The 72,089-nt window shown below is 35.4% G+C and overlaps 1 protein-coding gene across 1 annotated transcript; it reads left to right on the top strand.

Moving 5' to 3' along the window:
* Positions 1 to 41,185: 41,185 nt before the first annotated feature.
* DAPL1 (death associated protein like 1) lies at positions 41,186 to 71,002 on the top strand. The gene is made up of 4 exons (XM_003763880.4): positions 41,186 to 41,313; positions 50,702 to 50,789; positions 61,271 to 61,331; positions 70,585 to 71,002. The coding sequence occupies exons 1-4, from the start codon at positions 41,256 to 41,258 to the stop codon at positions 70,699 to 70,701; spliced, it is 324 nt and encodes a 107-aa protein (XP_003763928.1). The 5' UTR covers positions 41,186 to 41,255; the 3' UTR covers positions 70,702 to 71,002.
* The last annotated feature ends 1,087 nt before the right edge of the window (positions 71,003 to 72,089 follow it).

Below are 72,089 nucleotides of genomic sequence, written 5' to 3'. Positions count from 1 at the left end.
ATGAGCATTGACTCTTTGCAGCCTTTCTGATAATGATTTGGTCTAGCCTTAGACTTACATTTTTCTTTGTCATCTTCAGCTCCACCCTACTATGCTTCCCAGCTAGGATTATCCTTTCCCTCTGCCTTAATTACTGGTTGGTCCTGCCTAAAATGTGGTTAGACATTTCCCAATTACCATTTTCCCTAATCCACCCTTCTGTGATTCCCTCCTTTCTTGAATCTCTGGGATCTTTCTCAGGGACATAATTGCAAATGACATCAAGGGCTTTGGAAAAGTTGCTGATGCGTAACATATGCTTGTTGAATGAATATTGAATCAATCACTAGGTAGTACTATGTTACAGGTTTTGTGCTAGGTTGTAGGAATATAAACATAAAATTGGAAAGAGGACCTTACATTCTATTAGGGGATTCAGCACACAACAATTAAAGGAAGCCAGGTGGTACAGTATATAGAGACTGAGCCAAGAAGACCAGAATTCAAATCCAGCCTCAAACATTGACTGGCTGAGTGACTCTGGGCAAGTCATTTAATCCTGTCTGATTCAGTTTTCTTATATATAAAATGGGGAAAATCATAGCATCTAATTTCCCCAGGGTTCTTGTGAAGATCAAATAAAATAATATTTGTAAGATTCTTATAGCAGTCCCAGATACTATATAAATGTTAGTTATTATTATTATTATACTTTTCCACTTACTTTCCTGATTCTTTCTTGAATTCTTGAAGTAAATACCTCTCTTATTAGCGTCCCTGAGTAGTTTCTGTTTATTCCACTCAGCTACCAGTGGTTTTCTTACGTACACATCAGAGAACAAAATAAAACCTAGAAAGAAAAGAAAAGCTGGATGAATTTGAAAACAATATGTAATATTTATTATAAAGATTTCCTTGAAATGGAAATTTATTGTTTTATATTACATCTTCTCATGTTCTATTGTATACATGGAAATATTCTTTTTAAAATCATTTTGCTTCAAAAGTTTAAGTTTCAAATGAATAAAAACTTTACAAAACATAAAATAAAGTATATATCTAATCATATCACTTCCCTAACCAAACAAACTATACTAAGTCCCTATTACTTCCAGGATCAAATATAAAATCCTCTGAATAGATTTTAAAACCCTTCACAACCTAGCCTCTTCCTACTTTCCTAGCTTTCTTATGAGTTCTAGGCACTTGTCAGTTGTTCTTAGAACTTTCCTTTACCTAGAATGCTCTCTCATTGTATATCTATGTCTCCTGGCTTCTCTGTCTCCTTCAAAACTAAGCTCAAAACCTCCTACATAAAATCTTTTTTTTCTTCTTTTTTCTGAGTAACTTTTACATTTTTCTTTTAAAAATATTTTTCTTTTTAATTTATTGAATAAAACAAGCATCTCTATAATATAGCAATTTTATAATAGCTTTTCATTTTCAAAATGCATACCAAAATAGTTTTCAACATTCACCTTTGCGAAACCTTGTGCTCCAAATTTTTCTCCCTCCCTTCCCACCACCTTCCTCCCCTAGATAGCAAATAATTGAATATAGGTTAAATATGCAATTCTTCTATACATATTTTCACATTTATCATACTAAACAAGAAAAAACAGATCAAAAAGGAAAAAAGAGAAAGAAAAAAACAAGCAAGCAAAAACCGAAAAATGAAAATACTATGGTGTGATCCACATTCAGTCCCTGTAGTCCACTCTCTGGATGCAGATGGCTCTCTTCATCACAAGTCTATTGGAATTGGCCTGAATCACCTCATTGCTGAAAAGAGCAACGTCCATTACAATGGCATATTTTTTTTTTTAAAGATGATTGCACATGAAACTGCAAATCTATTTTGTACAGCTTGCTATCCCTTTAAAATATATAACAATGTTATCAGGTCAATTTACTTACTTTTCTTTCCTGTAGAGGGCCAGAACTCTGGAGAAGTATACTTGAAACAAGGTGTTAACTCAGTGGAATTGATGAAGTATTAGTTCTCTAGTTTACATATATCTAGTATGATATAATAATATAATCACTTTAATTTGATATAATGATATAATCACTCTAGATTGGCTTATACTCAGTATATTATAATGATGTAATTGTAATACGGTATTTAAGGACTGAGAGAACTGGGGACAAAGTCAGACTCAGACTGAGACTGGTTGAGACTGGCAGACTGGCAGACTGCTGAAAGAGACCGGGTCAGACTAAGACTGGGTCAGACTATGATAGACACAGACTGTGAAGGAGACAATAAAGACTTTGGACTCTATTCTTGACTATCCTCATGGTGACTATCCTGCTGAGACCAAAGCCCTTCTGGAGGACCTCCAGAAAGCTAGCCCAAACGTTACACTTTCCTCCCCCCATCTGTACTTATAGATGGCCATCATTAGATACAAATACACATAGTGGTGATTAGAAAGGTTCAAGAGACTTAATTTCTAGGCAATTTAATTATTTTATTAATAAGACTGGCATGTTATCTATAAAAGGATGGTCATTTGGCTGTCATTCATGGTAAGACTGGGCTCAGGGCAAAGGAAGTGGAAGAGAAGTGACAATCAACGCTGATTGATTAACACAATAGGAGTTGAGATATATAAAATGAGGGGCTGAGAGTAACACTATGTCATCCTTGCAGAGAGAAACTAATCATTATATCCAGAATATCCCCAGCCTTGGGCAATCTGTTCAAAGAATGTGTGCCTCATCCAAGCCTGAATAGGATACAATAGCAGAGTGGAATCCTACTCCAATTTCATTATCAGCAATGTCCTTCAAGAAACTGAACTTTTTTGAATTGGGAATCAGAATTTTAAAATCAGGACTTTAGAGAAAGAAGGGAGTTCTGAATCTCCCCAAATCACTGGTTATTGAAAATCATTTGTCTCATTTCCTCATATGACTTTTCTCAATGAATGAATGAATGAGAAGCATGGTCTACTCCATGAATCATTAACTGATATGACAAACACTTTCTGAATAGTTTCTAACTATGGAACTTATGAGGGATGTAAAGGGAAAAGGGAAAGATGGACAGGGGCTTTGACAAAATCAGAAAGGGGTAATCCCCTTTGATAAATAGAACATATAGATAAAAAGTACAACAGTAAAACAAAATTGTCCATTTAGAGCTCAGAATTCTCATTTCATAAAGCTGTCTGGTTTTCAATACATCATCTATATAGCTCTCTGGTCTGAGTGTGGTCTCAGAGCAGTTTCTGACTGTCTTCTTAGACTCAGGTCATTTGTAAGGATCTCTCTTCTCTGCTAAAAAAAAAATCCTATGGTATTGTCTTAATACAGATTTAAATTTATTTTGCCAATAACGAGGTCAGATAATGAAAATTAGTTCAGATCTTATGAATTTAGAAAATCAAATTTAGAACCTTTTAGATCATGAAATTTACAATTTTAAGTTGGCCTGTTGTCATGTGGAAATTTTACACACACACACACACACACACACACACGTAAAACTCAGATACAAACAAAAAATTAGAACCCAATATTTATACTTGGCATTGTTCATTCCCCCATTAATAGGACAAGATTCCACTAAGAAATTAATAGCAGAACAGTTTTTATAAAATGGACTCTAATACAAAAATAAATTCATTTAAAAGTTGTCAGACTAACTTCAGTTGTAATAAAAGATGCTGGGATGAAATTTATATTCAATTTTAAAACAATGAATTTCAAGTAAGTTGTTTATAATAAAAATATTTTCAAATTCTAGCCATGTTCAAATGAATAACTTCTAAAAAATGAAGTTTCTAAAAAGGATTTGCAAGTAGACCATAAGCCGTTTTTCTTCTGAGATAGGTAATTATACCTATAATACTTTCTTTAACACAGATGTGAGACAGTTATGATATTCCCTAAATAATAGTAACATATCTTGGTTTTACAAGTCTTTGTATCATTTGCTTAATTTATAGTGACTGAAATGTAGTTCAGCATTAAACCAAGAGAAAAAGATCTAATATGTGTGTTTATCCTAATTATCTGACATGATTATAGAAATCCACCATAAAAGAATAATAGGGATATAACTATACAGTAAGGGAATAATGCTTCTCTAACTTCATGCCAATTCCAAGCAAAAGTTATATAGCTAGCTAAGTGCATTGAGCCAAACTTAAAGGCAACCAGGTGGGATATTTTCATTCAAAAAGAAATTCCATACCAAAAAGTCATTCTTCTAATCTTTTTTTCCATAGAACTCCGTCTTCAATTCATGTAATGTAATTCATGTAACAAATGCATGTAAACCCCATAGGGTTTCTGGGTTCCTCAATTCATTGCCTTAATTGCATTCCTTAATGCTCATACCTGGAGTCAGATTCAGAAAATATTAGTTAACAATCTCATAAGATCTTAAATGCCAAGTACCAAAAATCATAGTTTTGAGTGAATTTAGTTTTCAAGGATCTCATTCCCTAGATTATAAGTATTGACTAAAATCTCATATTGGTAACAGTAAGATATTCATTATGGAAAATGATTTTATCTTGATAAAACTAGTACTCAAAATAATCAGATGCTTTTTCATTCCTAAATTCAACATTACACAAATGATTTTGCTTTAAAATGGTTAAAAGCAGACAACAAAAGACTTGGAATGGGATGTGTAAATATATAATGCCAAATTGTATACAGAGAACAGGTTAAGTGAAATTTTGCCTAAAGTAAGACATGTTCAGTTATTAACCATGTTCATATGGACATAAACATAGATTACTACTAACAGAATTCCTTAAAAATAATGGGAACATCTTTAAGGTAACTCTTAAGTAGTTTGCATACTTGTTCTAAATCCCAGATTAAATAACCACAGATTAAATTAAGTATAAGTAAAATCAGATTTCCTGTTAAAGTGACACAAAATAGCTCATAAGTACTATCTTCACTAACATAATTGACTTACTGAAATCTATTAGGGATACTTTAGTAAAACTATATATACTAGGCTATTTATAATGGTATAACCATATAACTTGAGAACCAGTTTTGATACTATTATAACCATGTCCCTGCTTATATCTCTCATAGCAAACTTCTATTATCAGGATAGACAAATAGTACAAGTTTTTATTGCTATACTAGATATTAGCTATTAGTTTAGTTATTAGATTAATACTAAGGAATCTAAATTACTATGATAAATTTCAAGTATGAAATATCTTGCTGTTTTTATCGAAATTTATCTTCATTTCGTGGCCTAAGCAAGAGTTAAAATTAGTGCTTCTATTTGTCATAGTTTCTGAAATATCCTGTTCTTTCAGAACATATAAAATATAAAGAGACTATGGTAACATTGATATGAATCTATTAAATTGTGAGGTTAAAATCAGAAACCTCTTTTGTTCATGTTTTAAGGAATAAGATTTTAGTACAGTCAGTTATGTTAGTGAAGAATAGTAACTTATGAGCTATTTTGTGTCACAGGATTGATAAGAATTTGTGACTAGAAGGTTTCAAGAATTTTTGTAGGTTTGCAAAGGCGATTTTACAAGGTCTTTTCTTTGTGTAATCACCATTTTTCTTTTTAAAATACTTTTGTAAATGCCTTATTAAAACAACAACTCCAAAAAATTAACAACCTCATAATTTTCATGTTAGTCAAATGATTTTAGGTGAAACTTCCTCTTAAGTAGAGGCAGAACTTCCAAGTTTTTAAATTATAGTACTTCAGAATATTACCAACACATGGTCAGCAGGGCAGATAGAATAACTTAACAGCTTCCTAATCTATTTATTCTTTTTTTTCTTTTTGACATTACAATTCTTAATCAAACATCTAGATTATAAAAGAAAGTAACTGATATTTTACCAGACTACATAGCATAAGAAAATTTAGAAATCTAAAAATGCCATAAGCAATATTATATATTTCAAATTAGAACAAAATAAATTACCAATTCAAACTAATCAATTACCATCTGAAGTGGCCTCATTCATTGACTGATTCAATGACTAATAATGATTAATTCCAAATTATCTTACACAGAAGACTATTGCCATTGTCACTGTATACTAATCAATCAAAAAACCCATACGAAGTTATCGAATACATCTGATTAAATAGATAATTTAAAATAGTTAACATTCATATAGTATTTGCCTTATGCCAAAATTTTACAATCATGTAATCCTCACAATGATCCTGGGAGATGAGTACTATTCTTATCCCCCCTTATATTCTATAAGGGTATAGAATGGCAAATTGAGGTAAATAGACAAAAGGTAACTTTCTTGGTACCATACAGCTAATAAATCACATCAAATTCAAATTTATAACATTTTAATCTCTAAAGCCCAAGAGTCTTAACACTCCAAAAGAAAAAAGATTATTATCCACAATTTGATATATTTCTTTTTTCCCCCTAAAAACCATGTGGTGTTAAATCCCAGCTTATATAACCTTCTTTAAAGAGCTAGAATCCCCTGCCTCTTTTAGCTTTGAGACTTATCAGATAAAGAACTGCCCTAAGCATTCCAGCCCTGGATTCCCCTCTTCCTAGAAATTTCAAACTGCATATAAAAGAAATACACATAAACTTTTACCTAGAGAGAGTTAAAATTTATTAATTTCCAGATCAAAAGAGCACAATTTTCACCAAGTGTTACTTGCAAAGTGATTGCTTTTAAGGCTATCATATAAAAATCTTGATCAAAGTGGCTTAAAAGAAAAAAAACTTATTTTTGCAGTTTTAAACACAGTCCATTGAACTGGACCAGCCTCTAAGCTGTGAATGTCCAGAGCCAAACAGAGAATGCTAGAGAGAGGAGAGCTAGGAATCAAACAAGTTTAATTTCCTTCAAACTGAGGGAAATAGCTTGCAAGCAAAAAGGCATCTAGACACATGTTCTGGAGTCCTGAGCCTGATGGGGGGAAAGAGGAGAAGGCTCACATTAGTGTAGCCAAATCTTGATTTATATAGTTGTGGTTAGACAAAGAATCAAACAGTATAATGTAGCAACAGTAGTGAGGCATAACAGCAACAGTGAAGCAAGATTGTCTAATGACAAAAAGTCCATAATTAGCAGGGCTTCCTGTCTGGGCTAAAACCAATTCAAACTAGTTCATACCAGTCTAAACCAGTTCAGACAAATTTAAACTGGTTCAAATCAATCTGGTTCAAATCATTACTAACTCATCTGACCTGGTCTAAACTGGTCTGAACTGTTCTTAGCCAGTTTGAACTAGTTTAGATTGGTCTGTTTCCCTGAGAACATCAAAATTTGGATCATCAATAGCAGCAACAATAACATCTCACATTTCTGTAGAGTTTTGAGGTTTTTTTGAAGCCCTTTCCTCACCACAACCATGTGACAATCCTGTGAGGAAGAAGTACAAGTTTTACTTTGTTTTGTTTTTACTGCCATTTGGCCATTGATGAATTTGATGAGGCTCAGATCTCCCAACATGCATCCCAGTTGATCCTACTGAATTCTTGTCCACTCACAGAATATTTCAGGTTTTGCACTGAGCATAACAAGCAGACAATAAGAGACAAAATCATATAGACAGTGAAATAATAAACTAAAAGAGAAAGTCAGGGATGAGGTCATCAGAGCTTAAAATCATAGCATTTAAAAGTCACCACAGATATTAGAGATAATCTATGCCAACTCTCTTATTTAATAAATTAGAACTATTTATAAAAATAAATCAAAAGCCAAAGAAATGATTTGGTTTCCCCAAGGTCATTGTTAAAGGCAAAGATAAATAAGTTCTCATGGTCTACTTACTCATTTTCCAATTCTTTGTTACCACAAAAAGAGCTGCTACAAACATTTTTGCACATGTAGGTCCTTTTCCCTCCTTTATGATTTCCTTTGGATACAGACCCCGTAGTGACACTGCTGCTTCAAAAGCTATGCACAAGCAAAATAACTGTATGGATATGTATACATATATTGTATTTAACACATACTTTAACATATTTAACATGTATTGGTCTATGTGCCATCTGGGGTAGGGGGTGGGAGGAAGGAGGGGAAAAATTGGAACAAAAGGTTTTACAGTTGTCAATGGTGAAAGATTATCCATGCATATATCTTTATAAAGCTATAATAAAAAAAAAGTATGCATAGTATTACAGCCCTTTGAGCATAGTTCCAGATTGCTCTCCAGAATGGCTAGATCATTTCACAACTCCACCATCAATATATTAGTGTTCCAATTTTCCTACATCCCCTCCAACATTTATCATTGTCTTTTTCCTGTCGTCTTAGCCAATCTGAGAGGTATGATGTAGTACTTCAGAGTTGTTTTAATTTGCACCTAATCAATAGTGATTTAGAGCGTTTTTTCATATGCATCATATTGATGGCTTTACCATCATCTGAAAATCATCTATTTATATCCTTTGACCATTTATCAATTGGGGAATGACTTGTATTCTTACAAATTTGACATGGTTCTTTATATATTTTAGAAATGAAACTTTTATCAGGAACAATGGCTGTAAAGATTTTTTTCCCCAGCTTTATACTTCCCTTTTAATCTTTCTTTTCATTTTTTAACATTTTAACAAATCCTTTTTAATTTATTGTAATCAAAGTTGTCTATTTTGCCTTCCATAATGTTCTCTTATTCTTCTTTGGTCATAAATTCCTCCCTTCTCCAAGGATCTAAAGTCCTGGTAAAGGGCTGGTAAATTATCCCTCATTCTCCTAATTTGTTTGTAGTATTATTCTTTATGCTCAAATCATGTATTCATTTTGATCTTATTTTGGCATGGGGTGTGAGATGTAAGTCTATGCTGAGTTTCTGACATATCATTTTCCACTTTTCCCGGCAATTTTTGTCAAATAATGAGTTCTTATTCTAGCAAGTAGAGTTTGGAGGTTTATCAAATACTAAATTACTATAGGCCTTGATTATTTTTTTTAATTAAAGCTTTTTATTTACAAAACATTTGCATGGGTAGTTTTCAACATTGACCTTTGCAAAACCTTATGTTCCAAATTTTCCCCTCCTTCCCCTCAATCCCCCTCCCCTAGGGCAGGTGATCCAATACATGTTAAATATGTTAAAATATGTGTTAAATCCACTATATGTATACATATTTATACAATTATCTTGCTGCACAAGAAAAATCGGATCAAGAAGGAAAAGAAAACTGAGAAAGAAAATAATGCAAGTAAACAACAGAAAGAGTGAAAATGCTGTGTTGTGGTCCACACTCAATTCCCACAGTCTTCTCTTTGGGTATAGATGGCTCTCTTAATCACAAGATTATTGGAACTGATCTGAATCATCTCATTGTTGGAAAGAGCCACGTCCATCAGAATTGATCAACTTATAATGTTATGGGCCAGACCTCTGAGAGAGAAATATAGATAGATGTAGATATAAATATAAAATCACAATGGATCCATGTGCTCAAATTTCAACCCATGATCATACTTTGAAATTCTTGTTCATGTCCTCCTATAAATTCACAGCAGAAGATCCACCCAATAAACTGGGAACCTTTTTCATGCTATCTTGACATTTCATGAAAAGCAAAGGCACACAAAACTGTTGTTTTTCTTCTTCCCTTTCACTAAATGGTCAGCCTTTTTTTTTATTTCCAGAAAGCTATTTTTCTGATGTCATCTTTTATGATTTCTCATCTAGTCATACCTATCACATGTTTTACTTTTACCTTTTGTTCAGGAGCATGCTATTAAATGTTTAACAATCAGCTCTCAGTTGATCCCATCAGATACTTTTAAGTTTAAACTTCATTATTAACATTTTTCTATCACTTTTTGAAGTCTGGACAAACAACAAAAGAATAATTCAAGTCCTGATTTGTAGATTTTGCCTATCTCCTAAGGTGTAAATGCTCACAATGATACTTTAATAATCAGTTATTTCAAGAGTTGGGTCCCACACACCCTTGTTACTGGGTGAACTTTAATTTCTTCAGGGAATGCAGTGTTCCCTTGCTCACTGTCATACATATCAGGATTGCAGTAGGTAGCAGGAATCAGGTTAATGAAGTTTCTTTTTTTTTTTTTTTTTTTTAATAGCCTTTTATTTACAGGATATATACATGGGTAACTTTACAGCATTAACAATTGCCAAACCTCTTGTTCCAATTTTTCACCTCTTACCCCCACCCCTCCCTAAATGGCAGGATGACCAGTAGATGTTAAATATATTAAAATATAACTTAGATACACAATAAGTATACATGACCAAAACATTATTTTGCTGTACTAAAAGAATCAGACTCTGAATTATTGTACAATTAGCTTGTGAAGGAAATCAAAAATGCAGGTGTGCATAAATATAGGGATTGGGAATTCAATGTAATGGTTTTTAGTCATCTCCCAGAGTTCTTTTTCTGGGTATAGCTAGTTCAGTTCATTACTGCTCCATTAGAAATGATTTGGTTGATCTCGTTGCTGAGGATGGCCTGGTCCATCAGAACTGGTCATCATCTAGTATTGTTGTTGAAGTATATAATGATCTCCTGGTCCTGCTCATTTCACTCGCATCAGTTCGTAAGTCTCTCCAGGCCTTTCTGAAATCATCCTGTTGGTCATTTCTTACAGAACAGTAATATTCCATAATTTTCATATACCACAATTTATTCAGCCATTCTCCAACTGATGGACATCCATTCAGTTTCCAGTTTCTAGCCACTACAAAAGGGCTGCCACAAACATTCGTGACATACAGGTCCCTTTCCTTCTTTATTTTATTTTTTTTTATTTTTTTTATTTAATAGCCTTTAATTTACAGGATATATACATGGGTAACTTTACAGCATTAACAATTGCCAAACCTCTTGTTCCAATTTTCACCTCTTACCCCCCACCCTCCCTAAATGGCAGGATGACCAGTAGATGTTAAATATATTAAAATATAACTTAGATACACAATAAGTATACATGACCAAAACATTATTTTGCTGTACAAAAAGAATCAGACTCTGAATTATTGTACAATTAGCTTGTGAAGGAAATCAAAGATGCAGGTGTGCATAAATATAGGGACTGGGAATTCAATGTAATGGTTTTTAGTCATCTCCCAGAGTTCTTTTCTGGGTATAGTTAGTTCAGTTCATTACTGCTCCATTAGAAATGATTTGGTTGATCTTGTTGCTGAGGATGGCCTGATCCATCAGGACTAGTCATCATCTAGTATTGTTGTTGAAGTATATAATGATCTCCTGGTCCTGCTCATTTCACTCAGCATCAGTTCATGTAAGTCTCTCCAGGCCTTTCTGAAATTATCCTGTTGGTCATTTCTTACAGAACAGTAATATTCCATAATTTTCATATACCACAATTTATTCAGCCATTCTCCAACTGATGGACATCCATTCAGTTTCAGTTTCTAGCCACTACAAAAGGGCTGCCACAAACATTCGTGCACATACAGGTCCCTTTCCTTCTTTATAATCTCTTTGGGATATAATCCAGTAGTAACACTGCTGGATCAAAGGGTATGCACAGTTTGATAACTTTTTGAGCATAGTTCCAAACTACTCTCCAAAATGGTTGGATTGTTCACAACTCCACCAACAATGAATCAATGTCCCAGTTTTCCCACATCCCTCCAACAATCATCATTATTTTTCCTGTCATCTTAGCCAATCTGACAGGTGTAGTGGTATCTTAGAGTTGTCTTAATTTGCATTTCTCTGATTAATAATGACTTGGAGCATCTTTTCATATGACTAGAAATAGTTTCAATTTCTTCATCTGAGAATTGTCTGTTCATATCCTTTGACCATTTTTCAATTGGAGAATGGCTTGATTTTTATAAATTAGAGTTAATTCTATATATTTTGGAAATGAGGCCTTTATCAGAACCTTTGACTGTAAAAATATTTTCCCAGTTTATTGCTTCCCTTCTAATCTTGTCTGCATTAGTTTTGTTTGTACAAAAACTTTTCAGTTTGGTATAATCGAAATTTTCTATTTTGTGATCAGTAATGATCTCTAGTTCTGCTTTGGTCATAAAGACCTTCCCTTCCACAGGTCTGAGAGGTAAACTATCCTATGTTCCTCTAATTTATTAATAATTTCATTCTTTATGCCTAGGTCTATGAACCCATTTTGACCTTATCTTGGTGTCGGCGTTAAGTATGGATCAATGCCTAGTTTCTGCCATATTAGTTTCCAATTTTCCCAGCAATTTTTATCAAACAGTAAGTTCTTATCCCACAAGCTGGGATCTTTGGGTTTGTCAAAGACTAGGTTGCTATATTTGTTGACTGTTTTATCCCTTGAACCCAATCTATTCCACTGATCAACTAATCTATTCCTTAGCCAATACCAAATAGTTTTGGTAACTGCTGCTCTATAATATAATTTTAGATCTGGTACAGCTAAAGCCACCATCATTTGATTTTTTTCATTAATTCCTTGAAATTCTTGACCTTTTTTTTCCATATGAACTTTGTTGTTATTTTTCTAGGTCATTAAAATAGTTTTTGGGAGTCTGATTGGTATAGGCTAAATAAATAGATTAGTTTAGGTAAAATTGTCATCTTTATTATATTTGTCGCCCTATCCAAGAGCATTTAATATTTTTCAATTGGTTAGATCAGACTTAATTTGTGTGAAAAGTGGTCTGTAATTTTGCTCATAAAGTTTCTGATTTTCCTTGGCAGATAGATTCCTAAATATTTTATATTATCAGTAGTTACTTTAAATGGAATTTCTCTTTGTAACTCTGACTGTTGGATTTTGTTAGTGATATATAAGAATGCTGATGACTTATGTGGGTTTATTTTATAACCAGCAACTTTGCTAAAGTTGTGGATTATTTCTAATAACTTTTTAGCAGAATCTCTGGGGTTCTCTAAGTATACCATCATGTCATCGGCAAAGAGTGATAATTTGGCTTCCTCATTGCCTATTCTTATTCCTTTAATCTCTTTCTCAGCTCTTATTGCTATAGCTAGCGTTTCTAATACAATATTAAATAGTAACGTGATAGTGGGCAACCTTGTTTCACTCAGATCTTATTGGGAATGGTTGCAGTTTGTCTCCATTACATATGATGCTTACTGATGGTTTTAAATAGATGCTGCTGATTATTTTAAGGAAAAGTCCATTTATTCCTATACTCTCAAGTGTTTTTAATAGGAATGGATGTTGGATTTTATCAAATGCTTTTTCTGCATCTATTGAGATGATCATATGGTTTTTGTTAATTTGGTTATTAACATGGCCAATTATATTGATAGTTTTCCTAATATTGAACCAGCCCTGCATTCCTGGTATAAATCCTACTTGATCATAGTGTATTATCTTGGAGATGATTTCCTGTAGTCTTTTTGCTAATATCTTATTTAAGATTTTAGCATCAATATTCATTAGGGAGATTGGTCTATAATTTTCTTTCTCTGTTTTCAGCCTACCTGGTTTAGGTATCAGTACCATGTCTGTGTCATAGAAGGAATTTGGTAGGACTCCTTCATTCCTATTTTATCAAATAATTTATATAGCATTAGGGGCCAATTGTTCTTTGAATGTTTGGTAAAATTCACATGTAAATCCATCTGGTCCTGGGGATTTTTTCTTAGGGAGTTGTTTAATTGCCTGTTCTATTTCTTTTTCTGAAATGGGACTATTCAAGCAATTTACTTCCTCCTCTGTTAGTCTGGGAAGTCTGTATTTTGGAGGTAGTCATCCATTTCACTTAGGTTATCAAATTTATTGGCATAAAGTTGAGCAAAATAACTCCTTATTATTTCTCTAATTTCCTCTTCATTGGTGGAAAGTTCTCCCTTTTCATTTTTAAGACTACTAATTTCATTTTCCTCCCTCCTTTTTCTAATCAGATTTACCAAAGGCTTATCTATTTTATTGGCTTTTTTTCATGAAGTTTCTGGTCTGGGACTAGAATAGAGCAGCCTTTTGGAAAACCTGAATCGCAGCCCAAGAGAAAGACTGAAATTGTCAAACTTTGAATTTGTAAAATCAGTCAGTGGAAGAGGAGTTGGGGAAAGGTTATCCAGAACTAAAGCGCTAAAGCTGAATATTAGGACCAGGGAAGAAAGAAAAGACTAATGTCCTGGGTCTACTTCTACTTGGAAGGGAAAAGAGGGGATGTCAGACTGTCAAAAAATAAAAATATCAAAAACCTATATTAGCAGGAAGAGAATCCTGGCTAATATATGGTCTGTCAATTACATGGGTGAAACAATATGATTGTTGTTACTGGATAGGATGATTTCTGTCCTAAGAGGAATATTCTTTGTCTTTACAGTTCTATCATACCAAGAATTTTCTTTGTTCCTTCAAGCCATGTTTCAGAGTGTTTTTCATTTCTTCCAGTTAAACATCTTGTTAAAAATTGCATGTTTGGTCTAGGGGAAATACAATTGCCAGTTCAGAAAAGATTGAATCTAATGGGCTAGGAGTGGTCCTAGAACTTTTCATGTTACATTTACAAGCCAAAAATAAATAAATGAACAAACAAATAAAAAACAAAAACAAACAAACAACAACAACAACAAAAATATGGAGAGAGCCAGCATGTAAAAATAGGGAAGAATTTCAATGCAAGAATAGAATTGTATATGAACTCTGTGTGGTCTATATCATATTAAAGTTAGTTTTGCTTGATTTTTTCTTTCTCTTTATCATACATGTCAAACCTATACATAAGTGAACTAAGGAAGACATCAACAATCACCCAAATGAATCCTTCTTTATAGACAATCTCTAATCTTCTCATAAGGGTATTCATTTCAAGTGAAAAAATTTTCCATAATATTATTGTCTCTTGTAATGTCTAAGTTAGCTCTCTGGAGGGCCTCAGGATCAGAGTTAGGCTCAGTGAAATCCCTTGGTCTTTACGAGAAGTGAAGGAGGCAGGCAAGCTGCCATGTGGCTTGTCAAAGATGGATCCTAGACTCTGGAGTCTGGAGCCTGAAGTCTTTCCTGCTGAGCAAGCTGCAGCAGAGAGACTCGGACCCTCTCCCTTACCCCTCCAGTCCTTCCCTACAGTTACCTCACCACAACACATTCAGCAGGCTCCAATCTCGAGGAGAGCCATCACATCACATATCATCTAAGTATATGTTTGTTTGGGTTTTTTTTTTTAATAGCTTCTTATTGACAAAACTTATGCATGGGTAATTTTTCAACCCTGACCCTTCAAAAACTTCTGTTCCAACTTTTCCCCTCCTTCCTCCCACCCTCTCCCCCAGATGGCAGGTAGTCCCATACATGTTAAATATGTTGAAGTATGTGTTAATACAATATATGTTAAATCTATGTTTATAGAGCCATTATCTCACATTGAGTAGGTACTTAGCCTTAAGTACTCTGCTGTCTTAGATTCAAGTACACCTTTTTAGAGTTCTAGCCCTCTACAATCTCTGTTGCAGTTCAAAGGCATTTCATCCTTCCTCCCCTATGTGCTACATGAACAGCATCCATCCACATCAAATGAATAGTCCAGATGTTCACTATTTCACGTCCACCAATTCAAAGACCATGGTGCACATTTGGGAAAAAAAAGAATTTATTTTTATTTCAGTGAAATCAGTGGAAGAAAAATATCATGAAGATTTCACATGTTAACAAATTCATATGCACACAGATACACATACATATACATACTTGGATAGACATACACTCACATGCATACACACATGTAATGCATGTGTACACATGTTCACTTACATGAAGGCACATGCACATTACTAATGAGAGCTAGCTTTTTCAAACTCACAAATTGCTTTATATATATTATTTATTTGATCCTTCCAAAGACTCTATGAGGTAGGAATGACAAGGCTTATTTTTCTCATTATACTGATAAACAAATGCAGTCTTGAAAAGGTGAAGATGGTCACCAAGCTAGACTATCTTGATTCACTTTACAGAATAGGAAAAACTTTTTTGAATGGTCATATTCAAACAGACAAAATTGGTTTGTGTATTTTAATGCAAAATTATTCAGCAAACATATGTTCCACCATGAAAAAGAAAAGCTAATGAAAGGTATAGCAAAAGGAATTCCCCTTTTCCATAGTTTTCTCCCCAATCCCTCTGAGTTTTTAACATTGACTTACTTGTGAACTTTCAATTGTTTTGGCACTTTATATACGTACAATCATGTTAAACATATTTCCACATTAGTCATATTGTAAAAGAAGAAACAGAACAAAAGGGAAAAAACATGAAAAAAAAAACCAACAATGAAAATAAAAATAGTATGCTTCAATCTGCATTCAGACTTCAAAGTTCTTTTCCATCATAAGTCTTTTGGAATTGTCTTGGATGATTGTATTGCTGAGAAGAGCTAAATATATCATAGTTAATCATTGCAAAATGTTGTTGTTACTCTGTACAATGTTTTCTTGGTTCTATGCACTTCACTTAACTTCAGTTCATGTAAATTTTTCCAGGTTTAAGAAAGGCAATCCTAAAATATTTATAGCAGCTCTCTCTGTAGTGGCAAAGAATTAGAAAATGAGGGAATGCCTGTCAATCGGGGAATGGCTACACAAGTTGAAAAACATGATTGTGATGGAATATTTTTGTTCTATAAAAAATGATGAACTTGTTGATTTAGGGAAAAAAACATGGAAAGACTCACATGAAATAATGAAGAGTAAAATAAGCAAAACCAAGAGAGCGTTGCATACAATAATAGCAATATCATTCAAAGAGCAGCTGTGAGCAACTAAGTTATTCTGACTAAGATAAGTATTCAAATCAACTACAAAGGACCTGTGAAGGAAGAAGCTATTCACCTCCAGAGAAATAACTGATAAATAAAAGTATGGATAGGATGGTTTTACATATATGTGTATGTCAAATGGTGGCCTTTTCTACTGTGGGGTGAGGAAGAAGAAAGGGAAGGAGACAGTTGGGAATTTTTAATTTAACAAAAAAAAATTTATTTAATTTTTAAAATGTAGCAATGGAAAAATAAAGAAATTCAAAAATAGTCCTTGCCCTCTAGAAGCTAAAAATATAACATTTTAAGGTCCACCTATCTATTATGTCTGTATAGGAAGCTTCCAAATTTACATCTCTACCCCTCATCTCTCTCCTGAGCTTCAGATTCACATATACCACTGTTAGCTTAAAAACTATCTCCACCTGCATGTCATATAGGTATCTCAAATTCAAGACATCCAAAATAGAATTCTTTCTCCCTTAATCTTTCCCTCATTCTCTCAATTTCTCAATTTGTATTGATTGACCCCACATTTTTCTGGTCACCCAAATCAATAATCTTTGAGACCTCCTTAACTCTCTATTCTCATGCATATTCCAAATTCAGTTATCAAGTCTTACTGATTCTCACTCAACATCTTCCAAATCTATCTCCTTTTCTTTTCTCAAAAGGCCACCATTTTCTCATCACCTTTTGCCAAGACCTTTCAAATAGTATACAAATCAAATAGTATATATCAAATATATATTTTAGGATTGCCTTTGTTAAGAAGGCAAGAAGTCTGTGTCTCTCTATTTGTTCAAAGATGAAATACAAACTCCTCTGCTTGGAATTATAGTCCTTCACATAATTCAGAAAGAATCTTCCATGAAGGATTTTTTTGGCTCTTTCTTGGAATTGAAGTGACAAGCAAGAGCAGCTTTGAACAAGGACTGATTTCTGATGGCAAAACTCCAATAGAACAAGATTTCTGTACTGCTTGTTCTCAAAATTCTCAAGATTCCACATGAATGGTTGACTCAAATGTTTAAGATGTCCAGGTGGAATGGATTAATGATACCAAGTATCTTTTTCAAAGCCTTGCTTCAAAGGATGAAAAATGTCTCCTCAGAAAAGTAGTCCACCTAAAATTTGGTGGCCTAGAGCCTGATATTCCATTTATCCCTAGCTCCTGGAGCCAGAAATCACCAAATAGTGGAAGGATGGGGGGATCAGAAAAGGATGCTAGGTAAAATGAGTGGGAAGACAACAGTTTTCCTTGGAATATTATTATTCTGTGTGTATGGCTAAAGCACTTTAGTTTTCTGACCCCTGCAACCCTTAACAGAATAAATGTGGTGATGTACAGCAATTGGTTCTGCTTATATGTGTTCTGCATTGTGTTTTTTTTCCCTAATAACACTTTTGAAAGTGACAAGAGGAAGTTCATTTGCTAGGAATTCCTCTCTTAGGCATTTAAAGGCCTTTACAGCCTAGCTCCAAACTACCTTTTTTAGTCTTGTTATCCATTACTCCTCTTCACTTGCTCTGTGTATAGTTCAGGCAAATTTACCTTCTTGCTGTTCCTTATGGAAGATCTTCCACCTCCTATATTGCCTTTGAATACATAATGCTACCCATCTCATGCCTCATAGAATTCCTAGTTGCTTCTTAGCTCAGATTAAATGCTACCTTCCACATAAAGTCTTTTTTTTGAAAAATATATGTAAATTAGATTTATCCACCATACATCATTCTCACCTTATTGGAATTGAAATCCATTACAGGATTATTTAGTCTTAACTCCACAAAGACTGCTGTAAAAGGCCAAAAGGAGAAAAAGATGATATTTATTTATAGTTCCTATATTGTAAACATTTAATCTATATACTGTTATTAACTTCTAACAAATATTAAGAGATTTACATAGACAATTAAGGAAATGATGTCCTGTATTTTCATTCATATTCAGCAATGGTATGTTATGATAGAACATCTGTTCCTTTTAATTACCCTAGCAATGAGTTTTCTTCAGCTAAATATTTTAACTTTGAAAAGAACTAAATATACTAAAGTGCTATACAAGTATATCTACTTAAAACCAACAAATCTGATTTTTATCTATCTCTGCAGAAAATAATCTTGCCTTGTCTATAAACTTGCTGTCTCTTCTGTTAGAATATAAGCTCTGGGAGGGCAAGAATGATTTTCTTCTTTCTTTCTTTCCTTCTTTTTTCTTCCTCCTTCCCTCCCTCCTTCCTTCTTTCTTTCCTTCCTCCCTCCTCCCTCCTTCTTTCTTTCCTTCTTCCCTCCCTCCCTCCTTCCCTCTTTCCTTCCTTCCTTCCTTTCCTACCTTCTTTTTTTTCTTTCTTTTCTTCCTTCCTTTCTTTCTTTTCTTCCTTTCTTCATTCCTTCCTTCCTTCCTTCCTTCGTTTGTTTGTTTGTTTCTTTCTTTCTTTCTTCCTTTCTTTCCTTCTTTCTTTCTTTCTCATCCCTAGCACTCAGCACTATGCTGACACATAGAAGGTATTAAATCAATGCCTGTTAGCTGGTGGTTGATAAGGGAATCACATAAGCTACCCCAAACCTCATTCACTACTGAACTAACACAGGGTGAAGGAATAAAAGCAGAAGGGTATATACAACAATAAAGAAAGTAAATACTCCCTATGCCTAGAAGAACACATAGCTTTTTCCCATTCTAAAGCAAAACGCAAAAAGTGTAATATTCTCTACAAATAAACCAACAACATCTAGCAAAGTTGCAGGTGAACCACACAAAACTCATGGCTTGCACAAGAAAACTGGAAGAAATGTTATTTTGGAAAGTGGAAATTTTTTTTTTTTAAAGAAGGATAAATACCCTTTTGAGAAAAGAAAGTTTTTTTCCTTTCACTGACCCCAAGTGTGATTGCACTCCTGCCAGAGATCCCTGACTTTATAGGCAAAGGCACACAAGGCTTATTGACATGGCTATTTACCAGTTAAATGGGATATGGCAAAGGAAATTGCTGTTCCTCTAAAGTATTTCCTGCTGCTTTAAAAACACATAACGAAAACATTTAAATGGAGCCCAGTATATGGATGTGAGCTTTCAAAATTGAAGACATTTCCTCATGTTTTTATCCTCTCTGGGCCCTCTCCCCATCAAAATACTTTTCATTTAGCCCTATTCCCCAGGCTCCTTTCTTAGCTAGCCTGTCTCTTCTGCCATATTTTGACACTTTCATTCCCTACCAGCTTTTATAACTTTTTCCTTCTACTCTCCACAGATCACACACTAAGATTTCTTTACTTGTCTCTGCTTTTATGAAGAACATGTCAACTACAAAGGAGAATACTTTAAAATTATTATTCATATTTGTCTCTTTGTTTTCCAGTTACATTGAATGAGATATTTTTGGGAGGAGGAATGGTGTTGAACTTAGCAGATTTGATCCTTTCTGCCTGAAGGAATGGAGGACGTTTGAAAGGACTATTAACTCTTTGCTGATGGTCCTTGATACCACCCCACTAAATAACAAAGCACTTACATTTACAATATTAAAAAAACAACCCAGAAATTTCCCACTGCTAATTCTGACTATTCTACCGTTATTACCACTCAATTCCTTTTTTTTTAATTTTTAATTTTTATTTAATAGCCTTTTATTTACAGGATATATGCATGGGTAACTTTACAGCATTAACAATTGCCAAACCTCTTGTTCCAATTTTTCACCTCTTACCCCCCCACCCCTCCCTTAGATGGCAGGATGACCAGTAGATGTTAAATACATTAAAATATAAATTAGATACACAATAAGTATACATGACCAAAACGTTATTTTGCTGTACAAAAAGAATCAGACTCTGAAATATTGTACAATTAGCTTGTGAAGGAAATCAAAAATGCATGTGTGCATAAATATAGGGATTGGGAATTCAATGTAATGGTTTTTAGTCATCTCCCAGAGTTCTTTTTCTGGGCATAGCTGGTTCAATTCATTACTGCTTCATTGGAAATGATTTGGTTGATCTCGTTTCTGAGGATGGCCTGGTCCATCAGAACTGGTCATCATATAGTATTGTTGTTGAAATATATAATGATCTCCTGGTCCTGCTCATTTCATTCAGCATCAGTTCGTGTAAGTCTCTCCAGGCCTTTCTGAAATCATCCTGCTGGCCATTTCTTACAGAACAGTAATATTCCATAATATTCATATACCACAATTTATTCAGCCATTCTCCAACTGATGGACATCCATTCAGTTTCCAGTTTTTAGCCACTACAAAAAGGGCTGCCACAAACATTCGTGCACATACAGGTCCCTTTCCCTTCTTTATAATCTCTTTGGGATATAATCCCAGTAGTAACACTGCTGGATCAAAGGGTATGCACAGTTTGATAACTTTTTGAGCATAGTTCCAAACTACTCTCCAAAATGATTACCACTCAATTCCATTTAATATGTATTTATTAAGTACCTATTATATATAAAGTACTGTGCCAGAGTCACTGACATAAACTACAACCAATGCTCTGGGCTTAAACACTCCAGACTCAATTTGGGGGACTTCTCAATAATTCTCTTTTTGGCTTGTGGTTCCAATCAAGTTTTCTGCTTTCCAGAAGAAAGTGTTCAATGAGCAGGGATTTGAAGTCATTTCCTCCCAAACATAAAATATAAAGTTGAAAAATTACATAGTCTCTGCCCTGAAGGAATTTATAATAATTGATGTACACAAGTGATAAGAAGAGTCAAAGGGAGAGTCAAAAAGAGAGAATATGTACAGCAACAGGAAAGAGCAGAACAAAATAGGAAAGTAGCTAATAGTTCCAACTGCCTGGATTATAAAACTCAAAGATTTTTATGGGAGAGGGAACTAGATTATTTCTAAGGTCTTTTCCAAACCTCAATGTGCTTATCCATTTTATAAACAAGGAAAATTAGTCTCAAGCTATGTAACTCACTTATGATTACTGAGCTAATAATATCAGGGTCAGGAGTCTAGTTCCTTGGTGACAGGTCTCCCCCTCATTTGAAATGCACTGCCTCTTGGAGAGGGAAAGTCAAAGATAATTCTAAGATTTCAAGGCTAAATGACTGGGAACATGGTGTCATCACTAGCAACATGGAAAGAACAATGTGGAAGTTAGGAAAAGAGGTGGCATTTAAATAGGAAGATGATGTGTTCTAGGTAGATTGAACACCCATATTGTGCAAAATACATAATTAGCTGCTGGTGACACTAGAGACACTCAAGGAGTTAGAGTAAGGACATAAAAAGATACCTCCTGATTCCTTTCTTAGCAAAAATACTATAATGTTTGCCACTTCCTTTTCCAACTCATTTTCCAGATAAGGAACTGAGATAAACGGGGGATAATATTAAGTTGTCCTGGATCACATAGCTAGTAAGTATCTGAAGATGGATTTGAACTCAGGTCTTGACTCCAAGCCCAGAACTCTAACCATTGAGCAACCTAAGCACTAAATAACATAATTTATAGTATGACAAGCATCTGTATTGCTATAAATATGGCCTCCATTCAGCATTAATACACTCTACACCTTCTTAGAAATTTTTCCTTGTTGGAATCTTTACAAAGTGTTAAGCCATTAGAGTTGATAGAAACAATAATTATCTAATTTAGCATGGTTCAATATGATTGATTTGATCTTAGAAGAAGATATTTTGGGCCAGAACTTGAAACAAGGTACTAAGTACAACTGATGGAAATGATGCTTGTGTTCACACCTTTAGAGAGCTCATAGAAACAAGAAATATTTAAGTACTCATTGGAGTTCACATGTTTGGGAGATTTCAGGGCTTAGAAAGAGATATTTGAATTCACACCTCCCATTGAAGCTCTTAGGGCCAGAGAGCATGCTGGGAGATATCCCACAATCCCACTCTCGGAGAAGTAGCATAAACACAGCTCCAATTTGCCACTTGAGAGGGTTATTTGGGAACATTCCCAGGAGTCAGAGAGGAGCACTCTGCAAGGAAGCCCACAAGCCCTATCTTCAAGGCAAGAGAGATTCATTGTATCTTCTACCTTGGTGCTTGCTGGAGTCTGAAGGACAAACCTTTGGATTTGGAGACATTCGGACAGAGCTCTTAGACCCAAGCAGAGAGATAGGCCTCTGAGCTAACCGGGCTATATTGAAGGACACAATAAAAGATCTGAATTTTTATCAGCTGGTTGCATTTTGGGTAATTATTTGATTGTAACTGAAACTAAGGCTGCCTCCAGAAAACCTCCCCAAGAAACCCTCTCCCCCCAGAGAGAACCATCTTATTATATTTTAAAGAAGAAAAAAAAAAAACACCAACAGTTCCAGATTCACTGTAGGTTAAAAAAAGTTATTACTCTTGAAGAGGTTTTGGGGTTCCTGGAGGTCAGGGGTTGTGTCCCCAAATGATGAGGTTTAGTGCAGGGCAGGGCAGGGAGTTGTGGGAACCCCTTTGGTCAGTGCAGAGGTCCTTTGTAAAGGAATTTACAAACCTGAAAAGCTAGATTGGCAAAAAGTTTATTATTGGCATTGGGAAGTCAGCCTTTGCAGTACATGAATAGAAAGACTAAATTTCTTGGTGGCAAGGTCCCAACAAAGGGTTATAAAGTTTGAAGCAGGGAAATCCCGGCAGGAAGGTAAAGAAGGGATAGTCCTGTTAGAGAAATAGGGGAGAAAGAGATAAAGAGGGAGTAATGCTGAAGGAGAATATCATTTCAGTGGGCAGAGGGCTGCAGCTTCCTTGGCATGGCATGTCAGGTCCTCTGCAAGGAGTGAGGCTCAAGTTGCCCCTTTTTATAATTGACAACTTGGCTAGAAGCTGGGGACAGCTCTTGATGGGGGCTGGGAGCAGTTTGAGCTAGAATCAGAATAGAAAATCTTGGAAATGAATGAGTGTCTTTGGGTTAATTTCCAACTCAATAGAGTTAGGAGTGGTCCTGGACTCAATTAGCCCACTTAGATAACAGAATGAAAACACTTTATCTTGATTCCCTGAGGCGAGTCTCTCAGGGGAGAACTTCTCTGAGGGAGTTTCCCAAGCTTTCCCCCAAAGTCTGAGACAGAGAGAGAGAGAATGAGAGAGTTTTGGGGCTCCCCTCATCACCTTGAAGCCAACCTAGTAATGACATTCTATAAATGCAAGGAGACTGGTTTTCAGACAACCGACATGTTCATAGCCTTTTCAGCTTGGTAGGACCTGGCATTGAGTTAGAAAACACAAGGTTAGCAATGTCCTATGATAAAGAATGAAGACCTTAGAAATAATAATGGAAGCAACATGGTCCAGTGATTTGGAGTCAGAGAGCAAAATTTAGATCCCAGCTCTACTACTTATTAACTGAGTGTCCATGATGTGATTTAATTTGATAAAAAGCTTTTTATCTTCAAAATACATGCATAGTTTTCAACATTCACCCTTACAAAATCTTGTGTTCCAAATTTTTCTCCCTCACTTTGCCCCATCCCCTCCCCAGATGCCCAGTAATACAGCATATGTTAAACATATGCATTTCTTCTATACATATTTCCACAATTATGGTGCACAAGAAAAATCAAATCAAAAAGAAAAAAAATGAAAAAAGAAAACAAAATGCAAGCAAACAACAACCAAAAAAGTGAAAATACTATGTTGTAATCCATGCTCAGTCCCCATAGTCCTCTCTTTGGGTACAGATGGCTCTCTCCATTACAAGACCTTTGGAACTGGCCTCAATCACCTCTTCAACAATCTTTTTCTATTCTCTTTTTCTGATTCAAAACACATCTCTCACTTCTTAATCAGGGAGTCTTTCCTGAGGCTCTGTCCAGAATCCTATTTTCTCTTAATGGTTTCATTCATTCCATGCATTCAATGACTAATTCTACTCAAATGGCTCCTAATCCCTAATCTTTATCTTGAATTCACATTTCATTGTCAACTGCCTGCTAGATATGAAGTCAAAATGTCCAAAGTAGAATTCATTATCTTTCCCTTTAACCTGCTTCTCTTTTCTATTTCCCTATTTTGTCAGTAATATCACCATCCTTCTGGTCATCCAGGTTCATTACTTGGTCCAGTCATCCATGACTCATTCTCGGAGCCCTTACCCTCCTTTTTCAAACAGTTGCTAAGGCTTGTTATTTCTATCTCTATTTCTATTTCTCTCATATTTATGCACCCCGATCCCATCACTTTTTGCCTGAACTATCACAACAACCTTTTTCACTATTCTCTGCTTCTACTTGTCTCTCACCAATCTATTTTCCACACTGATGTCAAAATCATTTTCCTAAAGCACAGGCCAGATCATAGGAATCTTCTGCCCAAAGATCTCCAGTGGTTCTCTGTTGCTTCTGGATAAAATAAAACCATTCAACTTGACTTTTAAAGCCCTCTCCATTCTGACTTCAGCCTATTTTCTAAATTTAATTCAAATTATTCCTCTTCAGACACTGCATTCGAACCAAACTGGCCAACTACTCTGCTAGTGAATGGATCTACCTCATCTCATCTGCATGACTTCTAAAAGCTATTCCCCATGGAATTCCCTTCCTCCTCATCTCTACCTCTTATAAGAATTCCTATTCTTATCTTCCTTCAAAGTTCAGTTCATTGCCACCTCTTCTCTGAAGCCTTTCCTGACTGCCCCAGATGCTATGGCTTCTTCCTTCCTCCAACCACCTTGTATTGACTTATCAGTGGCCCAACTCTATCCCTCAATAGAATGTAAATTTCTCAACGGTACATACTGTTCTCATTCCTAGTTCCCTAGCCCAGGGTCTTGTACATATCAAATATGTAATTAATATTTGTTAAAGTGAATTTAAATAACCACAGGTCACTACTAATTGATATTAGATAGATATGATTTTATTTCTATACCCCATGAAGATGCTTTAAATAATTATCTGCCTTTTGAGAGATCACTTACTTAGATAATATCACCTGCTAGATCTGTTTACAGCATACCTTTAAAATTGAAGATAGGTATTTTTAATCTCCTACAGGTGCTTACCAAAAAAAAAAAAAAAATAGTTGGATGTAATCAAGCAGCAATTGCTCACTCTCTTGCTAGCTCTCCCCTGCATTGAGAACCTAATTCCTGGATAAATGTCAATGTCAGATTTTCATTTATTTTTCCATTTCTAAAACATATCAGTTGTCCTGGCTGGTAGAATTTTTAATACACACACACACACACACACACACACACACACACACACAAATCTTGGAGGAAAAAGCACAAGATGCTGCCTTTCCAAGCCAGACCTTTCTTTCTTTTCCCTAATTATATATTAACATTTTACATTATATATTACATTACATTATATATTAACATTTTACAAATTAACATTTACTAATCACCTACTTTGTGCCAAGCATTATTTAGCAAAATTAATTTCTGATCTAGGATTTACAATCTAACAAAGGAAGATAATACTCATAAGGATTGGTGTCTACCTAAAAATGAATACCCAATATAACTTACTTGACAAGTGAACTTAAGATATTTTTTATTCCAACCACTATATTAAGAGCTGGGTACATAAATAAATTTTTTTAAAAAGATAGTTTCTGCTCTCAATGAACTCATACTCAAATTGACAGAAACAAAAAATAAAACGTTAGCTGCAGGGTGGAAAACAAGTCCAATTTAGTTGTTGAGATTCTGTATGAAGCTCCCCATGGAAGGTGACTCTAATACCTCTGTTGTTTAGTAGTTTTCAGTCATGTCAATTGTAAAATGAGGATAATAATAGCACCTACCTCCCAGGGTTTTTGTGTGGATTTGATGAGGTTAGTGGCAGTCAGAGAGTTGTTAAAAGCCCCTTATGGTCGGCTTCTTCAGCCCAAAGATCTCCAGTGGTTCTCTATTGCTTCTGGGATAAAATAAAACCATTTTTCATGAAAGAATTCATGAAAACCAGAATTATTAATTGGCAAAAATGAAAGTTTACGTTGGATAGGAAGCCAGTTTTGCTAAGAAAATGACTTCTATAGTGGCAAAGTCCTATGAAGGAAATGGAGTCTGGCACTGAGAAGAGAATGCCTTCTTAGTGGGCAGAGGTTCTTTGCTGGCAGCTATGCCAAGGATTAAGAGAGGTTCCTTGGTATGGCATGTTCCTACTTTGGGCCTCTTCAAGGAGTGAGTTTAGAAAGTGCCCTTTAAAAGGAGTCTTGAGGCTTTAGGAAGCCAAGGTTTCCAGGCCTAGATGTTTATCAGTATCCAGCCCAGATCTCCTATTGGAATTAACAACACTTCAAAGGGGTGCTTTTTGACCAGGATTTCTAATTGAACTGGCATCCCCAAAAGATAACTTAACTGGGGGATATGCCTTCCTCAGGAAGGGCTGAGATTCCAAAAGGGATCACAGATCAACAGAGAACACAGTTTAAGAGTGATAATCTTAAAGGAAGCAGCTTCAGTAAAGGGAACAGTTTCCCTTCTCCTTCAGATTCAGTGAAATAATATTTGTAAAGCACTTAAATAGTGCCTGGTACGCAGGTAGCTCCATATCTTTGTGAGCTATCTTATTTATTTACTTTCTCATTGTCTTTCCAAAATTGTAGTGGACAGAAATCGACCTATTACTTACTCTACACATGGTCTTACCAGGACACAATGCCACAAAACTATCAATTCCTTATTCCTGGCTGTTGTGCCTCTCTTACTGTAGTCCAAGAAAACATTCCTTTTTTTGGCTGCCTTAGCATCCTATTGAATAATACTGAGACCAATATCCACTAAAAGCTCAAATCTTTTTCAAACTAATAATCATGTTTCTTTTCTCTTTGTTGCAACTAGGTGGCTCAGGGGATAGAATAACTAGCCTGGAGTCAGGAAGATTAATAGGGAACCACTGGGGTTATATAACTAAGTTCTAGTCCATTAATATCGTAGATCCCCGTACTGTTATGAAATGTGTTAGCTAATTCTTCCAACTTGGTATAATATACAGTATTGATGAGCATACAATCTATGGCTTTAAACTTGAATAAAGAATAATAATAAGTAGACAAAGCATTAATGAAAATATTAAATAACACAGGATTGGACCCACATTCCTGTGAAAGGAAAGGCAAAAATGATGGGCCATCTATAGAAATCTCTTCAATTCAACTATTTCAATAGTTTACCATTTTACCCTTAATAACATGATTATCATAACAAGACTTATTTATAATGTCCCTTTTTATGTGTAGCTAAACTAGGATTGGTTAATGGGATTTAAGGATTACAAGAATGTTGGAGAAATGCAGGAAATGAGATTATTCACAGTTGCATCTCTTCCAGCAAGCCCTTTTATTTGAGTCACTAGGAGGTTTTTATATAACTATGGTGACCCAAATATATTGAGCTATGATTGATTTTCAATTAATCTGAACATACACGGCTTTTTAAGAGGCTACTGATGTTACCTTTTCAGAAATGCAGCTCCTGAATCTCTTAGATGTTAAATCTGATTAAGTTTGTTAGATAGACTAGTAAATTGTTTTCACCCTTGTGTTACCTTCCTTGAAGTTTGGAGTATTTCAAGGAAGCCTCCTAGTCATCAGGAGGGTTATTCATTTGTAATCTAGAATGTCTGTGTAGTCTTAATTAGATTTTAAATACTTTGGGGATTACAATATTTTTAGAAAGCAGTTTTTTCAATGAAGATGGCAGCTTGACGCAGTTACCCTTTCCCCATTTGAAATAACTATTTCTGAAGCAGTTTTTAAAACAAAACAAACTAGTAAAAAATATTTGATGCTTTCTGATCTGTTAATGATATTAGTTGAAGCTTCACAAAATATAAATATTAAATTTAGAAAAATATTGAAGAAGACATGAGAGACTATCAGTTTAAAAATTACAATCCTTTCTAACAATTTCAGAGAAAATTTCATTAGAATATTGAGATTGAAAGTTAAAATTCAAGGACCTGAGAAATGGAGAAAAAGGAAGAGAGAATGGCAAGGAAGGACAGCAAAAAGAAGGCTGAATTTAGAGTCAGAAGATTGAAGTTAAAAATCCTTCTGCATACTTATTACACATGTGACCTTGAACGAAAGTTACTTAATCTAATTGGTTCTAAGTTTTCTCATGAGGGGGTTGGGTAAGATATCCCTTAAGATTCCTTTTCCTTAATTATATCATTATATATATATTATAAATATGTATATATACATATATATATCAAATAATTATATCAATTAATCTGTAATTTCTGCCCTTACAATGCTTTAATTTCTGATAGGTTAAAGCAAATGGACATCATAAACATTCAATTACAATAATGAACAAAGTTTTCAAAGAGGAAAGATCAGGTCAGATTATGTTGGTAGTTGAGTGGACAAGTCATTCTGAAACATATAACCACCTACAAATTGCTTTGAATCCTAAAGCATTCTCAGGCATTCCCTCAAATACATACATCAATTTGCTGCACACACACACACACAAAAAAATAATTAAAAATTATTTTAACTAGATAATTTTTGAATATTAATCTTTTCCTTGTAATTAACCTGAAGATATATTCACCCCATATGTCAAACCTCCACCAAAATATGAAAGTATTAATTTATTGTTTTCATTATAGAAATTATGTGCATTTTTCATCCTGGATCAGTTTTTCTGGAAAAATCCAACTTCAACATAATCCTTAACTCCTCTTTCAATTGACATTGTGTAAAGCTGGGGAAGAATTTATCCCAGATTTTTGGAGTCATGGGGACAAGGGAACATTTCATAGATACTACTGCTCTTATAATGCCATCTCAGTAAATACCTTTGCCTTGAGCAACTTAAGTCTACTGATTGATTGCTACAAGTACTTGTGTGAGTGAGGAACTTATGATAGTTTTTATAGCATAGACTCATAGAGTACCTCCAACCTGAGTAGTAATTATCCCCCTGCAAATTAGAGATGAAAGGGTAATTCTAAAGGAGGCACTACCTTTTTTTCCCCTGCTAACACCTAAGAAAGGAATGTGGTCCCAAAACATGAAGGACAATGACCTTATCTACTCCATCTGTCTGCTATTCATGCTTGGATTCATTTGCATGCCAGTCCAGAACAAAATGTATTTTGTGACCTCAACCTGGAGGACTGTGGACAGTGATCCTGCAGATTTCTTTTCAAGAGTCCCTTGAAGGACATAATAAGATTCTCAAAGGAGTCAAAAGAAGTTACAAGAAATTTCTAACCCTGAGTTAGATAATTTTCTGGAATAATATATTTTGATTCAACATCAAATAGAGGATATAAAAAGAATAGACTTAATCTTTACTGGGAGATACTTTACCTAGCTTTTGATCAGCTGCCCTTAGTTAAATGTGATGATTCATAGCCTGGATTAAGAAACTGTCAGCCCGCCTTTATGAGGGAAATTTTCTAGTCATTGAATGTTAGCAGATAGGGGTCATGATGACACAGGAGATAGAGTTTAGAAACTGATAACGGAGAAAAGATTTTTTTTCCATGAAAAAATTGGGAACACCCCAAAGAGAAGACATTGTGGAGTTAAAAACTTTACAACCTACAATAAAAAAACTACAAAAAAAAAAAAAAAGAAAAGAAAAGATCTCTGAGCCAATAACACTTTATTAAAGGGTCCATTGCCCCCTCCATTGAAATGGACCTCAGATCTCTGACTGTCCAGGATGGAAAATGCACATAATTTCTATAATGACAGTGACAAAGAATGGTGTATAAATTGAAATGAAAGATGGCCCAATTTACCACCATAAAGAAGCTAAGAAAAATATAAATTTAAGTGGGATCCTTTAGGTTACTCTTTCTCCTAGAAAAGTAGCCATAATGTTAAGGTCCTGTGGGTCAGCAACAACTCAAAACCATCACTTATGAACCCTCATCAATGCATTTATCTTTTCCAGCCATCAGAGAACTTTTTTAGTTCAAACAGAAGATATTTGATCAAACAGCATAATAATCTAACAATTCATCAAATGGGCATTTTTTCCTTCATGTTACCACAATACTCTTTGGGAAGTGTATACACCTAGGGGTTATATAGTGCCAGAGAAAGTGCATGGAGAGCACATGCATGAGGAATACATGTGATGAAGGCACATGTATGGAGACCACATACACATAGAGGCCACTTATGGCCAAGGCTCACATGTAGTCAGAGCATTTTTGCAAGGATGATGATGCCTTCTGGTGATGTCATTCCACTATTTTTCTGCTATTCTTTGATAAATATACCATTGCTTGTGGATGAGTTATATTTGTCCCGGATATTTCATTTCTACTTTCATTTCCAGACTTTGATAGACCTCTCTTGACCTTTCAGGAGATCCTAAGGAGCACAGTCATGGACTGGTAGAAAGGCAGGCTTCAGGCTGGCAAACATTTTAGTCAATAGAAAGATGACAAGGGATGAGGGAGCAACAAAAATAGCTGGGGAATTCTCCACATAATTGAGTCACCTCCACCTTACTGGGTTTGGTAAGCAGTGTTAACAAAGAAAAACAAGGGTGGAAATTCTCCAGTTAGCTTCCTGTAATTAAGCAAGTGAATTTATAATCCGCCGTTCATAGCTCTGTAGACTAATAAACAACTTACACTCAGTAACTCATGAAATCATATCAAACTGATTAATATGGATTGAAATAAAAGTCATCCAATTAATTATCTATCACAACACGAAGCCTAGTGGAAATGAAAGTAGAAATGAAATATCCGGGACAAATATAACTCATCCACAAGCAATGGTATATTTATTAAAGAACAGCAGAAAAATAGTGGAATGACATCACCATAAGGCATCATCATCCTTGCAAAAATGCTCTGACTACATGTGAGCCTTGGCCATAAGTGGCCTCTATGTGTATGTGGTCTCCATACATGTGCCTTCATCACATGTATTCCTCATGCATGTGCTCTCCATGCACTTTCTCTGGCACTATATAACCCCTAGGTGTATACACTTCCCAAAGAGTATTGTGGTAACATGAAGGAAAAAAATGCCCATTTGATGAATTGTTAGATTATTATGCTGTTTGATCAAATATCTTCTGTTTGAACTAAAAAAGTTCTCTGATGGCTGGAAAAGATAAATGCATTGATGAGGGTTCATAAGTGATGGTTTTGAGTTGTTGCTGACCCACAGGACCTTAACATTATGGCTACTTTTCTAAGAGAAAGAGTAACCTAAAGGATCCTACTTAAATTTATATTTTTCTTAGCCTCTTTATGGTGGTAAATTGGGCCATCTTTCATTTCAATTTATACACCATTCTTTGTCACTGAATGGATATTGTCTCAGACAAACTAAGACTTGAGAAAGATCTAATTTTGAAAGGCCGAGGTTACCCACTACATCTTGGGCCATCTTCTTGAATTTTGTCTTTCCAACTGGAATTTGGTGTCTCTGGACATACTGGAAAGATACTGGAATGATTTGCCATTTTCTTCTCCACTGGATTAAGACAAAGAAGGATGAAGTGATTGCCCAGGCCCACACAGCTAATAAGTCTGAGGTGGATTTGAATTCAGGTCTTCCTAACCCTAGGTCAAGTACTCTATCCACTGAAATACGTAAGTGCCTCCAACTATCTAAATAGATAGATATTTACTAAATAATAAGTATCCAAAGGAGGCTTTGAACTCAAATCTCCAAGACTCCCAACTCTAATGAACCATCACTTGTGTTAGAACAAAGCCTGACTTGTAATGTAGTCAAACTTTTTTTTATAATAGCTTTTTGTTTTTCCAATTACATTCAAAGATAGTTTTCAACAGTCACCCTGATAAAACCTTGTGTTTCAAATTTTTCTCCTTCCTTCCTGTCCTCCAGAAAGCAAGCAAACCAATATAAGTTAAACATGTGCAATTCTGCTAAACATAGTTCCATATTCATCATGCTACACAAGAAAAATAAGATCAAAAGGGGGTGGGGTACAAGAAAGAAAAAAAAAAAAAACAAGCAAACAAACAATAACAAAAAAGTGAAAATACTATGCTTTGATCCACATCCAGTCTCCATAGTTTTCTCACTGGGTGTGGATGGCTCCATCGCAAGTATCTATTGGAATTATCTTGAATCAATGTTGAAAAGAGCCACATCCATCACAGTTGAACATCATATAATCCTGTTGTTGCTATGTTTATTGTTCTCTTAGTTCTACTCACTTCACTTAGCATCAGTTCACATCTTTCCAGACTTTTCTGCTCATTACTTCTTATAGAACAATAATATTCCATAACATTCACATATCATAATTTATTCAACCATTCCCCACCTGAGGGGTATCCACTCAGTTTCTAGTTCTTTGTACTATAAAAAGGGCTGCTACAAACATTTTTGCACATGTGGGTTCTTTTCCCTTTTTTATGAACTCTTTGGGATATAGACTCAGTAGAAACACTGCTAGATCAAAGGGTATGCACAGTTTTATAGCTCTTTGAGCATAGTTCCAAATTGTAAAGTCAAACTTTTTGTCATTTAAAATATAATTTTTAAAATGTTAAAGCATATTCTTCATTGCCCTTTCCACTAAGTACTGTGTGCTAGGCATCCATCTACTTTGTATACTCCTCTCCCTGCCCTGGTCTAAACCAGGGCTTCTTAAATTTCTTCCACTCACTATGCTTTTTTTATCCAAGAAATTTTTATGCAAGCTTGCGTATATAGGCATATAAATTAGGCATATAATCAAACATTTATTGATGATAAATCATAATTTCACAATCCCCACATTCAGTTGTGAAACTCCATGTGGGGTTGGGACTATCTGTTTAAGAAGCTTTGCTCAAGACCACCAAGTTGTTCCTCTTCCCAGATGTATCAGGATGTTGGATATTCTGACTTTGGATACTTAAAAACTCTTTGCCACAGCTGTTCTGAGAAGGTTACTGTTCTTCAGCCCACTTGTAAACAGCCTGTCATGTAGGTTTCTAAAAATAAAGCTTTTCTTATGTTGACTAGAAAAATTTTGAGCTTCTGAAAAGTCATAAGGGACTAAAAAGACACTTAATCAAATGTGGATTGTTCTGATGTTTAGAACCCATTTCTCTCCCTTTACCACCGTTCCTCCCTGGTGATAAAGTAAGATAGATAAATTTTCCCTTCATAGAAAGGGAGAGGGACTGGTGCAGAAACTGATGTTTTCAGACTACTCTGAAATCTTGTCACGTGTGCTTTCATAAAAGCTCAAGGTATTATTATTTTCTCATTAAGATCACTTGCCTTTTAACTGTAACACCCACTGTAAAACTTTTAAAGTTCCAAGGTAAGAAAAACTTCACTCTTCTTTGCTTGTTCTGCCAAACCAGCAATTACTAAATACTATGTAGCTAGTAGTGGGCTAAGTGCTGGGAATACAAAGGAAAAGCAAAAAAATAAAAACAAAAACAAAACCAGGCTCATGTGCCCAAGGAGTTTTCATTCTAGGGAAGATATATATTTAATTAGACATATACAGAGTAAGTGTAAGATAACTTTGGAGGGGAAAGCTCAAACAACTGGGGAACCAGCAAAGATCTCCTATAGAAAGCAATATTAAATCTATCCTAAAGGAAACCAGGGGTTGAATTCCAAGCTTTAGCAAATACTACAATCTGGTCCTGGATACAAAAACGTCTCTCTGCTGCTTGGAAAGTCCTTTTTCACAGCATCAAGCAATCACTAACACAGTACAGGTATCTGTGACTGGAAGACTGGAAATAATATCTCCAAATTATCCAAAGTTCTGTTTCTTTCAAAGGGTGTGTGTGTGTGTGTGTGTGTGTGTGTGTGTGTGTGTATACAGGTACAGGGAAAAAAATAATTCTGAAGCTAAGCAGTAGAAACAGTTATGATAGTCCTTGAGGGGACAGAAATGACTGTGGATGCACCTAGGGAAGGAGAAAGGTGCTGTAAGACTTTGAAAACATCAGAGGAAGCCAGTAAAACACATGAGATATTGCAAGCAATGAAGCATCCCACTAAAACAGGGGCAGGACATTCTAGACAGGAGCTTCCTATAGAAACACACTTCTTCACCCCTGGCTAGAGGCACTAGTCTCCTGGTTGGCTTCCCCTGCCAATGACTACTAATGAGTTTTTCCTGTGCCTTGAGATACAGTAACATCCTCTCAACTGAGCAACTTTTTATCTTAAGGGCTATTGGGACTGCTTCACCAGTGATTTGAGAACTTGAGGAAATCCAAGCATCAGTCAGTCAGGCAATCTCTTATCCTAAAATATAGCTGCATTTAAAAAAGCTATCTGGCTTTATTCAACATAGAATTGATTTTATTGGGCGTTTAGCATCATAAAACATTATTTGGAATGCTTTGGTCCTTCCATGAGCCGCTCTCCCATGGCAGATCACTAGACTAAATGCCTCTTAAATACAATGTTAAAAGCCCTGTTAATAGTAATAACAAGTTAGTTGTCTTTCATCCAGAAGCATCCAGCAGTGATTTCCCAGACTGAATAAACTAAACTCCAGTTTTTCTTTGAAGGCGTCAGCACATCTCACAAGGTGAAAGGCAACATGGGGTTTTAGGCAGCCAGAGAGGTAATATGCCGCTGTAGACAGAGATTGCTCTTAAGAGTCAGAAAAACCTGGGTTAAAGTGCACCTCTGACAAATAGTTATGTGATCATAGGCAAGTCACTTAATTTCTCAATATCATTAGACAATTCTCTAAGCATATATGTTATGGTTATATTTGCACCTTTTTGTTATTGTTTGCTTGCTTTTTTTCTTTCTCATTTTCTTCCCTTTTTGATCTGATTTTTCTTGTGCAGCATGATAAATGTGGAAATATGTATAGAAGAATTGCACATATTTAACCTATATTAGATGGTTTGCTGTCTAGGGAAGGGGTATGGGAGGAAGGAAGGAAGAAAAACTTGGAATACAGGGGTTTGCAAGGGTGAATGTTAAAAACTATCTTTGCATGTACTTTGTAAATAAAAGCTATTTTATACACACACACACACACACACACACATACATGTTATGTTGGAATTTGGCTTTTAGCTCCTGTTACTTATAGAAAAGTACTCACAAGACACCAAGACAAGATCAGGTTGCTTGATGACTCCTTGACTTCCCACAAGACAGCTCAAAGGTTATTTCTATAAGAGGTTTTCCCCATTTCCAGCTACTTAAGTCTGCCTTTCTAAGGTTACTTACTTTCTGTTCTGTTCTGTCTCTGTTTCTCTCTCTCTCTCTGTCTCTGTCTCTCTCTCTCTCTTTCTGTTTCCCTCCCTCCTCCCCTCCCCCCTTTCTCTCAGTGTGTGTGTACATATTTATGTGTTTATATTTATGTATACATGTGTATATATGTCAATATACCCAAGCATATAACTTATAGACTAGGGATGCAAATGCAAAGAGTAAAAGAATCATAATGGTAGTTGTTGGGGCACTGAAGAAGAGAGTGATGGGACCCTCCCACTTGAAGTTCCTGAGAAGCTAATAAGCTAAAACTAAAAGTTTGAATGAAATTTGACTTAATTCAATTCAATAAATATTTAAGTACCTTTCGTATATATTTAGCTAGGTGTTGGGGTCCCAGTCATGGACTAAAAGTGTAGGATAAGGCATATATATTTTAGACATAGCCAAAATGTTGGTTTTCCTCAATTATAGTTTGAGACAAGTGAGAGCTTCCACTGGGGGACTGGAATTGGTAATAGAGAGAAAAGAAGAAAAGATAAAAGTGCTTCAATGAAAGATTTTTTAATATAAAGAAGAAAGCAGAAGGGAGTTCAAAAGAAAACAGATAAGTAGGTCAGTTTTGTTTCTAGCATGTTAAATTTAGCATACATATAGCCCATCTATGGGAGGGGAGGTGAGATATCATTGTAACTTCCACTCACATTAGTTGCTAGGTTCTCAGAGTTTAGTTACATCTCCCCTTAGGATTTTAGAAGTAACCTTAAGAGGTTAAGGAATTTTTCTCTAATATTTTTGCTCTCTGGGTAAATTTGATATAATTCCCCCACCAATATTGATCCCTAGTAAATAGCTTTTCAGTAGCGTCCAACCAGAAATTATTGCTCTTATATGATTTTATCAGCTATCTTATCAATATCATTGGTAACCAATTAACATCAATTAGCTTTTACAAAGGGATATTTACTGTGAAGATACAGTAAGAAACAAAGTATCAAAAAATCATCCTTAGGGGTGTGGGCATATTAGGGCACCCTTTCCTCTCTTTCCTTCTGTCCCTGGGAAGAATGGACTCAAATTTAAAGTGTTGGCTTATAAAACATCTTTCTCAAATCAAGACACACTATCTTTTACCACCTTGATCCTTGGAAAGAGAGAGTTCAAAAGTAAAGCAAAAAACAAACAAACAAACAAAACAAAAACCCCAAAGCTTTTCTTCTACTAAGTTTATTTCTAGTTGTGACAGAGCAGATAGATAAGTCTCTCTACCTTGCAGGATATGTCTCAGCAGCTGAGTCTAAACACTAAATGGATAGATCATGGAGATTATTCCTCAGAGGTGGCTTTTCCTGCAGCAATTACTAGCTCAGATTGGTATAAGAACTCCTGAAGACTCAGTCAACTTTTTTCATTTTTTTTGCTGAGGCAATTGTGGTTAAGTGATTTGCCTAAGGTCACACAGCCAGGAAGTGTTAAGTGTCTGAGATCAGATTTGACCTCAGGTCTTCCTGACTTCAGGGGTGGTGTTCTATCCACTAAACCACTTAGCTGCCCCAACTTTTTAAAAATAATATTTTATTTTTCCAAATACATACAAAGATAATTTTCAACATTCGCTTTTGCAAAACCTTGTGTTCCAATTTTTTATCCCTCTCCTCCCACCTTAGACATCAAGCAATCTGATATAGTTAAACATGTGTAATTCTTCTAAACATACTTCATATTCATCATGCTGCACAAGAAAAATCAGATCAAAAGGAAAACATGAATATGATAAAGGGAAAAAAACAACCACCAAAAGAAAGGTGAAAATACTATGCTTTTATCCACGTCTCCATACTTCTCTCTTTGGATGCAGATGGCACTTTCTATCACAAGTTTGTTGGAATTGCCTTGAATCATCTCATTATTGAAAAAAACCAATTCTATCATAGTTGATGGTTCTACTCACTTCATTTTAGCATAAGTTGAAGTAAGTCTCTCTAGGCCTTTCTGAAATCTTCCTGCTCATCATTTCTTATAAAACAATAATATTCCATTACATTCATATACTATAACTTATTCAGCTATTTCCCAATTGATGAGCATCCACTCAGTTTCTAGTTCCTTGCTACTACAAAAACGGCAGCTACAAACATAACTCCACCAACAATGTATCAGTGTCCCAGTTTTCCCATATTACCTTCAATATCTATCATTATATTTTTCTGTTATCTTAGCCAGTCTGAGAGAGTGTGAGAAGTGTCAATAGTGAGTTAGAGCATTTTTTCATATGATTAGAGATAGCTTTAATTTCTTCATCTGAAAATTGTTCATTTGACCTAGTCTATTTCTAACATTTCTGTAATGATCTTTTATCTAAGATCAGGAAAGTAACACAGAGAGACAAAACAAGACTATCATGAATTCACAGCTGCCTAGATGGGGAAATAAGACTGCCAGAAGCAGCATCTACTATCTCTCTCTCTCTACCCAAAGGCTTACAACATTTCTTCTTCACCTATCATCAGGGAAAAGAAAGGTTAAATTTCTCTGTAGCCTTTTGTATGCATATTCAGTTTTTATTCAGCATCCACTGAAAATGCTTTCTATGCCATGAAGAAAGCAGAAAGGAAACAATCACAGAATATATGAACACCCTGAAATGGAACTATTATCTGCCACTCCCCATTTCCAAAACCAAGTTGACCCAGACTCTGTGGTTGGTATAGATTGGTATAAGAACTCCTAAAGACTCAGTTAAGAATACAGTACAAATGCTGGAAGGTCTAAAGACCTGATTAATTTCCTACCTTCCTTATATATACTTTTAAAAAAACACATAATAAGTTCACCATTTTATAGATAATCCTCTTTTTTCTTCTTCTTTGCATATTGAAAAGCTCCTGTTTGTTGATGCATGTTAAGTTCATTATAAAAAAGGAAAAAACATTGTCTTGTTCTTGAAGAGGAAAAGATGGCTCTCAAGAAAATAGCCAAAGAACAAAAGGACACTAGTCCCTTTTCCCAAGGCTCTTTTGTTTCCATAATTAAAGAGGGATGTATTCCTCTTTGTACAAGCCCTTTGCTTCTCTTCCATATTTCTGCTGCCAGTCTTTTCATTATTTCACTGCCCCTCAGAGGGAAGGCAGGGAAAATGAAAGGTAATGGAAGTCCAATCAGTCCATATTCTTCCTTGTTAGTGCTTTGATTAAAGTGTTCAGTGAAAGGGGAAGTTGAAGTTAATTGTGTAAAATTGAAGAGTCTGAGTTTACTCACACTCTCATTTAACTCTCAGGGCTCCCTGCTCCTCTATCCCTCTATTCTATCACATACCCTCTGCTTTTTTCCCATTATAATTATAAATAATAAATAAATGAATATAGATTGACCACCTTAAAGAGGTGTTGTCTTCATTACAATTTCTTTTTCCTAAGTGCAAAAATAAATAACAAGACCACAATATTATCCCTTTCAAAGAGACAATCAGCAAATATTTATTATTTCCTATTCTGCAATGGTTGGCACAGGAGGTATAAATACAAAGATATTTTCAGTGTAACAAGCAATTACCAATGAGAATCCAAGCCCCGTGAGCATGCATAGGCTTGATGCAAACCCCTACATTGATTTTGGTCAAGCTTTGATATTCTATAACTCTTTCCAATCTGTGTATTACCTGATAAGGAAAAGCTTTTCCACTGGCTCCTAAATCAGAACTGAAATCCTAGCATGCAAAAGGTCCTAAACTTTTCTGCTCTCTTTCCTGCCTGGCTTCATTTGAATAAGAAGACTATAACTGCTGTAATCTCCTAGTGGAGGCAATATTTTTTTGTTTGTTTGTTTGTTTTTTATTTTTAAATAGATATCTTCCCCCTCCTTCCATCCATTTTCCCATTGAAAAGATAAGAAATAGTACACACATTATATATATGAAATCATGCTAAACAGATTGCTTTATTAGCCATGTTGCAAACAAAAATAGAAAGAAAAGAAAAAGAAAGTGAAAACATGTTTCAATCTGCACTTGGAGTTCATTAATTCTCTCTCTGGAGGAACATCATAAGTCCTTTAGAATTGTCATAAATCATTATAATGATCAGAGTAGCTAAGTCACAGTTGATTATCATTATGACATTGCTATTGTTATGGGCAATGATCTCCCAGTTCTTCTCATTTTGCTTTGCATCAATTCATGTCTTCCCATGTTTTTCTGAAACTATTCCTTTCATCATTTCTTACAGCACAATAATATTCCATCACAATCATATCCTACAACTTGTTCATCTATTCTCCAATTGATGGTCATACCCTTAATTTTAACTCTTTGCCACCCATGTGGAAGCAACTTGCTAGATTAAGAAGCAAACATCGAACAAGTGTATTTTCCAAAAAACAGTATGGGATGGAGCAAAGTTTCTTAAACTGTGCATCATGATGCCATATGGGGTCACATAACTGATTATGGGGATCATGAAATTATGATTCATCATCAGTAAATATTTGACTTGTATGCCTATTTTGTACACCTGTATACCCTTTAAACATCTATATATATAAAAATTTCTCAGACAAAAAGGGTGAGTAGAGCAAATTTAAGAACCCCTGGCAGAGAGGATAGAAGATCAGTCATTGAATCAGGAAGGCCTAGGTTCAGCCTTGTTCCTGACAAATACTATTTGTATGACCCTGGGCAAGTCACTTAGCCATGAAGTATTCCAGACGAATCTCCAATATTATATATTAGAAATATAGAGAAAAATATAGTCTTTGAAAGACTCCAAAACCAATATCAGTGTGATGAAAAACCATGATTCCAGATGACCAGTGATAAAACATGCTATGCACTAGCTGATGGAGAAGTGATAAATACAAAATACAGAATGACATATAATTCTCTATCATGACCAAGGGGGGGAATTGTCCTTTTTGACTAAACATATTTGTTTTGAGGGTTTTATTTTTGTTGTGGTTATCATTTATTTAGGAGAAAGGGAGAGCAGAGAGAGGAACAAGAGGAGGGAGAAAAAATAAATGCTTGTTTTTTTTTTGTTGTTTTTTTTTTATATAAGTTAAGGCAAGTTTGTGATTAGTTTCATGGAACACTCCACATTGCTGAAATCACAAGGTCAGACCTCCTTCCACAAAAAAATAAACTTTTCCCTACAAACCCATCTCTGTCTCTGATGCCACCTTGACAACAACAGGATGGAGTAGTTAGATATTCTCTCTCAAGAAGCCCAGGGAACACCATCTATTCTTCCTTTCCCCTTCCCTTGGGCAGAATGCTCTCTTGTCTGCTAGATTTCTACTCTCCCTGCTTCTCCAAAGAGCTGGCAATAAATATTTGCAAGCCTGAAGGAAATCTGTAAGGCCCCACCTTCCCCTGAGAATACCGGGTGGCCAAACCCTGTTGCTGCTCTGCAATGCCCTTAAAGGGCCCTTTCCACTGCCTGTATAAAAGGAGGAGAAAGTGCTACCCTGGCACTCAGCAGAAGCAATAGGACCAACTGGAGCAGGAGCTGCAGCCCATACTATGGCAAATGAAGTAAAAGTCATCCTCTTGCCCCTGAAAGGGGGCCATCCTCCTGCAGGTAGGCTGACCTCTGTCCTAAAAGCAGCTCACAGACTACTGTTGCTGCTGCGCTGGGTTTCCTCATTCACTCATTTCAAATCTAGAACTTCACCCACAGAAGCAGAGACTTCTGAACCTTTCAGAGAATTTTTTTTTTATTTCATGTCCTTTCATTTCTTCTGGTGGCTTCAGGCTTCTTGGCAACTACATGAAACTAGTATCAGGTGGTTCTTTTTTAAAGCTAAATCCTGGTTATTTTTCAAAGGAAATTTGATGGCAAGTCATGGGAATATAGAATATGAGTTAGTTTAAACCTTCCCTTCCCTGCTGACCCTCTCTGAGGGTCTCTTAAGAGCATCCCCAAATGGCCAAAGGGGTTTGTTGCCATGGAAATCTTCCTCCCTGGATTTAGACTTTAGGACTCCATAGGCTCATAGATCAAGCACTGGAAGAGAGCTAAGAGGCTGTCTGGTCCAAACCCTTCATTTCTGAGTTGAAGAAACTGAGGCTCAGGAAAACAATGATAACTTACCTAAGATCACACAAATATCAGAGGTGATATTCAAATATTAGAATTTGAATCTCTGTCAATCAAACCAGCATTTATTAAGCATTTAACCTTAGGCCATGTGGGAGACACCAAGGAAGGTAAAAATCCATCCCCTATCTTCAAGGAGCTTATATTCTATTAGAGGAGATAAGGTGCAAATACCTGTGCTTCCATGTGAGGTACTAGGCTCTCTGGTCCAAACAAGTGCCCTTTTTCCTGAATCATATCTCCCTATGGCACCTGTATGGACAGTCATTATCTAAGGAAGCTGGACTAGACCAAGGGAGCTTCCTTCTGGCTCTAAATCCTGGGGATTTGTGATTTGTACACATCAGAAGCAGCTCTACCCCAAAAGTGGCACATGTGTTTCTCCTCCTCTTCAACCTCTGGGTGGGCCAAGTTAGGAACGGTATAGAAAGCTGTGAAAATGTCTTTTGATGAGCATGCAAGCACAAGGGGGCCAACTTGAAAAGATAGCTCCCTAGGTATTTTGCAAAGCATCCTCATTTTTTTTTCCACATCTGCTATTTATAACAACCTGCTGAAAGCATGAAAATCAGTTCTATTGTAACTCATCTGCATGTGCATATGGATGGGCAACAGCCAAGAAGCCTATTTTTAGAGAGGCCTCTTTCCTCGTGGTGCTGGCATTCTTATTTTCTTCTAAAAGAAATTCTGAAAAGCTCAACCTCTCCGTGCTTTGTTGTAGCATCTAAGGCTTGGAGATGCCTTCCTTCCTTGATGCAGGTCTCTACAAATTGATCATCAAATGGCATCGGATAGAAAGTGTGACCATAATAAAGACAAAGGAGCAAAAAGGACTAAGGTTCAGGGGCTTGCCACTGGTCACCCAAATAGCAGAATCAAGTGCTGAAACTTTTGCTTCTGAGATCTACAGAATATAAGTACAACTATGTGGCACAGTGAATAGTGGAGTCAGAAAGACCTGAGCTCAAATCTGATCTCAGATACTTAATGACTGTGTGACCTGGGCCAGTCACTTAACCCTGTTTGCCTCAGTTTCCTCTTCTGTTAAACGAGCTGGAGAAGAAAATGGCAAACCTCTCCAGTATCTTTGCCAAGAAAACCCCATAGACATAACTGAAACAATTACAAAAAGAACATAAACTCCTTGTTTTTGGTCCTTTTCATCTCCATTCCTAGCATAGACCTTGACATAAAGTAAATACTTAATAAGTATTTTTTAAATTGAATTGAATCTTAAAGTCCCAATTCCAAGCAAAAAGTGTTAATAGTTGTAAAGTTATTTAAATATGTATAATAATCAACATATCTTTATATTAGAAGATAATGCTGCTAATTTAGTCATGGACTATGTAGACTACTTTCATTTGTGCAACCATCTCCTTAAAAACCAAGAGGCCTTTTAATAATAAAAGTATCATTAAAATAGAAAGTCTAATATTAGAATTGACTAATTATAATTTACCTATTAGAAGCATTGTAATGCAATGGAACATTCATAAGATCTAAGGTCAGATCCTACCTCTGCCATTTACTAATTTGGGACTCTTCTTTAGCCTCTCTAGTCTCAGTTTCTTTATCTGTAAAATGAGTGGCTTGGATTAGTTGGTTTCTAAGGTTCCTCCTCCAAATTTATGATTTTACAAACACAACAAAATGAAGATTTGATGAAAATCCTCATATTTTTCCAAGAGCAATAGTATAAGCACATTGAATATAGATGAACTTATAGTCAAAAAGCTTTAGGTTCAAATCCTATATTTACTAGGTGTGTGATCTGAGGCAACTTCTTGGAGTCTCAGTTTGTCCATCCATATAATGGAGTGAAAAATATCACTAACATATACTTCATAAGATTGAAACACTTCAGAAAAGCTAACTCTTGTTATTCTGTTTTTCAGAAAAGTCATCATCCTTTAGCTTGGCAGTTATTTTGATTATAATAAATCCTTACTCTGTCATTTACCATGTATTACCCTTTGCAGACCTTAGTTTCCTCATTTATATAAAATAAGTCTATTGGACTACATGACCTCTGAGATACTTCCTAAGACTAATCTTATGAGATTGTGATTTTGTTTGTGTCTAAGTTTAAAGGTATTTATTGTGGAATGATGTTTTCTAGAAGTAACAGATGGGATCAGATAATAGCTGTAATAACAACAAGCACTTTAAAGCATGCAAAGAGCTTTAAGGGAAAGTTTTTATAAAGTGCCTTCTATGTGCCATGTGCTATAAATTACACACACATATATACATATATATAATTGCATAGACATATATAAATAATCTCATTTGATTCTTACAACAACCCTGAAAGGAAGGTAGCATTATTCTCCCCTTTTACAGATGAGGAAACTGAAGCAAACAGTGGTTAAGTGATTCACCTAGTGTCACACAGCTGTCTGAGTCTGGATTTGACCTCACATTTTCCTGACTTCAAGGCCAGCATTCTATCCACTGGGTCACCTAACAACCTATCAGAGGCCAAGAAAGTTCTTGGAATTCTTGACCTGATCAGTGAGAGTTAAATGATGGAATCTTCAAAATAATGACTTGAAATGGAGACTTTATAAACTCACTACTATGGTCAAACTAAGACTTCAATAATACTGGGCACCAAGATCTGAATGTTAGTGTCTACTACATTAAAACAGAAGGGGAAAAAAAAAGAAACTCGATAACCTGAAAGATACCCACAAATGCACAATGGAAAATAAACTTTACAGGGAAGACAGCCTGACTGTAACTCTCTTCTCCTGATAGATGCTAAGGACTGGGTGGTTTCACTTTTACATAGACATAAATATCTTATATTGCACTACAGCTAACCACAGTTAAATTTATGTTATAAAACAGGAACACATTAAATGTGAATACATTAGGGGGCCCAGGCTGTATTCAGTAAAGCTTAGCTTTGAATTTCCTGTCTCTGTTGCTTTTAGTTTCAAAAGAATCACATTACTTCAACAACATCAAAAGCAACAAAAATTATACTTAGAAAGCATCCTGGGGAGGCCAAGTACATGATAAAGGGAAAAGAAGAATAGAGTCAGTGAATAGTTACATAGCTAAGTAACTATTTGGTTTAGTATTGAATAAGGGACCTGCTGAGGGTTATTCCACTAACCTCCTAAACAAACTGAGAGTCCTGTATATCATTAGAAGATCTTTTGGTAGGATGGAAAGATAAGGATTCTGAAGGCCTTTCTCTGTCATTTAGTACTTTCTATAATAACCTTGAGCTATCAATCAATTCACCAGCATTTATTAAGTGCCTACTGCATCCAGGCACTGGGGATACAAGTAATAATAGCAATAGCTATATTATCTCATCTGGTCCTCACAAAAAACCTTTGAGGTTGGTGGAATTGTTTATTTCCCCATTTTACAGATTAGGAAATTATTGTGAAAAAAAGGATAAGAGAATTGCCCAGGATCACATAGCTACTAAGTGTCTGAGACAAGAGTCAAACTTAGGACTTCTAGCATCCAAGTCCAGCTCTCTATTCCAGCACTCTATCCTCAATGTCTTCAAGAAGCTTAAATTCTATTGGACAGTTCATTAGAAGAGTAAGTGTAATAGAAAGAGTCCTGGAATTGGAATCAGAAGTTGTCATTCAGTCATTTCAGTTATATCTGACTTCAAGATATTGGTTTGCCATTTCCTTCTCCAGCTCATTTGACAGATGGGGAAAATTGAGGCAAACCTAGGTCACACAGCTAATAAGTGTCAGAAGACCCAAGTACAAATGCTGGTATTATTTCTATGTTACAGGTGGATAAATTGAGATTGAGATATGGGTGACTGATTTAAGCGGAATTGCAGCTCTCCTATCTGAATTGTTAAGGTTCTTTTATAAAGAACCTTATTTGTGTTATAAATACAACAGAATTTTGTGTCTCAGTTCTTCAGTTAGTTTGTTAGCTTTTAAAACTTGGTAGCCTATTATAAAAAATTGCCTAGTGACTACTTGCCTAGTTCCTTCTTATGTTATCTTCAAAGACTGTCTATGGATATATAGAGCATTTTTATGAGGATTTCATAGAAATGGCTTTCCTTCTATTGCTTTTTACTGTTTGGGGAACAATATTGCTCATCCTCTGCCCCACTTTGTTAAGAGACAGAAGATGTGAGAGAATGAGAAATAAGAAAGCAAGAGAAATTCTTTACTAGGACAATATAATATTAACACAGAAAGATACATTAGATGAATTTTAGTTCAACTTTCCATTGTCTACAAGCTTTCTGGCAGGGAACATGTATTTAAATTAGCAGAGAACCAGAGATGTGCTGTAGCCGGCTCTAATAAGTGTACAAGAGACCATTATTAAAATTTTAATGTGTTTACATTTTGGGCAACTAGGTGATACAGAAGATAAAGCTTGGAATTCAAATTTGGCCTCAACAACTGTGTGACCATGGACAAGTCACTTAACCCTATTTGTCTCAGTTTCCTCATTTGGAGATCTCCAGAAACTAAAAACCAAACCAAAAAAAACCTCAAATGGAGTCATGAAGAGTTGGATATAACTAAAAATACTCAACAACAACATCTCAGAAATCAGTAAATCTACTTTAAATCAAGGCTTAATTTGGTGTTTTGTTGATTGTCTAGATTTAAGAAAGTGTCACAGTGCAGATTAAATTTAAAAGTGTGAATTCACCTGCCTCCTTCCCTTGTTAAATATTTATCAACACACAACCCTGCATTGCTCTATAAATATTGCCTAAGGTCAGCAGAATTGTCACCAGATTGAAGGCCTAGTAATTAGAAATTAATTATAATAATAGCTAATATTTATATTGTACTATAAGATTTGCAAAGTGCTTTATATCCTTTATCTCATTTGAGCCTTACATCATGAAAAAAAAATTTTTTTGATTCTTAGAAAATTCTTCTAAATATTGAGTCATGTTACATCCTTAACACTTCTATCCATTGGTGCTAGTTCTGACTTCTAAAATTATAGAGAATATCTAGGGACTCTTCTGGAAAGTTATCGTGGAATCATGGAAAAAATGGTAGATTTTGAGTCAGGAAGACTGAGCTGGAATCTCATATTAATTACATGATTATATAAGAATCCTGATTTTCTGAACCATAAAATAGGGTTAATTAGGATCCCATTCCATGATTCTCCTTCTAGAGATTGCCTTCTCTAGCACTCTCAATATAGAGTGGTTTAGGGTTGTCATGTCATGTGTTGTTTTAATATATTAGATTTTATTCTATTTTCCTTTTATGCTTGTGAATAAAGAATTGTTTGACAGCTAAACTATAGTTGCGATGATTGAAAATTTCTGAGACTCAGAGTTTCTGGGTGAATTATAACCAATTGTATTAACTATATCTAGAAAGCAGTAGACAAAATTGGCTCATTGTTTCCTGTAGTGAACAAAGAGCACAAGCTTGTCAAACCTTCAACACTGATAGTCTTTTGAAAAGGAGGTACACCTGATGGTGGAAATCAACTGATTGGTTAACAAGTAATGAGAGAATGAATATTCTAAACTTATTCCAGTAAGGATTTTGAGATACATAATACTGAGTACCCAGTCTTAATTAAAGAGATTAATACCCAGTTTTGGTCAGAGACATCAATATTCATATCACCCATGTGACAAAAAAGGAGAATCCACAGTTTTCCAGACCTGTCTGAGTAAAATACAATGAGCAAGAATCCACCCATTCATCTAAACTTGTAATTTCTTAATTGTATTTGATTAGGATCTTTGCCTTCCTTGCTGGATAACTCTTTGTCCAAAATTTTCCACACTGGTTGATTTCTGGATGAGGAAGTAGAAAAACAAGGAAATTTTAGGCTAATTCAATAATTAGTTATTAATACAAGAAAGAAATAATCATTTCTCTCACTTGTGTAGTCAACCTTTATGCCATGCTTATAATTAATTCCATTGAAACATTGAAGAAGAAAGGAGAAAAGTAAAAGTTTTCTTAATGAGTGGTGGCTGAGTCAAGAATCTAATTGCGTAAATGTTCACAGGTCACACCACTAAACTGAAGAATAAATCCTGATATCCATTAAAAGAATAGTTAGGGTATAGGCTCCTTTTGGAGTTTAGTGAAGCACTTGAAAGTCAAGGAAGAGCTAGGAACTGGAATTATCAAAGTTTTTGTTATTGAAAAAGATCAAGAATCAGCCTCCCTTCCCAACTCCCAGCCCTTGGAGAATAGCAGCTCCATTTTCCACAAGTGATTCTCCCCTCCATGATGTCTCCAGAGGTGAGTTTGGAAGCCAGTTAGCTTGTCTGAGGGCCAATAAGTATTGGGCCCAGGGCCTTGGGATCTTTCCACAAGGATGCAAAATTGGGGTCAAGGTTGTAGTGATTGTTTGACTCCCCTGGTTAATGCCACTTTTTGTCTCTCCCTCAAAGTGCCTTGCTACTTTAGATAGGCTGACTTGCCTGCTCTATTTCTAGATTCTTTTAAGAAAAAAGTTTCATTCTAGATTTTAAAACTGTATCAGAAGATATAATTTTACTCATACTTGACTTTTATTGTTGTCCTTTGAGTTTTTCTTTAATCTAAATGTCTAAAAAAATGAACATCTAATTGGAATCTAATGTAGAAAAAGCCCCCTTTTTTTTTTCTTGTCTGAGTGAACCTAGGAGAATTCCAACATAAACATATAGGCATATAGGTCAAAAATTCCTTGGTCTTTTCAGAAGTGCTTTCAACTGTAGAATAGGTTTTCTTCATTTTTTCATTCTCTTTTAAATACTTACAGGAAACTATAGATATTACCCAAGAAGAATTAATGAGTTCAAACAAATTTAAATACATTCAGGGTTTTTTTTTTTTCAACTGACTGCTTTTGAATTCATAGATTTCCTGAGCATAAAAAAAGAAAAAAAGAATTTGATTTGACATGCTCACTGAAATAGGTTATTCTTTCTCAAAAATTGATTTCATCTGACGCAGTTCAACACTTGAATTGTTGTTGTTAGGTCATCTGTAGCCCAATTAGTGCTAATTGGTTTTGTGGATGTCAAGATTATTAATGCAATGTGAATCACTTAGAACACTTATATTTGAGGTTTTATAGGTCTGCATCAAAATGAGAAGTGCTCCTTATGTTTATAGGCATCTTTGCTGAAGGAAACCCATGTTATCATGAGGCTTTGGGTACATCCCACTTTATTTGGCCTTCAGAAATCTTGGCTAAAAAGTTGCCTACTAAAAAATGATGATGATATCACAATATAATTCCCAAATGCTACCATGCAAAAACATGGTTAGGTAATATTTATTTTTAAATAAAAGCCCTGAGTGAATCTATATGAATCTGAGTGAATGAAGCTTGTCTCTTTTGCTTATTATCTGTGTAAGCTTGCAAAAGTCAAACTTAATCTCTCTAGGCTTCATTCCTTCAACTGTTGTTCATCTGTAAAATGTAATTGGTCTAGATCAAAGCTTTTTCAACTATGGGTCACAACCCCTTATGGCAGAGGTGGGAAACCTTTTTCTGCCAAGAGCCATTTGTATATTTATAACATCATGCACAAGTCATACAAAATTATCAACTCGTGGAACTCAAGCAGTAGGAGGTTGCTGTACCTAGCTTTCAGCTCATCATCACCTGCAATTGCCTTAGCAAATGATTTTGCAGGGCTGATGGCCCACAGACATTCCCCACCCCTGATATACAGGGTCATGTAACTGAATGGGAGGGTCAAGAAATTATGATTTATTATCAGTAAATGTTTTATTTACATACCTATTTTATATAACTATATACCTGGAGTTGTACAAAACTTTTTTGGGCAGAAATGGGTCATGTATGGAAAAAGTTTAAGAAGCGTTGGTCTGGATCATAGGTGAAATTTAATCTAATTGCTACATGCAATAGCAACAACATTCAGTGAACGCTGAACCAGATTAAAATGTAATTGAGAAATGTTTCAACACAATAAATAAAAATACAACAAAATATAGATAATGTTAATTTGAAGCTTTCTAAGTCAATATGTGACCCCATAAGAACCATTTCTATTTAAGTTTGACACCACTGACCTAGCTAGACTCCCTTCTTCCAGTCTTACCTTAGCAAATCATCATGGAGGGGAGAAATACCTATGGTCTTCTAAAGAAAGGAAATAAACAAGTTATTACATGAGCCTCCTGTGTTCCAGGTCCTGTGCTAAGTACTTTATAAATATTATATCATTTGATCCTTACAACAACCTTAGGAGTAAGATGCTATTATTATCCCCATTTTATAGTTGAGGAAAATAAGTGCATGAGGGTGAAAGGCCTTACTCATATAGCTAGTAAGCGACACAATGGGAACTCTATTATCCTGACTCCAGGTTCAATATTCTATCTACTGAGCCACCAATTATGCTTAATTAGGATTCTACTCCCCAAATATAGGCCCATAAATTTAGAAGTTAGAAAAGATCTCAGATGCCATTTTGTCCAATCCTTGGACTTACTTAAAATCGCAAAGGATTTGAATACTGATTTTTTAGTAAGGAGTCTTTCCATTTTACTGGGCTGCTTTGCCCAGTTTCTCTTATTTTTTTTTTTCTTCTGACCACATCCCAGGGCAAAAACAAACAAGTAGGCCACAGAGACTTTTTTTAATGAAAGGATTTTTTTTTTTTGCTGCAACTTTTACTTTATTACTTTAAGTAGAGATATAATTAAGTAATCTTAAAAAAATCTATAATTCTTAAGCATTCTGCTTTAATTTTATATCATTTATTATATAATTTATGTAATTCTTAAGCATATATCACTCTAAAATTGCAATGACTAACCCCTCCCAAGCCTGTCAGTAAGAAGGCCAACTGCCCTGCAGCTCTTCTGGGAAGCTCTCATATCTCTGTTCCTTCTCTTTATAGTCAAAGCTGGAGGAAGGCGAGTTTCCAAAAAACAAGAAAATGCATTTGTGGAGAGAAATGCCAAAAAAGGAGGACCAGAGAAGACCAGGTAAGTTTTGCTTGTCAGGATGCTAACTTGCCCCCCACCAGCAGCAATTCTAGATTGTACAGAAGGACATCATGTACTCTCCTTTTGTACTGGATCAGGGAGGGAAATAGCCTCCTCAGAACAAAAGAGAAGAGAGTTGGCTAACAAGGAGCCAGAGATACAACTGGTACAGAATTTAGGAAACCTTTGATATGTGATATCAGCAGGACTGGAAGGAGAAGGAAAAGGGAATAAGCACCTACTATGTTCTGTGCACTGTGCTAATTGCTTTATAAATATTTGATTCTTCCAATAACCCTGTGAGATGGGTATTGTTATTTGTGGCTGTTTTACAGTTGATAAAACTGAGGCAGGGATTAAGTGTTTTCCCAAAGAACAATAATTTACAAGGCTGAATTTGAATTCAGATCTTTGAGACTCCAGGCCCAAAGGTAGGTAGGACTGTCTAGGAGCTAGAAAGTGAAAATGAGATTTAAAGATGAGGTCACCTTCAAGTAGTGTCTCCCTTCCAAAACTTTGCTATCAGACACTTTAAAGGCTGACATTGACACAATGCTTCAGTATTTACAGTTACTTATGGTGCTCTCTACAACTCTTTGACCTAGGCAGTCCAAGTTTCATTCATATTGCAAAGCCCCAGAAAGACTGAAACACTTTCTCAAATGTCTAAGGGAATAAGAATTGGAATTAAAACTCCAACTCCCAATCCACCTCTTCTCCATTGCCTGCATCCAAAGCTAATGCAGTTCCTTCCATACTATTTTCAGATCACCTCTTAAAATATTGTCCTAAGCTTGACCTGTTTTTGAAAAATGCTTTTGGGAGCAAGACTCCCAAATTTAAAATGAAGACTTTTTTGGTTTTAAATTCATCACTCAATTATTTAGAAACTAATGGTCACTATATTTGGCATACCCGGAAGGCTCTGAATTTGTTTTCCCCTTGCTGATTCTGTCACATCCTTGATATACTATGCTGAGAGCTAAGCAAAGGGAAATTGTTAATTCTGTACACAAACATCCAGAATAATTCTAAACACCATTTAAGGAAAAGGGGTTAGGGGAGGAATGGTGTATTCAGCAGATAATGATACATAGACCTTGTTACTCTAGGAAGACATCATTATAGAAACTATTCAAGAAAGGTTTTATTAAATTTATGGATGACAGGTTTGTAATGGGGCATTAAAAGAAAGTCAAGGGTATTTAGGGTGCATCCTTAAATCTTTTTAGGTCAGCTTCATGGAAGTTTACCACCGTCAGACCCAAAATATAGGATGGAATAGAACATTGAGTATGGCTTTTCTTGTTTTGTTTGGGAAAAGAAGATTATTTAAACCTACTCCTTCTAAAATTATTGTTTACCTCCCAACCTCTGTTCTATTTTATCTTGAAGAGGAGGAAATATGCTAAAGATTGTTTTCCACATTCTTAAAATAAAGTACCTGTTTGCCTCATTAGCAATAGCTATTTAATAGAGATAATAAAAGAAAAATAACTATGATATAGGGAAAACAAGTAATTAAATTAAAACCTGTTTCAGCTGAAATCACTGGTGCAAATATAGGACAAGTTAATTATGATAAGCTATTTATTTGACCAGGCCTGGAATCTGAAAATTAAAAGTCCATATCTTAGAGCATCTAAACATTAAAAAAAAGACTTTTTGAGATCAACTAAGTTTAACAACCTCATTTGGGAGCTAAGAAAGTTAAAATACAGAGTTCAAATGGATTGCCTAAATGGTAATTAGAAGAACTAGGATTTGAATGCAGACCATCTGATTTCAGAGCCACTGTTCTTTCCATTATATTTAACTTATGTAAGGTACTTAGAGTACCTCATCTAGTGTATTTAACTAATGTAAGATGGCTAAGGGAATCCATTCTAACATAGACTGACTGATGGATCCTAGGTGGTATCTCCATGTTAATACCAGCCTATATGCTAGAAATTACTTCTAAGTCATCATTGTCAGTCAGTGATGACTCCTAAATAGGCACACAAGCACAGGTTTCAAACTGTGGTTTACAAGCTGAAGCTAGTCTATCATCCTAGCTAGAGTGATGTACATACTGTTCTTCAAAACCTTGCCACAGACTGAGGATGAGTGGGACATATTAGAAGTTTCTCCCAGTGGAAACTAAGGAAGGATCAGTGTTAGGAAGACCACTTCTTTATCAGAGACTAGAGCAAAGAAGGAGAGAATGATGAATAAACAAGGGGTGTGAGATGTAGAGTAGGGATAAACTAGGAGAACTTCTGCTGAGCGGGAAAAGGGAAGTTGATATAAGAAATCTAAGGACAAGAGAAGGTTTGGAACAGGTAAAGTCAACCACAAAATCCAATTGAGAGTGGATACAATAAAACAATGAGCTGTTTAATTTAGAAAAACAAAGACTTGCATGAAGTAATAAAAAGTGAAATGAGCAGAACCAAGAGAGTGTTGTATACTGTAACAGCAATATAGGTCAAAGAATAACCATTAATGATTAAGTTATTTTGAGGGTTATATTTAAATCAACTACAAGGAATCTATGAAGGAAGATGCTATTCACTTCCAGAGAAAGAACTGGCAAATCAAAATATGCATAATATGATCTTACATATATATGTATATGTGTATTATATGTGTAATATACACTGTGTATGTGTATATATGCATATGAGGAATATGTGTGTGTAACATATATATCTATATACATTTGTGTTTAATTGTAGCCTTCTCTGAGTGAAGGGGAATAAAACAAAAATTACACAGCAGAGAACAAAAGAAAATCCATTGCTTTGTAAAATTTATAACATAAGGTTTTGTGAAATGGAAATTTCTTGTTTCATATTGAATCCTCTCATGTTCTGCTGTGTATACATAGAACTTTTTTTTCCCACTTTGTATTTGTGTAAAATGAATAAAAAATTCATTAAAAATAAAAACGAAATTAATAAAAATTTTAAAAAGAGTAGATTAGATAAATTTGTAGTGGATTCAGCATGGTCTTATGGTTTAACAACATTCAATAGTACATACATAGGAGCACAAAAAGTAGATTGTGAGGAAGAAGTAAGATTGGGATTTGGAAATATGTCAGCAATAACATGTAAGCAGGAATTTCAAGGATGACTGATAGTATGTGACTGAGTTGGTCAAAAATAGGTCAAGACTTGGAAAGGAGGAAAATAAGGCCAGAATAGGGGTGATGGAGTAGGAGAATTTGAAGGCTGGAGGGATTTCTAGTCAAGATGAACATAGAGAATAATTTTAAGGCATGTGAGAAGAATGGAAAAAATAAGAGATAACAGATGGTGGTCAGAGAAGAATTGGAGAGTTCTCAGTCATGGAGGCAGAGCAGTTATAGATAATTATCAAATCAAGCATATACTCATCCCTGTGTGTAAATGAATTGGAATTAAGATGGACTCAAAAAAGTTGAGGAGGTTGGCCAAAATGTTTGAAAGGAAATCATTAAATTATTAATCAATTTTATTTTTATTTTATTTTATTAAGATTCCCATTTATGAAAGCAAGAGTTGGAGTGGGAAGGAAAACTGGCCCCTAGGGTTAGAGTTCTTTGAGACAAGAAAGAGACCTAGAAGTCAGTAGATAACTGTGATACAGGGAGTTGGACTGGATGAAAGTTCTATAAAAATGAGATCGATAAATGGGGATGAGAAGGAAGGAATATGTCTGTTCCTCTTCTTGACCCAGAAGAAATGAGAGAAAGAGCACCAGTTTTGAAGAGGGTAGTCAGTAATTAGCCCAGTAATATAGAAAGAGTGTAAAGTGAAGAGATATAGGACAAAGGGAAGGTTCTTAAAAATGGATGTGGGTTTTTGAAGGTCACAATGAAATGGGCGGGCAGAGGGAGGGTACATATTATAGAGGCAAAACCCTGGAAGGACTAGGGATGACAGGACAGGGAGTTATGGAAGTCAGAAGATATTGATTATGAATGATGGAGATTAAAGGCAGTCAAAACATTGTCTGTTTGCTTGGGGAAATGATATGTTGCTAGAGGTTCTCCATGTCTAGACATCTCTTACAATGCTGAGAATCTAGGGGATTAACAAAATCAACAATTCACTGTCATAGTAAAAATCAGCAAAACTAGTAACAGGCCTGGTAAAGAAATATGAGCTGGGGAAAAAACTTGCCTCTATCTGCTACATTCAGTGAACTAAGACCCCACTAGAGACTAGCCAAACCTACTGATCCCTCATATGGGCCACTGTTCTAGGACTCTCCAGCCCACTTTTCTCATCTTCCTAAATCCCAGGTAATTAAAAAAAAAAAACTGCACATAAAAAAAAAATTCTGCAAATTACCAATGATTAAGAGAAATGCAAATTAAAACCACTCTGAGATTTCACCTGATGAAAATGAGTAAAAATAACCCCAAAATAGTGACAGTCAATGTTGGAAGGGTTTGGGGAAGATGGCACACTAATACATTGTTATGAAATGGTGCAACCATTTTGGAAAGCAAGTTGGAATTAAGCAAATAAATTGATTAAAACATCTGTACCTTTTGAACCAGAGACTCCCTTACTGGTTTATACCCCAAGGAAGTTATTGATAAGAAAAGTTTCCTTTTATTCCAAAATATTTCTAACAGTACTTTTTATAATAACTAGGAGTTGGAAATAAAGTAGATATTGAGTGGGAAATGACTAAACAAATTGTGATGCATGAATGCAGTGGAGTAATTCTGTGTTATAAGAAATAATTTGCATGATAAATAAAAGAAGCATGGAAAGAACTACATGAAGAAAGCAAACATAGAATGAAGGCAGCAAAGCCAAGAAAATATTATGCACGGTGACTACAGTGATTTAAATGGAAACAACATCACACCAAAGTTTTTTTAAAAGTATATATAATAAAATTATGAAGAACAAATGTAAATAAAAGCCTTGTTTCTCAAATATATAGAGAAGTGAGTTAAATTTATAAGAATACAAGACATTTCCCAATTGACAAATGGTCAAAGGATATGAACAGGCACTTTTTAGACTATTTGTAATCATATGAAAAAATGCTATAAATCACTATTGATTAAATAAATGCATATTAAAACAAATCTGAGGTACAACCTAACACCTATCAGAGTAACCAATATGACAGAAAAGGAAAATGATAAATATTGGAAAGGATATGGGAAAATTGGGACACTAATACACTGTTGGGGACTTTGTGAATTGTTCCAACCATTCTGGAGAACAATTTGGAACAATGCCCAAAAGGCTATAAAATCAAATCATACTAAGGGCAGCTAAATGGAGCAATAGATAGAGCACAGGCTCTGAAGTCAGTAGGATCTGAGTTCAAATCCAATCTCAGACACCTAGCTGTGTGATCCTGGACAAGTCACTTGGTCTCAATTGCCTCACAATAAACAAAACCTAAAATAAATGCCTACCTTTGATCCAGCAATGCCACTAGTAAGTGTATTCCAAAGAGATGTTTTAAAGGGAAGAGGAGGGGAAAGAAAGAACCCATATAAACAAAAATATTAATAGAAGCTCTTTTTGTGGTGACAAAGAATTGGAAACTGAGAGGATGTCCAAATGGCTGAACAAATTATGATATGTGATTGTGATGGAATATTGTTGTGCTATATGAAATGACAAAGAGGATCCTTTCAGAAAAAGCTGAAAAGACTTATTTGAACTAAGGCAAACTGAAGCGAGTAGAACCAGGAGAACATTGTACACAGTAATACTGCATGATAATCATGACTTAGCTATTCTTAGCAATACCACATTCTAAGACCTCCAAAGGACTCAGGATGAAATAATGGTATTTACTTCCAGAGAAAGAATTTATAGAGTTTAAATGCAGATTGAAGTATACTATTTTTCATTTCTTTTTTTTTTTTGGTGTGTTTACAACATTACTAATATGGAAATATACTTTACATAATTGCATATATATAATCTATATCAAATTACTTATCTGGAGGGAAGAAGGGAAAGAAAATTTGAAACAAAAAAATTTTTAGATAAGTGTCAAAAATTATTTTTATATGCAATTGAGGGGAATTTAAGAAATTTTTAAAAAGAACAAATGAGACACAAATGCAGAGATATGAGAATGAAGAAGGGATCCTGAAACTCTAAAAATCCTTGAAGGAGAAAATCTCCTTCAACTCTGCCTCAGTGAGGGATCCCACCCGTAGGAAAGTAAACAAGACACTTTCATTCTGTTATCTAGCAAAAGGAATTCCAATCCTATTGAACTGAAGAAACTCATTGAATTCCAGTTCAAGCTGAAACCCAGAGAGTAGATGAGCCAATTTGGGATTCCACCTATGAGTTCTCTCAGCTTGTAGCCAAAGCTCCTATTATAAAAAAGCCAAACTAAAATCCTTTCTTTGCAGAGGTTCCAAACATGCCATGTTAGGCTATGCCATGGAAACCTCTGCCTGCTGGAATAATATTCTTTTCCAGTGTTATCCTCTCTTTATCCTCACCTATTCCCCTAACCTGACTTTATGCCTCTCTGTCGGGATTTCTAACCTTACTTCCCAATCCCTATAATTAAATCTCTTTTATCAATCTAGGTTTTTGGGTCTGTAAATTGCTTTACAGAGAACCTCTGCGCCACCAGAGGGAGTCCCCAAAACTCCCTATCCTTGTGCTGAATCCCAAGGGGGTGCAGGGGAGCCAAACCTCTCCATTTGATTCCCTGAGACCCGAATCTGCCACTAGACTTTATCATTTAACTCCCTGATCACCAGGAATCTTAATCTCATTTTGGTTCCTGAACCTAGACCTTATCATTTGGTTCCCTACTAAAGGGAACCCCAAAACCTAAACCTCATCAAGAAGACACTCCTAACCTACTCCTTTGTAGAGGTGAAAGATCCACAGGTATATGTGGATAACAACAGGTATGTTGTTACATAAGTACAAGTTTCTAGACTTTTCTCAATGTGTCAATCAGTTGTGCTGACTTTTTTTTTTTGACTCTCTAAAAATAAAAACATATACACATCCCCCCCCCCAAAAAAAATGACCACAAGAAAACCAACCTCCTATTTGTAATATGGAATGGCTCTTAGGGAGGGAAGCACAAAGGAATACCTGGGATAGTACAGGAATATAAGACACGGAAAGCACACATTAATTTTTTAAAACAAAATAATAAATCCCAGGCAACTGAGTCAGAAAGAGAAATCAAAACCCTTTTCATCCTAACCAGATATGGTTTGGATAAACTCTAAAGCCCTTTTGACACCCTGCAGTGCAAACTCATTGTTCTTGTCTTGTCCTGCTGGAAAATTGCTTGGGTATCCTTCCATTCTAGTGACCCAAATGCAACATAAACACTTCCTTATTTTTCTTCATTGACTCTCCTGTTGATACTGGCTTTATTTCTGGCACCTCCCTTATTTGTCCTCAAGCTTATCTTGCTGGCACCTCCTTCAGAATCACTAGAAGCTTTGATTCCAGTGGATGTTGTTTCTTTCCCAAGAGCTGAGGCTGCTCTGATAATTGAAGAGATTTTAACTAATCCAAAAGAAGGAACCATTTCTCTCTTTGAAATCTATGTAGAAAATATAAACAGTACTTACATGTACCTAAATAATCATTTTATATGTTTACCCTCCCCACCCATGTCATATGGAAAGGCTCTTGGGGAGCCTCCCCCTCCAATTGGCTAATTATAAAATTGAATCACAGACTTTAGATTTGGAAAAAACTGTAGAGTTAACTTAAGACTATCCCACGTACCTTCATTTTTACACCTAGAGAGTTTAAATGACTTGCCCAAGATCACACATGCAGTAAACATCAAAAGTAAGATCTGAACCTAGATTCTTTCCCTCTGTTTTCTACTCTCTATCAGGGCAGCCAAATGGTGCAGGGGATGGAGTGCCTAGAGTTAGAAAGACTCATCTTCATGAGTCCAAAATCAACCTCAGATACTTAGTAGGCAAGTCACTTAATCTTATATGTCTTAGTTTTCTCATCTGTAAAATGAGTTAGGGAAGGAAATGACCATTCCAGTATCTTTGCCAAGAAAACTACAAATGGGATCATGAAGATGTGTGGGGCAGGTGCTCCCCCCTTTCCCAAACTAACTAATCAGAGACATTTTCAGGTACAAAGAGAAAGCATTTATTTAGTCCCTGCAAGGAGAGGCCCAAACACACCTGGGAAGCAGGACAGCTCCCAACATGTACCTGACCTGCCAAGCAGGAAGTAGTAAAGCTAATTAAACAGCAAACATGCAATTCCATTGGATGGCCTAAAAAGGAAATAATTATTATTGACCAATGGTCCCTAATGTTGTCTGCTTTCTGTGGGTAACATCACTTCCTAAAGCTGACCTAGGGTCTGTTCTTTAAAGACCTCTAGGCCTAGAGGTCATGTGATTTCCTGTAACCAGGAGCCCAAGGCCTGGTCTTCCAGCTCTGCAGACCTCTGGGAATGGGGATCATGTGATTTAGGTGTTCATCTCACTCATAGACTTTTTGAGAAAACCACCTAAATCACTCAAAGAATCAGACACCATTGGAAAACAACATGATGACCAGAATTGCCTTTTATAAACTCATAATTATACACTTTTTCTTTTGTTGTCTGGATATAGTTAATATGTGAATATACTGTTCCCATATTATTTGGAAAAATATGTTATTTCACCAAGATTTTAAAAATTTAATATTTATCTTTCCTCAATTTTTTTCTTTAGTTTTATATATATATATATATATATATATATTTGCTTTATTTGGTTTATTGTCAGTTTCATTTTCTGAATCCAGATTTTCTTTTATAATTTTGTTAACACCTTATTATGGCCCCAAAATAAAAATGTATTATTATATTATCTTACTTTTTACATTTTTAAATCTTAAGATATACATTTTAAATATTTAATATATAGAATTTTTAAAAGTATGTTTTCCTTTTTCTAAATTTTATAAGATGTGTACATGTATATAATTTTTTTCTCTGGGATACCAGGTTGAATCTAGGTAGCTAGGTTGCATAGTACATAAAGTGCTAGGCCTGAGATTTAATTTAGCCTCAGAAAATTATGAAATGTGTAACTCTGGGTAAGTTGCTTAACCCTTCTGTCTCTCAATTTCCTTACTTGTAAAATGGTAATAATAATAGGACCCACGTTCCAGGACTGTTATGAAGATCAAATGAGATAATTGCATGTAAAGTACTTTGCAAACTTTAAAACACTAAAAATTCTAACTATTATTATTGTGTTACGGTAAATGTTTGACAACCTGCTCTCTGCAAAAACAAACAAACAAATAAATAAATAAAATGTAGACATGATACCCCCTTAAATGTAATATGCCTTATTAACATTTTCTCCATCACTTTCTTAAGTCTAGACGATCAATAAAACGATAAATCAAGCTCTGATTTGTAATGTTTGCCACTTTACAAAATATAAATGCTCATACTGGAGATTTAACATTCAGCTCAGTTGCGGCTGACTTCCATAGACTCCTGCATAGGCCCAGAAATCTCTCTCAGTGCCTAGGGAACTCCATGCAGTCTGAATCCTCCCCTGTTGTCAGTTTCCAAAATATTTCTTTCTCTGGACCTCAGGAAAATGGAGGCACAATATTAATACTGATTTGTGCTACAGGAATATTGAAATGAGGGAGAAAATGGTAACTGAAATAACTTTGCCAGCTAAACTACGGGAATAATGATTATTAAGAAACAGGAATTGATTTGGAAATCTGAGAGAGTGGTATGTCAGTAACTCAGCACTTACAGACCTACCTTCACTTCTGGAATGAATGTATTTAATCACTCCAATGCAGCATTTTCGTGGGTGAACAACTCTCATTACATTTTCTAGGAAAATTGCCTTTTAAAAAAAATGGAGAGTGCTTCAGAGTAAATAAATAACTAAATGTAATAAATCCTTGTCTTTAATCCTAGTGACTAAGCTAACAAATATGAGCCCTTCAGATGCCAAATGCATGGTCTCCCTCAGGAAATTGTACTGTCAGGTTATACTCAGATGTGATATGACAAACTGCCCTACAACCCAAAATTCTGCTTACAAAGCCTGGCTGGCTACCTGGCCACCAAGAGACAGGATTCTTACCCTTGTGGGCATGAAACAAAAAACAAAGGAAATGAGTATTTATATATCACCTACTAGGTGCCAGACTGTGCTAAGTGCTTTACAAATATCTCATTTTATCTTCACAACAAGGTAGGTAATATTATTATCCCCACTTTACAGTTGAGGAAACTGAGGCAGATATGAAGTAATTTTCCTAGAATCAAATAGCTAATGAATGTCTGAATCAGAATTTGAACTCGATTCCTCCTGACTCCAGTGCTCTCTCCCATATCACTTAGTCATGCAAAGCAGAAAGTTGTATCAGGCATAGACAAAGGAGAAAATGAAGTCCACATATCATGTGTGAACATTTTAGAGGAAAGGAAGAAGACAAAAATCTCACGTGAAATTTCTTTTTTTTTGTCTTTCAGTACTCTTGCCAATGTTGCTAAAATGCAAAGTATGATTATATTGAATGAGACTCTAGAGAAGGTAAGTATGGGGAAGGAATACACACAGAGGGACAAAAACATTTACCTCAGAGCTCTAACCAGCACAGGGCAATTGAGACTTTTCTCCAGATCACTAAAAATTAGAGGGAGCCTATAACCCCTAAAGAAAAAAAAAAGTACACCCCCTTCAGCATCTGGAAACAAATTTGCTTAGCATCTACTTAGTAAGACAAGTTAAAATTAAACATTCTTAATTGCACCTCAGGTGAGCTCCAGCTTGGCCCTGAATGTGTTCCTTTTTTCATCCATTGGCACTTGTGTCTCAAAGTCTCTCCTCTTCCTCCCCGAAATTTGTGTTAAAACCAAGAAAGAAAACAGTTATTTTGGGGTATGTTCTGCCCTATTTGCTCCAGGCACCAAAATTGATAGCCACATCTCTGGCTCACCTAACAAAGGAAATCAGCTCTTGGAAAGAAAAAAAAAAGTCATTTTCCATTAATGACCATGAAACACAGAACAGTTTGGCTAAGAGAGGTCACTTTTCAAGGTCAAATTCCTAAAATGGATGTTTAATAAATCCCTTTGAAAATAGAACGGGAAGCAAAAGCAAAACCATGTAGCAAACCTCACAAAATTGGCCCTCTACAATCCAAATTCATTCCTAAGAATATTAGGCTTTTTTTAAAAAAAGAAAGAAAAAGTGGGTTCTCTGTCCTCTGGAAATAAAGGAATTTCTGACTGATTTTCAATGTTGATTCAAACTGTTTTCCAAATTCACTGCAGAAAGGAAAATCAGAGTTGAGGATTGAGGATGAGATGAGATCTGGGAATTTAGACTGGGGGAAGTGACCCAACTCAGGTCAATTCAGGGCTTGTACAATGATCTTATTCTAATATGCTATAGTTCTTCCAAAGACCTTCACAAATTCTTACCTGACAACATAAATTTTATATGAACAGCTAAGTTGCACAGTGAATAGAGAACTTGGGCTTGGAATCAATCAAGACTTGAGTTTGAAGAGGGGACCCTGGAACTCTGAAAATCCTTGAAGGAGAAAATCTCTTTTAACTCTGCCTCAATAAGGGACCCTGCCCCAAAGGGGCATTTTCAGAGTTCCAGGCTCCCCTCTTCAAGTTCAAATGCAGTCACAGACACTCACTTGCTGTGTGATTCTGGACAAATTATTTAACCTGTTTGCCTCAGTTTCCTCAAATGCAAAATGGCGCTAATAATAGTATCTTTCTCCCAGGATTGTTGTGAGGATAAATGAGATAATAATTGTGAAGCATTTAGCAGAAATTCTTGGCACATAGTAAATTCCACATAAATATTAGCTAGGATTAATGTTTTTTAAATGTTGGTAATAAGTATTCCTTACCACCCTCCTACAAAGTGTAGAGTGGAAATTACATAGGCACTAAAGTAAGAAGCTTGGTTGTTGAATCATATCCATCTCTTTGTGACTTTTTGAGGGGTTTCTCTTGGGAAAGACACTGGAATGGATTCATTCTCCAGCTTATTTTATACATGAGGAAAGTAGAGTAAATGATTTGCCTATGGTTATGCTTATGGTTATAGTTACACAACTAGTAAGTGTCTCAGGCTGGATTTGAACTTAGGTCTTTCTAGTTCCAGGGCCAGAGATCTATCCATTGCACCACCTAGCTATCCTAAATATAAGAACACCTGGCTTCAAATCTTGGATTTTCCACTTACTTTAATGTCTCTATGATTTCTCTAGACTCATAATGAGAGAGTTGGGATAAAGGGCTTCTGGGATCCTTTTTGTACTAAATCTCTCATCCTAAATAACTATCACAGATATTAATGAGCTACTTCTGAACCTCCTGTTCTTACATTTATAGTAAAGTCAACAAGCACTTATTAGGCACTTATTATGGACCAAAGGGAGAAGGACTGAGGAGAACTTCTCAACTTTATAACAGGAAGTCCTACAGTAACTCTGCTCTCCTTCCTTGTTTAAGGGCATTATAGTCTCCATGAATCAATGGCAATAAACCTAAATAGGCGGTCTGCAAGACATTACTGTCAAATTGAATGTAATGGGTCTCCACTGTTCCATCTCCCTGTTCCCCTCTAAAACATCATCTATTTATTGGCTATAATTTCTAGGTCTGTTCAACTGTTTTGTTCTGGGTTTTGTTGGGTTTTTTTTTTCTCCTGTAGCAATAAAATGAAAATGTGCTAACACCATCTGGAATATTAAAAGGAGAAAAACATAGGCTTTGGATACAAAGAACAGCCTTCCAATTTTGACAACTCATTTAGATCCCTCAAATAGAACCACAGAATTTCTAAGCTGTATGAATCCTCAGAGGTCATCTGTTGTAATCCCATCCTCATCAGGGATCTCTTTTGTAACACAGGGAAGAATGATGATTGGTTATCAAGTACCTGCTCCTTCTTTGACTCAGGAAGAGCTCCCTCTCTATGTAACCCATTCAATTTTTTGACAACTCTAAAAGTATATCCCTATATCAGATAGAAATCTGCCTCTCAGCAATTTCCACCCATTGTTCCTATTCCTGTTCTCTGGACCAAAACAAGTCAACTCCCTCTTCTGTACCACAGCTCTTCAAATATTTTAAGATAGCAACATTCTTATTTGCCATGTCAAACATTCCTCTTTATTTTCCCAGTAGTACAGAGTTTCAGTGGTCCAGCCCAAATAACATAGCCTTTATTTCTTCTTCCAGTCATTCTTTTCTCCATTTACTGATTGTCTTTTTAGCAAAATGCAGTGGGTTCAGTGTTGGACAGTCAGGGAGAGTAGATTCAAATCCTTGCCTCTAAAACTAACTAGCTGTATGAACAAGAAAAAGCCATTTAATCTTTCTAAGTCTTGGTGGTTTCTTCTGTATTATTTACAAAACTCAAAGTAGATAATTTATATAAAGCAGTTGCTTTGTTAAGCACTTACTACTCAATATTAGGGATACAAATACAAGAAGAAAGTCTCTACTCTCAAAGAGTTTACATTCTAATGGGGAAGACAACACATAAAAATCTTTTATCAGAATATTTGTGCAGTTATTTCCAGTTGCATCTCAACCTTTCTGACTCCATTCGGGGTTTTCTTGGCAAAGATATTAGAGTGATTTGCCATTTCCTCTTCAGCTCATTTTTCACATGAGGAAACTGACTTGCCCAGGGTTACACAGCTAGTCAATGATTGAGATCAAATTTGAACTCAGGAAGCTTTTTCTTCAGGAGTTCTGTGGTATTCTCTCCACTGCACTACCCAGCTGCCCTTATCAGCTTCCAAAACTGCTATTATTAGCCTTTCCACACTGAATGCCATTAAATGTTCTTGAAGAAAGGCAATCCAGAACAGTGAGATATATTTCTGATCATCATTAAAATTATTCCTCTTCCATTGGTTTACTTTCTTCCAGCCCTAGTCCTCGTGCCCACGAAATGAGGAATTCAGGACTAATTCATGTCTGTAGCCCTTAGGCTATATGATCTTATCTCCCAGCCTTTAGAGTTAGTGATATAGTCACTAAGCGGTGCAGTGTGTAGGGTGCTAGCTTTGAGTTAGGAAGGCTCGTTTTTGTGAGTTCAGATCCTTATTAGCTGTGTTACCCTCTTTGCCTTAGTTCCTCACCTATAAAATGAGCTGGAAAAAGAAATGGCAAACAATTCCAGTACCTTTGCCAAGAAAACCCCAAATGGGTCATGAATAGTTGAACACCACTGAAAAATGACTGAACAACAATAATGATATATCTCTTTAGAAAGTGAATATGACTGGGTTAGAAATCAAAGCCATCTCCCATACATATTTGTTGTTTGCTAGTAGCACATTGAAAGTATTCCTGGCATTAAGAAATCAAGTTCAAATCCATTCTTAAACACTTAGCAGCTTGTGTAATGCTGAGTAAGACATTTAGCTTCTGCCTCAGTTTCCTCAGTGGTAAAAATGGGGAACATAGAACCTTCCTAACGGGGTTTTTGTGAGGATTAAATGAGATAATAACTGTAAAGTGCTTTATAATCCTTAAAACATAACAGAAAGGCTTCCTATTGTTGTTATTGTTTTGCCTTAAAGAAATCATCTAAATTTCTTTTTTTTAATTTCATAAAAAAAGCTTCTTATTTTTCAAAATATATGCAAAGATAGTTTTCAATATTTACCTTTGTAAAACCTTGTGTTCCAAATTTTTCTCCCTCCTTCCCCATCTCCCTCATCTCCTGGACAGAAAGTAATCCAATATAAATCAAACATGTGCAGTTCTTTCAACATATTTCCACATTTATCATGCTACACAAGAAAAATCAGATCGAAGAGGGGAAAATTAGAAAGAAAAAAAAACAAGCAAGCAAACAATAACAACAGAAATGGGGAAAATATGATGTTGTGATTCATGCTCAGTCTCCATAGTCCTCTTTCTGGAAAAGAAAAAAAACCATCAATTACCAATTCTTGGTCATCATTTATTTAAGATAATAAAAACATAAATCAATTTTTAAGCACAATAATACCTGATTTATTAACTCAATGGCTTGTTTGTGAAGCTAGGCACAGTGGAAAGAATACTGATTCTGGAGTCATATGTCATGGGTTCAAATTTCACTTTGATGCTTCAATACTTCTGTGACATTAAGCAAATCCTTTAATCTACATGAACTTCAATTTTCACCTCTGTAAAATGAAGGGAATACAAAAATGTTTTCTACATCAATGACCTTAAATAATCTACTTGAAAAGTAAATGTATTATATTATTGATATTATATTGCTTATCTTCTCAATGGATGGAGGAAAATATTCAAAACTCAAAAATTTTTAAAAGGATGTTAAAAATAAATGATTTTAAAAAAAGAGATAGTATGTTAGATAATTTCTAGGCATTATTTATACATAGGAATGTGGGGAGAATTGAGGATAAGGTTGTGCCCATTTTCGAAGTTACCAGACAGGTCAGTGAGTCCTTTGTGAAATAGAATTGGCAGAAAGCTCTCAAGAGAAAGCTTTCTGTTGTTTTATAGATGAGGGTCCTGTCATGGGAGTATCTTTGAGTTTCACTGACTTTGTCTGGATGTTTTGTTGTAAGCACTTTGCTTAACCGTGTGTGGAAATTGATGTGCCAACAGTAGACTTTGAAGTTAAACACCCTGTAAAGATGAATGAGAAGAAATAGCTGTCTGGTACTATCATCCAAATTTGGGCTCGAAGGGGGAGAACTAAGCTGGTCTTCATATCTCAAAAGTGGCTTTCACAACCAAAAACAGCAAGACTTTTACTCTTCCCAGTTTTCTCTTTGGAATAGGTTAGTTATAACCAGAAAAGCTGCATGGCAGAGTAGATGGAGGCCTGACTTCTAAGACAGGAAAACCTGAATTCAAATGCTGCTCCTGAACAAGTAGCTTCTTGGTGTTCTAGGCAATTAAGATGATTAATTAAAATCAGGTTTTGGAGAGACATCTCTGGAGGGACTTGCCTTCCTGGGAATTCTCTACATGGATGAAGCCATAGGTGTCAATCTCAGTCCCCCCAAAACAAGGCCAAACTGGTTCGTTTAACAACTTATATTTTTTCTAATATTTTGACACTTACAAAGGGCTTTTCTCTCCCAAAACTCTGTGAGTTGGAGGATTTTGTTTTATTTTTTTTCTGGGCCTAGATTTCTTTGTTGGAGGGTGCTCTCTTCACCACTGCAGATTCTGCAACTGGCTTGCAGCTTGGTCTAAGAGTTGTCTTGGTTTATCCAAACAATATGTATAAGAATGAGATTTGAATCCCACTCTTCCTAACCCTGAGACTGCCTCTTAGAGTTTGTAACCATGAATCTTAAAGCATTCTATTGACTATTAAGTCCCAAAAAGAAAAAAAATTAAAAGATTTTTTTCCTGTTGATTTGCTTTGAAATTTTAAGATCATTGCCTTCTGTCATAGAGGCTGATGATATACATTTAGTTGTGACCATCAACTCCTTTTTCACATGGAATCAAAAGTATATCTCTGCTTTTTTGTTGTTTTGCTTTGTTTTTGTTTTTTGTTTTCCTATATCTCTGCTTTATAAATTTAGCCACCAAAAATCAAGATTGCCTTACTCGAAGACCAGGTGTGGAAGGAAAACAAAATAAATTCTCATTTTGGCCAAGGCTAAAACATCATGTCTCATCCTTCATCTTGAGTCCATCATCTCTGTGTCACTAAGTCAGTAGTATATTTCACCATTTCTCCTTTAGAATTATGGTTGATCATTATACTGTCCAAGGTTCTTAAGTTTTTCAAATAATTTTTTTTTCTTTAAACCTTTTTAATGTCAAACTCTTTCTCTGGTTCTGCTTACTTCATTCTGTATCAGATCATACAAGTTTTCCAAGTTTCTCTGAACCTACTTCAAATTTGCTTTATAATAGTCTTCTTAATTTATATTCAATTTAGTTCTATCCTGAGCTCCTTCTTGGACTTCACCAAGCAATTCCAAGATGGAGATGAGATAGAAAATAGGACAAGGAACACTGAAGCCTGTTGTGCACCTTCCAGTGGAGAGCTGGCATTAAAAATCCCATATGTGAACTAAAACTTCATTTTCACAAACTTGCTCAGGATTATTAAGCTGTTTTCCTAAATGAAGCTATTTCCACTTCCTTCTGAATCCTGATAATTCTTCTTTATTTTCCCGGTCAGGTTGTTGTCTTGACAGAGGCATAGGGAAGTTGACTCAGCCTCTTAGTTTAATAACTAGATAAGGGGTTGAATAGTGTTATGATAACATTTCCTTAACTACTTAACAATACCTACCAGTTTACAGGTTTCCCACATAATACTGAGGCTTCACAAATGGAAAACAATTATTGTAATGATATTGAGCAATATATGCTTCCAAGTTACGGTTTTTTTCCCCCTTCTCTATCTTTGTTTTTTCAATTCTCAGCTTTTACCTCCTTTCCCCTCCTCCAATTCCACAATTAAATATGATATTACCTGTGGTCCTTTTCCCTTTCCAGTTCTTGCATGTTGTACCAACTCCCCTCTGGCTAACTGCCCAGATTTCAGTTACATAAGTGTGGTTTGGGGTTTGTTTGTTTTAAAAATAATTTTATTAACCTTAAGTTGGACCTTGGCTGTCTGGTGATAGGGAACCAGCTTCAGAGTCAGGAAGACTTTGGATCAAGTCTGGGCCTTGGCTGTGTGATCCTGGCCAAGTTATTTACCCTCTCAGGAAATTCTCTAAAGCGATTACTTATTATGGAATAATCTACCTTAGAAAAAGTTTTCATAACTTTATCTCCTGAAACTGGTGAGGTCACAGGATATCAAGCTTCTGGTGAATAGCCTGTCAAATTATCTCCCTGTTTATTACTCATTAAACCTAATATAAAGTGTTTTTTTTTAATTTTATAGAAAATATGTTTTACTTATATTTATTTTATTTAAAAAACAATAAGAAAAAAGAAATACAAAAACAAAATAAAAGAGAACATTGTTGTGTACCTAGCAAAATATCAGGGAGGATTCAAAATATATAACAAATTACCAAATCAAGAAAATGTGTGTGTGTATATTAATAGAAGAAATTATATTCATGTGTTCATTTTTTTTCTTTACTTCCTTCTCTGATGCACACCTTATTTACTTTATTCTTTTTTTCTCCTTTTGGCCTCCCCATCACCCTCAAGCAAGCTATGAATCTAATATGAAGTTAATCCAAAAGGGTTTTCTGAAAGCAGAATTTGCTCAGCCACTGAATGGATCAAAGCAGGTGACTTCTTAAGGTCAATCCAAGTCTCTGGTATTACGTTACTCTTCTGATAATAATTGATCCCAACTGGAATAATGAAAATGCTGGTGTTCATTTTTTTTCCCTTAAGGAGGTCAAGAGGACCTAGAAATTCAGTCTTTTCCTCAATTGCATTAAAATAATTCTGCCGACATTCAGCAAGGACTCGTCCTTTGGACTTCATTTGTTAAGAATGGGAGGAAACTAATTTTTTTTTTCCTAAGTGAAGTTCCCAGGATAGAGAATTCTCTGTGCCAAGAACCAAAAACAAAAACATTCACCAGTAGATAGATTGCCCATATGTTTGTAGTGATTTTGAATGGCCCAAAATACCCCAGACAATTAATTTCTCATGCTTTGGTTCCAAAGTAGTTTAATATTGAGAATCAAAAAGAATATTTTTTCTCCTCTTCCCTCTTTGATTTAGAATTCTACAATGAATATTACTAGAGAAATTCCCTAAGATTTAGAGAGTGCCTTACTTTCTGGGAGTTGAAGGTGCCCTTAAGCACCATCAATATTTTATTTATGGTGCTTGGGATCCTGAAACTGAAAGGATACTGGAGAGCTGAACATTGACCCAAGTTTTCTAGGCTGTAAGAAGTGACAGTTAGACTAAGTAACCTTGAAGGTTTATTTTTCCAAATCCAGTAATTATAGATCAAGTCAGGAAGATCTCAACAGACAAGTACAATCCCTTCTTTTTACAAACGTGGAAACAGGAAGTCATCCAAGTTAAGTGACTTGTCCATAGTGACATAGGAAACAAGCATCCAAAGATAGGATTTGAATCCAGGTCCTTTGATTCCAGCCTGGTGCTCTTTCCATCATATCAAATTGTCATCCTCTTTTTTTTTTTTTTTTTTTTAAACAAGGCAATTGAAGTTAAGTGAGTTGCTCAGGGTCACACAGCTACTAAATGTTAAGTATCTCAGGCCCGATCTGAATTTCCATCTTAGTTGATCCAGTGTTGAATTTCTACCAACAAATTGTTCTTTGCCTTAATACCATTCAAGCTCATTTCCTTTACTTCTTTCTTTATTCAAGATGGCCATCAACCTTCTTATAGTTATTTTCTCTGTGCTTAAATTATTAAATCATCCCTTGACATTCTCTTTGTTAACTAAATAATCTAGAATGTCTTAATCTTTTTTTCAAAGATCCTAACCATTCTGTTTTTTCTTCTTAAAATACTTTTCTGTTTTCACATCCCTTTTCAAAAAGATTCACAGTGACAAAATTGTGACTACAGTCATGTCCATTAATGGACCAATTGACTAATTTCTGGCATGACTGGTCATCCATGTCTTTAAGAAAAGTTGCACAGGGTGGAGGTCATAAGGAAGACTCAGACTTATACATATTCTGGTGCTTATAAGGGGAAGTTACTGAAAATGCAGCCAAGCTCATGTGACCTGGTGACTTTCTACTTGTTTTGACATTTTTATAGTCAAAAAAGTTTCTCCCAAAGACCAAGGCAGAGAAAAGCTCAGTTTGGATCATTCTTTCATTTCATTTTTCTTTTGTTTCTACCTGTAGATCAGCCACAAATTTCCAGCTGCAGTTCAAGTGGCTCATCAAAAGCCAAGACCTGGCCTGGAAAAAACTGTCCCATCGAAAAGGATCTATATTATTCAACAACCTCGAAAGTGCTGAGTTGTGAAGTAAAATATTTATGTCTTTCTATCAGCATGAAGCATTTGGGCTCAAAGCTCACAGGGATCACACCTAAAAAAAAAAGAATAAACTTTCCCACAGATTTAAGCATACAAGTTTGGTAGAGAAAGTGTTTTTTGGAATTTCCCTTTTGATTTTAGACAACAAAGTATTTGTGAATGTAAACCCAATTCTTTTTTTGACTATGTCATAGTTTTGTACTCTAATAAAACATTTTCCATTGTTATAATATGTAATTATATCATTTTTGCAACAACAATTAAAACTTTATTATGTCCAATTTCATCTTCTTTTTTTACAGATTAAAGGACTACACAGAAATTGAGAGAAATAAATTAAAAAGCAGAATAGATTATTCTTTCCAAAGTATAAAATATTCCACAAATTACAAAGTATTATTGTTATGGCAGGCATCCTTAATTGCTTACATTAATGAGATGGATCTTTCCAGTTTCCCAAACAAATATTTCATTCAGCTTTTCTCCAGGAAAGACTAAAGAGTGAGGTTAACAGATTTTTTTTCTTCACCTCCAAATCATGCAAGGACTTAGGAAAGAATTATAGTGGTATCAGGCCATTTGCTCAGGATCTATAGAAAATTTATTACTCTGGCATTATAGGTTCCATGATGCTGGAGCTTGCTGTAGAATATGGTTAGTAGCTTACATGGCAAGATGGTATAAAGTCTTATTTGAATTGGAACAGAGAACATAATTCTTCTCCCTTCAGTTGCTACCAGTTTTGAGTCTACATAGCAGGTATATGCCATGTAGATATAGAGTTAGTGGCCAGAGATTAAGAGCAATGCAGTGAATTGGAAAGAGCAGTGATTTGAAATTAGAAGACCTGGGTTCATCATCTAAGTCTGCCAGCTACTATATGATCTTGAGCAAATCACAATCTCTGTACATCTCAGTTTCATCTATAAAATGAGAAGTTTGGGCCATAAAATGAGAAGTTTATAAAATGAGAAGTTTAGGATCTGTTTCAACTCAAATACTATGGTCAGTCACAATCAGATGTCTAACCTGCCCTCTTATTCAGAAGAGAGTGGAAAACCATAGCTAAGTACTCATTTTCATCCCTTACACACTCTGCACATTCAAAATACAGAGATAGCAAGCCCAGTACTATAAAGAGAGAAGACACGATTCTTGGAAGCCCAAGGACTTGGCCAAGAGTAAATTGCAATGAGCCTCCATCTTCTCTCGTCTATCTTGCACATATTCATGAGTGTATTCTCAAATAATGTTTTCAGGAAGAGAATAAATCTAGACAATAGGGAAGCTGGAATGAGTGTTTTTTAAATACATTGTAAAGGATATGAAATTTGGCTTTCCTTGACAAGTCATGACTGGTTCCAACAC

This window comes from Sarcophilus harrisii, chromosome 3 (assembly GCF_902635505.1).
Source record: "Sarcophilus harrisii chromosome 3, mSarHar1.11, whole genome shotgun sequence".
In the NCBI taxonomy this organism is placed as follows: domain Eukaryota; kingdom Metazoa; phylum Chordata; class Mammalia; order Dasyuromorphia; family Dasyuridae; genus Sarcophilus; species Sarcophilus harrisii.
This window is presented reverse-complemented; position numbering and strand designations above follow the sequence as displayed.

Bases quoted from the DNA above. Each gene is read 5' to 3' on its own strand.
- DAPL1 (XM_003763880.4), top strand. From the start codon at position 41,256: ATGGCAAATGAAGTAAAAGTCATCCTCTTGCCCCTGAAAGGGGGCCAT. The intron at 41,314-50,701 runs GTAGGCTGACCT...TTCTCTTTATAG, and splicing joins AGGGGGCCATCCTCCTGCAG to TCAAAGCTGGAGGAAGGCGA. The intron at 50,790-61,270 runs GTAAGTTTTGCT...TTTGTCTTTCAG, and splicing joins GGAGGACCAGAGAAGACCAG to TACTCTTGCCAATGTTGCTA.